This window comes from Diceros bicornis, chromosome 13 (genome assembly GCF_020826845.1).
Source record: "Diceros bicornis minor isolate mBicDic1 chromosome 13, mDicBic1.mat.cur, whole genome shotgun sequence".
In the NCBI taxonomy this organism is placed as follows: domain Eukaryota; kingdom Metazoa; phylum Chordata; class Mammalia; order Perissodactyla; family Rhinocerotidae; genus Diceros; species Diceros bicornis.
Genome location: NC_080752.1, coordinates 5509330 through 5579836, shown reverse-complemented (window position 1 = coordinate 5579836; position 70507 = coordinate 5509330). Strand labels below are relative to the sequence as shown.

Sequence of the window (70507 nt, the reverse complement as noted above, 5' to 3'; positions counted from 1 at the left end):
GTACCGATCCCGAGCGCACACCGACGCGCCGCTTCTCCGGCCATGCTGAGGCCGCGTCCCACATACAGCAACTAGAAGGATGTGCAGCTATGACATACAACTATCTACTGGGGCTTTGGGGAAAAAAAAAAAGAATTAAAAAAATATATATATATATTGAGCGGCTCCTGTGTGCCAGGCACTGTTGTGGGAACTGGAGATACACGACAAGGCAGAGAAGAATCCCTGCCTTTGTGGAGCTGTATTCAGTGAGGGGGCAGACAGTAAACGTAGTAAGTAAATTTAATAGTGTGTTTGAAGTTAATCTATAAGCTGAAATCTGCCTGTGGATTAAGACAGACCATCTGAGAGCTGTGCGCCTGGATTCCAACAATGTTCCGTCTCCTTCACCTCCCGTCCCCCCGGATCCAGGCCCACAGGTGACTTTCCTGCACGGCACTTGGGTGAGCTGTCTGGGGCTGGTGTAAGAAGCAGCCCGAGGACACTCCTTTGTGCACACTTTGGGGACAGCTGTTTTTGGGGACATTGCTCACGTCCTTATTGCTGCCCTTTGGGTGAGGTTCCACAGGTTACATTTACTTGTCTGCCTTCAAATCCCAGCTCCTCCATAAATCCTGGTTCTTCCCATGTGACCTGGGACAAGATACTTAACCTCTCTGAACCTCACTTCCTCGATTCCTCCTTGGTAAAATGAGGATGCTAATCTCTACGGCACAAGATTGTTGTAAGGAACAGAAATGCTGTATGTAAAGCACTTAGCAGAGGCCTGGCACGGAGCGAGCACTCAGGAAATGGCTGCGCTTGTCCTCGGGCCTCACTGGGCTTCCGGCGGTCAGCGTGCTTTTGTTGTGTGGACTCTGAGCTGAACGACTGCTGGCGTCTGTGCTGACTGGCGGTAGTGCAATACTGGATTTGCACTCTCGCAGCAGCTGGCACTTGTTGAGCTCTTCAGATGTGCCAGGCACAGGGCCAACCTGACGTGCACGACCACATGTCATCCTCACCCCAGGGCTGCTTATTGTTACTCAGGTATTACTGTTACTCCCATTTTGACCTCAGTAAATCCTTCCTGGAATATGGTGGGGAGATATAAAACACACGACTTTGTGAGAGAGAAGGTGTTATCCTTGTTTTACAGTGAGGCGACGTGACCAGAACCCTCGTTAATGGGGAGCCGAGGGCCTTCCGACCTCTGCCCCTGCTTGTTTGCTCCGCCCCGCAGCTGCCCCGCTGTTTTCTTCAGTGTGTGGCCTGGAACGCAGTCTCCTAACGGAGGAATGTGACAAGGCCCTTTAGGGGAGGAAGGGGCACCGTTTCCATTCAGTTCTGCAAAGATGCCACATTCCGGAAAGTTGGATGTGAAGGAGAGATGTGAGGGGCAAATGGGGGCAGAAGGCACGTTGGGCAGTTGAAGCAGCGAGCAGCGTTTGACACTGGTGGGGCCCTTTCCTTCCTGACAGTCCGTCATTCCTTGGCTCAGACCCCTAACCCATTTGTGTCTTTTTCTCTGCTGATTTTAGTTTGCCCTTTCTCCTACCATCTTGCCTCCTTGATCCTGAGGTCTGAGAAGGTATTTAATATCCTCGCAGTCCAGTCCCACCACAGTAATATGTAGATTACAAATGTTCGTTAAAGCATGAAGGAATGAGGCAGAGGTTTTAAAAAATATATAAATGTTAAAAGTATACATGTAATATGTATGTGCAGGTTAAAGATGATGAATAAAACAAACACCCTTGTACTTAACACCCAACTAAAGAAGCAGAACGTAACCCATAACTTAGAAACTCTTCGGGCCCCACTCGGGTCATGGCCCCAGCCCTTCCCACTAGCAGTAGCCTTGTTCCTTAATTTTATGCTAATCACTCCCTTGCTCTTCTGTATTAATTTACTATTTCTGTGTGTACCCCTAAAGAATATTTTGTGACACAGGAAAATATTGTCTAGTTTTGGTGTTTCTGAACTTTATATGTATTGCTATATTTTGTGACTGGCTCTCTTCACTTAGCATTTTTTAACCATTCAAATTTATTTATTTCTTTTTATTGTGGTAAAACATACATAACATAAAACTTAACCATTTTAACTGCCAGTATTATGCTTTTTGAGAATCACTTGTGTTGTTTGTAACTATTTTCATCACTGTGTAGAATTTCATTTTCGTTAAAGATGATAGGATCTTACCACAATAAAAGAAATTTTTGGAGGGACCAGCCCCCTGGCCTAGTGGTTAAGTTCGGCACACTCCACTTCAGTGGCCTGGGTTCACAGGTTCAGATCCTGGGCACAGACCTCCACCACTCGTCAGCCATGCTGAGGCAGGGACCCACATATAAAATAGAGGAAGATGGGCACAGATGTTAGCTCAGAGCTAATCTGCCTCAAGCCAAAAGAGAGGAAGATTGGCAACAGATGTTAGCTCAGGACTAATCTTCCTCAGCAAAAAAAAAAGAAAAAAAGAAAAAAAGGTTATAGGATCATTCAAGCTTTCTATTTATTCTAGTCAGTTTTGATCCTTTTACTTTTTCTAGGAATTTATTTAAGTTTTCAAACTTATTGACACAAAGTTCCTGTTTTGTTTTAATTGCCATTATATCAGTAATTGTGTTTTCTTTTTAATTCTAATAATGTTTCTCTGTGCCTCCTCCCTTTGATCTTGATCAGTCATGTCAGAGGTTTGCAGGGTTTTCTTCAGTATTTTCCAAGAACCATCTCACAGTCGTGGTGATCCTCTCTATTGTACATTTGGTTGCTTTTTCATTAATTTCTGCTCTTATTTTGTATTTCCTATTTGTCTCACTTCTCAGTTTCTTTTTTTTTCCCCTTCTCTTCTTTTTAATTAATCAAGTTATATCCCCTACACATAAACACACCCCTTCATTTTTTTCTTCTACAAATTGGGAATTTTTATGATGTTTCTGTTCTTAGTGGATTGACTGATTACTACAAGGTGAGGAATAAGGTGGATCCCCTGTCTTTCACCTTTTAGCATGTCTCTTGCAGTTTCCTTCCACCCTAATGGCTGCCTAGGCCGTCTCCCCGCTACCTCCTCCCTGGACTGCTGTAATAGACGCTTCCTAAGTGACCTTTAATCTCTGCTCCCCACACTGCATCCCGCACACAGTCTCCACTTATCTTTCCCAAAGCACAGGTAGAATCAAGTTGCTCCCCTGCACACTTGTCTTTGCTGGCTCTCCAGAGTCAGCCAGATAAAGTCCAGATTCCTTGGCATAGCATCTAAGACCCCAGCATACTTTTCTTGCTTTCTCCAGCTCCTCAGCCCCCACTCTATAATATCCTTCATATTAGCACACTTGAAGTTTCCAGAACTGATCCTGTACTTTTCATCATATTTATTTAATGGTAATCTGCCCCATCCCCCATCGCTTATCATGTCCCTTCCCCAGTCTCTACCTGTTCAAATCCTACTGATCCTTTAAAGGTCAGATCAAGCCCCCTGCCTCACTGCTTTGCTGATTCCCCAAATAGGATTAATGTCCAGCTCTCCTGTTCCCTCGTCACTGTCCCTGCGTCACTGGTGCAGTTCTGGGATTTTCAGAAGACCCAGCCTGTTGTGTCTGAAGATGTGTTGAGCAGCTGCCTCCACTGCTAACGTGTCTTCTTCTCCCATGCAGATCTATGCCCTCAACAGAGTCATGACGGAACTGGAGCAGCAGCAGTTCGATGAGTTCTGTAAACAGATGCAGCCTCCCGGAGAGTGAGCCACCCCTGTGGCCAAATGAGACGGGACCCTGGAGGCTTTGTGAGCTTGTTACCAGTTTTAAGCTGAGGTGGCCCATTTGGAGCCTTACAGAACTAGACAGGAAGACATTTGTGTTATTCCTAAAACTGGATAAATCTGAACTCCCTACATGTAACTTCTGCTTCACTGGTGTCTCCAATCTGAATTGGCCCAGTGCTTGCTGAAGAGACTTGTTTTATTCTTCTAAGACAATAGACCTTTTTTTTTTTTTCACCTTTTTCTATTGTTTGAGAAAAATCAGTCTTTCTTGTGAAACTGTAAATCTTCTCCAAAAACACAAATAAAATACTAATAAAATGTTCGTTTGCTCATAATTTAGTTTGGGGGTGCCTAGACATAGAACATGTAGTCAGAAGGAATGTAATAGGGAAGAAAAGTTGAGGCGAGCGGAGGGAACACTTCTCCTTCAGGAAGGGAGTGGACAGGAGAGGAGAGAAGAGAAAGATGGTGGCTGCTGCCGATTTTCATTCTTCCTGGGCCTAAAGCTCTGCAGACCCTACAGAGCCTAAGCTTTTAGCCACACAGGTATAAATACGTGACCTTGCGCTCCTAGGGGCGCCCTGCTCAGGGTTAGAGGCTTGAAGCTCGGAGTCCTCTCACCTTGTGAATGTGGACGGTTAGCAGCAGGCTTGCACCAGCGGGGAGAGGGGGGTGTGGGAACTTTGGGTTTTTCATTTTGGGGGCTACTTTGTCAGGCCTAGAAACAGGTTTATGTTGGGAATATTCAAACTGGACCCATCCACCTGCCATCTTTAGGTGTGGAAATGTAAAGTTGTTTCTGCAGCCGACAGTTGCTTCAGTAATGGTGGCTCATACTTCAACTCTAGCAATGGAGTTATTTTAATGCTGAGCAAAAGGAGAAACTGTTCTCTCAGGATATTTCATTTCCAGATATTCCTTGGGAGTAGGGGGAAGAGGATGTCAGAAAGCAGAATATGTATGGACATGAGGCAGATCACTTAGTTATGGCAAAAGAGCCAAACGCTGCCACCCCCTTCACTTTCCACGCTGGAAATGCCTGCGTTCTCCCAACTGGTGCTGGGGCAGCTCACACAGTCCCCATCTCTGTGTCTCTCTGCTGCCTCTGAAGTCACAGAATTCTGTTCCCATCGCTGTGGCTTGTTTTAGGAGTAAACTGGGATGTTAATGGGGTGAGAAACTTTCTACCACTGCCGAGAATGTATTTTTGGGAGACCCCAAGTTATAATTAAGGATAATCTCTACACAGATTGTCCCCATAAATGGTAATTAGGTTCTGTGGTGTCCTGTTGAATTTAGGTTGAATGGAGATTTTTTGGTTTCGTTTTTTGGAGGAGTAAGGGGTTGGAGTGAGCTGTCATCATAAACCTAAGGAAGTGCTGTAGTTTGCTAGAAAGAGCACAGTTTTTGGAGTCAAATGACCTGGGGTCAAATACCAATTCTACTATGCTGGGTAAGTTATTAACCTCTCCAAGCCTCACTTTTCCCATCTATGTAATGGAATAGTATTTTCTTCCTCTCAGGATCACTTGTTGAGAAATAAACAAGGTAATGTATATAATAGATACTCAGTAAATGTTCCTTCCCTTCCCAACCACCTTGTTTCACAGGAAATGTTTCAAATTTCAAATAACCAAGTAATACATGAGCGTTGGTTGGAATGATTCTGCTCCTTAGTTGGGAACTGCTTGTATTAAGATGTATCAGCCCTGGATATACTCTGTCCTAGAAAAGTGCTCTAGTATTGCAGTTTTTTAAATTGTAGGTGGTTGTCAAATCAGTTTAATAAATTGTGACAAGCTTTTCTTTTAAATGAAATAATAGAATAGATTAAAAACTATCACATGTGGTAAGGATATTGTTTCATGAAGCTTTGTTTCAGGTTTATATACACTTATGAATGTGTATACTGCATTTGAGGTAAAAGTTATTTCTTACTGTGGGTTGTGGTAAAAAAAAAAAAAAAGTGTGAGATATAAGAGGGTGCTTGAACCAAGACAGGAACGGATCATCTTTTTATTCAGATTTTAAAGAAAAAAAATGGTTTCTCTCCTACCTCAGAAATACCAAGGTAAGGGTTCCAGAGGCCTTTGTATCCATGTTTGGAATAGCATTGAATGCTAAGGCTCTTAGAAGTATAATCCACAATCCATAGTCCATTCTCAGTGTCTCAGAGGTGAGAGAAGATGTTTTTGAACCCTTGCATCAAAAAATTAATAATGAGAGCACTGACATTGGAAGTCAGGCTACCTGGGTTTGACTCTTGGGTCCACTACATACTAATTGTGTGAACTTTGGGCAAGTTCTAATCTCCCTAAATTGGTGAGTCTCAAACATTTTGGTCTCAGGACTTCTTTATACTCTAAAAATTAAAGAGCCCCAAAAGCTTTTGTTTTGTTGTTCATGTTAACCTGTAATAGATTTTTATTATTTTTAAATGAATTAATATTGTTAAAACTTCTGTTGCCATATTAGAAATTAAAACAAAAATTTTTTAAATTTATTAATTCATTTAAATATAATAAAAATCTATTACAGGTTAACATAAATAATGTTTTTGTTGAAAAAAATAATAATTTTCCAAAATAAAGAATCATTTAATGAGAAGAATGGCATCGTTTTACATATTTGCAAATCTCTTTAATATCCAGCTTAAAGGAAAACAGCTGGATTCTCATACCTGCTTCTGCATTCTGTATTCTCATGTTGTTGTGGTTGAGTATATGAGGAAAATCCGTCCTCACACTGATATGTAGTTGGAAAAGAGAAGAGCATTTAAATAGCTGCTAAATATTCTTTTTTGATACGACACCAAAACTCAGCAAGTGGTAGTTTCTTAAAGGTTAGTTACAACTTGAAATCTGATATTATATCAATGAACATTTTGTACTTTATTACGTTAAAATCCATTGGTCTTTGAATCTTGCCCTTTGAATGGATCATCTATCCACGCATGATTTTGTAACACCGTGCATCAGTCATTTAGAAAATATTGGTTCACTGAGTTATGCAGATCTTCCAAATGTCGACCCGTTTTATTATACAACATTAAAAACACATATTCATTAATATCCCCACTAATCTCATCAGAAATGTCTTTGAGTATTGGAAAACTGTCAAGCTCAAGGTGGTGGATACAAGTTTTCCAAAATTCTAATTTTCACTTGAAAGCTCAAATTTTATTCTTGGCAACAAAAACTGTTTTTTCTTGAAGTGACAGTCTCACTCAGTTCCTATTTCAAGAAAACCACGTCTGAAAAACCCTAGTTTGTCTGTCAGTCATCGTTTGGTGTTTCATAAGAAAAGCAGCTAGTTCAGCTCAAATTCAGACCAATGCTTTTCCTCGAGACAACCAGTACCATATAGTGCCACTGCCTAGATTCACACCAAGGTGCCAGCAGCTTTACCCACCATTGCTTGGCACCATTAGCAAAATGTCAATGGTGACATGTCAGTCCCTGTTTTGGGATTATTAAGAAAGTAGTTTTAACCTTGAAAAGATCTCAGGAACACTTTGAGAACTGCTGACCTAAGCCTTTGGTCATCTCCCTTGTTGGGCTGTGTGGGGGATTAAGTGAAATAGTAAAGTGCAAGGATCAGTTCCTGGCACAGAGAAAGGGCTAAATGCATGTTAACTATTATCGTTACTATTATTTTATCTGCTTTTGTGTGTGTGTGTGTGTTTTTAATTGTTTTTGAAGAAGAAGAAGATTGGCCCTGTGCTAACATCTGTTGCCAATCTTCCTCTTTTTTCTCCTCAAAGCCCCAGTACATAGTTGTATATCCTAGTTGTAGGTCCTTCTAGTTCTTCTGTGTGGGACGCCACCTCAGCATGGCTTGATGAGCAGTGAGTAGGTCCGTGCATGGGATCCGAACCGGCGAACCCCAGGCCGCCGAAGCAGGATGTGCAAACTTAACTGCTGTGCCACCGGCCCGGCCCCTGTTACTGTTATTTTAAATGAAAAGTTATCTAATGGGAAGGGAGGAAGGCTAGAGGGGAGAGGAGAGATCTAACCTTTATTTAACCGCTTTTACACATCATTCACTATTCTAGTTATTTTATGTGTCATTGTATTTAACCCACAAAACAACCCTGAGTAGAAGTAAATATTCCATTTTACAGATATAGAGGGAGTGACGTCAGCATCATGGCGGAGTGAGCTTTCCCGTGAATTCTTCCCCCACAAAATACAACAAAAGTAACAGCCACAGACAAACAACGGAATCCCAGACAGTCAAAAGCTGGAGCGGAGGGATCCACGCTGCCGCACATCTGAGAGCGGAACGTGCTGGGCCCCCGGAGGAAGTGGGGAGAGGTAAGGAGAACTCCGCTCCCTCCCCATCAGATCAGCGATCCGGTCTGCGCGGCTCCCAGAGAGGGGGGAGGGGCGGCCCTCGGCGGGAAACTGTAGCTCTTCGGGCGCTCTCAGCCAGTGGGAAACTCCCGCACAGAGGGCTCAGAGGAGCCACAGGGCTACCATCAACATCTGAGCAACCCAGAGAGCGGATAAAGAGGGGCAAACGAGAAGCCTCCCACGTCAGGGACCCAGAGGGCAAAAGAGAGAGCTCCCCCCTCCCCACAACCCGGAGTCTGCAGCTCGACCAGATCTAGCGGTCCGAGGCAGACCAGAATAAATTGGACTGGACCCGTGGATCGCAGTGGGGAAAAGAAACAAAACAAAACAAAACAAAACAAAACTGCGGATCGCAGCAGAAAAACTGGGGCAGAGCGCAGGGGGCTTAGACTACACAGCCCTTCACCACCACACAGTGGCGGCAGGTGGAAAGTGCAACCAGAGACTTCCAGGATGAGGAAAATCAAAACCAACACAGGAACCACAATGCAAAAATATATGAAATCACCAGACCAGAAACAAAATGACAAGCAACCAGAAATCAACCCCGAAGACACAGAAATCCATAAACTAAATGACAGAGATTTCAAAATAGCTATCATAAAAACACTCAACGAAATACGAGACAACACAGACAAACAATTAAATGAGATTAGGAGTTTCTTCACAAAAGAGATTGAAATCATAAAGAAAAACCTATCAGGGCTGATGGAGATGAAGAACACAATGGAGGAGATAAAGGAGAATCTGGAATCTTTAAAGAACAGAGCTGACAATATGGAGGAAAGAATTAGTACTTTAGAGGATAGGAATACAGATATACTCCAGATGGAAGAAGAGAGAGAACTAAGACTAAAAAGAAATGAAGAAAGACTCCGAGAAATATCGGACTCTATTAGAAAATGTAACATAAGAATTATAGGTATTCCCGAGGGAGAGGAGAGGGAAAGAGGAACAGAGAGCCTATTCAAGGAAATAATAGCTGAAAATTTCCCAAATCTGGGGAAGGAGCAGGAAATACCAGTAAGCGAAGCCAACAGGACGCCTATATATATTAACAGACAAAGGCCTTCACCACGACACCTAGTGGTAAGGCTAGCCAGGGTCAACGACAAAGAAACAATATTAAGGGCAGCTAGACAAAAACAAAAAATAACGTACAAAGGAACTCCCATCAGGCTCTCAGCGGATTTCTCAACAGAAACTTTTCAGGCTAGAAGAGACTGGAATGATATATTCAAAATACTAAAAGACAAAAACTTTCAGCCAAGAATACTCTATACAGCAAAAATATCCTTCAAATATGATGGAGAAATAGTAACTCTCCCAGATAAACAAAAGCTAAGGGAGTTCATGGCCACGAGACCGCCACTACAAGAAATACTCAAGAAGGCCCTCAGGCCTGAAAACAAGAAGAGAAAGGGAACACAAAGCTTGGAGTAAGGAGAAAAGTAGGTAGACAAAATCAGAGAAATAGTAGATCTTTACCGGAATAGGTTAGCAACCACTTAAATACTAAACTCAAAGATCAAAGGAAGAAATTCACCAAAAATAAATTTAACCTCATCACTGTAAACACACAGCCACAACACAAGATAGAATAAGGTATAACAAGAGCAACTTAGAAGGGGAAGAGGAAAGTGACTGAATTGACTTAGTATAAGGAAATAGGAGGCTATCAGATAATGGACTATCTCATACAGAAGATTTTTCGCCCAAACCTCAAGGTAACCACTAAACAAATAATCAAATTAAAACCACATATGATAAACAAAGAGAAAACTAGAAGAATCATAAGACAGAACAACCAAACTGAATTGGCAGTCCAAAACAAATGGGACAAGAAACAAAGGAAATGCAAAAGAACCAGAAAATAAGTGACAAAACAGCAACATTCAACCCTCATATTTCAATAATTACCCTAAATGTAAATGGATTGAACTCTCCAATCAAAAGATACAGAGTGGCAGGATGGATTAAAAAGCAAGACCCAACAATATGCTGCCTTCAGGAAACACATCTTAGCACTAAAGACAAGCACAGGCTCAGAGTGAAAGGATGGAAGACAATACTCCAAGCTAATGGCAAACAAAAGAAAGCAGGTGTTGCCATACTCATATCAGACAAAGTAGACTTCAAGATAAAACAGGTTAAGAAAGACAAAGAAGGGAAATATATAATGATAAAAGGGACACTCCATCAAGAAGACATATCACTTATAAATATATATGCACCCAACATAGGAGCACCAATGTACATAAAACAACTATTAACAAACCTAAAAGGAGAAATCAACAACAACACAATAATAGTAGGGGATCTTAACACCCCACTTACAGCAATGGATAGATCATCCAGACAAAAAGTTAATAAAGAAATATTAGACTTAAATGAAAAACTGGACGAGATGGACCTAGTAGACATATACAGAGCACTCCACCCAAAAACAGCTGACTACACATTCTTCTCAAGCGCGCATGGAACATTCTCTAGGATAGACCATATGTTGGGAAACAAAGCAAGCCTCAATAAATTTAAGAGGATTGAAATCATAACAAGCATCTTTTCAGACCATAAGGCTATGAAACTGGAAATGAACCAGGAAAAAAAAAACTGGGAAAGTGACAAAAATGTGGAGATTAAACAACATGCTACTGAACAACCAATGGATCATTGATGAAATTAAAGGAGAAATCAAAAACTATCTGGAAACAAACGAAAATGATAACATGCCATATCAAACCATATGGGACGCAGCAAAAGCGGTCCTGAGAGGGAAACTCATAGCGATAAAAGCCCACCTTAACAAACAAGAAAAAGCCCTAATAGGCAACCTTAAATTACACCTAACAGAACTAGAAAAAGAAGAACAAACAAAGCCCAAAGCCAGCAGAAGGAGAGAAATAATAAAAATCAGAGCAGAAATAAATGATATTGAGACCAAAAAAACAGTAGAAAGGATTAATGAAACAAAGAGTTGGTTCTTCGAGAAGATAAACAAAATAGACAAACCCTTAGCCAGGCTAACTAAGAAAAAAAGAGAAAAGGCTCAAGTAAATAAAATTAGAAATGAAAGAGGAGAAATTACAACGGATACCATGGAAATACAGAGGATTATAAGAGAATACTATGAGAAATTATATGCCAACAAATTGGACAATCTAGAAGAAATGGATAAATTCTTAGACTTATACAACCTCCCAAAATTGAACCAAGAAGAAATGGAGAATCTGAATAGACCAATCACAAGTAAAGAGATTGAAATAGTAATCAAAAACCTCCCAAAAAATAAAAGTCCAGGACCAGATGGCTTCTCCAGTGAATTTTACCAAACATTCAAAGAAGATTTAATACCCATCCTCCTCAAACTATTCCAAAAAATAGAGGAAGATGGAACACTTCCTGAATCATTCTACGAGGCCAACATCACCCTGATACCGAAACCAGACAAAGACAATACAAAGAAAGAAAATTACAGGCCAATATCGCTGATGAACATTGATGCAAAAATCCTCAACAAAATATTGGCAAACCGAATACAACAATATATTAAAAAGATCATACACCATGATCAAGTGGGATTTATACCAGAGACGCAGGGATGGTTCAACATCCGCAAATCAATCAACGTGATACATCACATCAACAAAACAAAGAATAAAAACCACATGATCGTCTCAATAGACGCAGAGAAGGCATTTGACAAGATACAACATCCATTTATGATAAAAACTCTCAATAAAATGGGAATAGAAGGAAAGTACCTCAACATAATAAAGGCCATATATGACAAACCCACAGCTAACATCATACTCAACGGGGAAAGACTGAAAGCCATTCCTCTGAGAACAGGAACGAGGCAGGGCTGCCCACTCTCACCACTCCTGTTCAACATAGTACTGGAGGTTTTGGCCAGAGCAATTAGGCAAGAAAAAGGAATAAAAGGAATCCAAATAGGTAACGAAGAAGTGAAACTCTCACTATTTGCAGATGACATGATTGTATATATAGAAAACCCTAAAGAATCTGTTGGAAAACTGTTAGAAACAATCAACAACTACAGCAAAGTTGCAGGGTACAAAATCAATCTACAAAAATCAGTTGCATTTCTATATGCTAATAATGAACTAACAGAAAGAGAGCTCAAAAAGATAATACCATTTACAATTGCACCAAAAAGAATAAAATACCTAGGAATAAATCTTACCAAGGAGGTGAAGGACCTATACAATGAGAACTACAAGACATTATTGAGGGAAATCTACGATGACATAAAGAAATGGAAAGATATCCCATGCACGTGGATTGGAAGAATAAACATAGTTAAAATGTCTATATTACCTAAAGCAATCTACAGATTCAATGCAATCCCAATCAGAATCCCAATGACATTCTTTACAGATATAGAAATAGGCTTAGAGAGGTTAAACCTTTTGTTCAAGATCACAGAGCTGAAGAAAAGTAGCAGAATTCTCAGTCACTTGATTCTGCTCACAAGACACAAGGAGTAGTACTACAGGTCAGGTAAGGTGGACCAGGACGGAAATCTACACCCGCATCGCAAGTGTAGGGCCAGCAGAGCTGCCTAGAATCAGGAACTAGACCCCTCTGACTTCATTTATTCATCTGAGAAGTATATTTTTAAAGTGTTGGCCTTCCCACTTGTTCCTAAGATCTGTTCTATTTCAGAACATTTTATTTATTTTTTTTTTTTTTATTTTAGAACGTATTGTATTTTAGCTGTTCTATTTTTGCATTTTTATTTCTAACTGAGGAAGTAAAGGCGTTGAATGGTTAGCACGAGCATCCCTTGATGCTGGAGCCAGTGTAGGAGTGTAGCCTTACTTTAACAGAGTCGGAAGGAAGCACACAACCCTCTGTTAGATCAAGAGGCTCTCAGCTGACCTGTAACTATCCTCATGTCACCAATCTACAAAAAGCTTGAGCCAATGAAGTATGAATTAGTATTGCTACAAACAAAGCACAATTTATACATCCAAATGGGTATTTTCCTTTTCAAAGCAGTCCTTTTGGGGGTCTACATATTTATTTTAACTCTGCTTCTGTCACTCAAAATGGACATGGAAATCCTCTTTCAGAATTACATCTCCTTCCTTTGAACATAGTTTCAAGTTTTAGAAACAGCCAGAAGTCATTTGAGGCCAAATCTGACAATGAATGTGATTTAAGAATAGGACATCATAGGCTAATCTTAAATATTAGGTTTTTGGACTAAATTTGGTGGGTCAGAGTAAAAAAAATATTTTTTGAGCACCTACTATGTCTAGGCAATGTGCTGGGTGCTGGCCTCTCAGAGCTTATGTGAAGACAGTTCTCGAATTGGAGTTCCTACACGACTTTGATGAAGGGTAGCATCACTGAAATGAGCATTGAAGGACATCACACTGAAATGTCTGAGCCCATGTATATTTCTAAGATTCTCACTACATGATAGTAACCTTGTATAGAACTCACTAGAATGCACAACTAAATCAATTCATCTCCAAAGTCAACATTTTTGAGCACCAGGCTCTGTGGCAGCCAGCGGAAATACAAAAACATAAATTGAAGGAATGTAAAATCTAGTGGGACACAGACGTATTCATCTAATTATGAAAAAATATAAATGATATAGCAGAGAGATGAATAGAGGACAGTGGGGAAGAGGAAGGACTTATCTGGTCCTTTAAAGCCAAATCATAGTAATATGGACTTCTTCGGATTTTTATCTTTAAAACCTAATTTTAGATTTAATGCGTATTTGCCACATACGTTGTTCTGCAATCTTCAAGAAGTTAGAGCTGAGGTAAGAGGTGCTCTGGTGCCCTAGTTGAGGAAGGGGCAGAACTAGCCAACCATCCTTCGGTGTACCATCTGGAGGAAGAAAATCCAGAGGCAGTGCTGGGGGGTTGTTGCCTTCAGTGGACCTAAGTTCTGTTTGAGGTGCAACTTTAGGGTTCCATACAATATTGTTTATTTCTATTTGATTTGGATTTTAGAAGATGAAGTAGCATTTGAATATCTAGACTTTAGTATTTTAAAGCTTAGGAAAAAAACCACACAAAGAGATCCTAGAAACCAAATGATGTCCTCAAGCGGCCAATATGTCTAGTCTCTAAACAAAGCAAAAGGCAGAAGCTTTGATTGTTGAAACACAGAATTTTAAGTTACAAAATCCCACACACATTCAAACTGGGCAACATGATTGTCCTGTGATTGCTCTGATCTACAGAGCCAGAAACTGTAAGTTTAAGAAATGCTTAAGTGAGCCCCACCCCACCACTGGAGTAACTACCATCAAACAAGGCCAAGCTGGAGGCTATACCAATTCTGAAGGGTCTCACCCCTCTCCTAGGGGTTAACCATAGTGCACAAGGTCACTCAGCTGAAAACAAAGCTGGAACTCAAACCTGGCCCAAATTTAGGTTGGAAAAAATTCTGTTCTACATGACATAAACAACTATTGTCCCCAAGGGATTCAGAATGCTGAATAAAGAGGAAGAAGTGAAGGCCGCTGGCCCTACTGTGAGTTGCTCTGGTTCAAGGTAATATGTATCTTGCACATGCACAACATAGGGACAAGGAAAGATTTAGTGAGGATACAGCAGGGCTTGGCCCAACATGCTGGCACAAACCCCACAGAGGCTAGTGGGAGTTAGTAGAGCTGGTTAGTTTCTTCTGTGCTGCAGCCTAAGACACGCTGCCTTGCCCCATAGAGCTTCTGGAAAGAAGATGTAGGAGAGCGACCACACCAGGCAGTAGAAAGCAGTTAGCGAAAATGGAGACAAAAATAGCATGATGACACCTGGAAGAAGAAAAAAGGCAAACACTCAATTTTTATGAAGCTCTCTTACGCTCTCTTTCCACCCTCTGTTCTCCTGTCTCCATCCTTCCATCCTTCAGTTTTTATTCATAGTGCCTAAGAAACAAAAACCAATGAGACATGAGCCCTGCCTTTAAGTTTTGTCTATATGTAACTAGACAATTATAAGCTAATGTAATCTCAGGTTCCATTTTGTAAAATTCAGATCAGAACTCAGTCTTAGCCAAGAATAAATATGAGTTGCCCAGATCTCCTGTTAGAAAATATATATATATTCCTAACTGTTTGAAATTTAGCATGTGATAGTGGCCAATGCAATATTACACGTATGCCGAGAAGAGTTAGCATAGCAGGCCTGAGACTGCTATCCTAAGAAAGGCCTGCTTGCAAGCTTGGCCCTTAGCTGGTGTCTGGAAGCTTGAATAGTAAACAGTTCCCTACAACAATATAAAACTTTCCCTAACTGTAGGAGTGGCTCACTGTGCCTGGACTGTTTGTACAAGCAAGGTGGTTTATGTTGAACACTGATTTCCTTCTGTGGAAGTCTGGGACTTTGGTACGTGCTAGGCAGAGGGCACCTATGTGTCCAGTCCCTATAAACACTTGGGGCACTGAGTCTCTAAAGAGCTTCTGGGTAGACAAAACTTCACATGTGTTGTCACAATTCAGTGCTGGAGCCATTAAGTGTGTCATGTGTGACTCCACTGGGAGAGGACCCTTGGTAGCTGGTGCCTGGTCCTCTCCACACTTTGCCTCTTTCACCTTCCCTTGCTGATTTTTACTTGGTTTCCTTTTGCTGTAATAAATCTTAGTCCTGAGTACAACTCTATGCAGAGTCCTGTGAGTCCTCCTGGAGAATCATGGAAACTGGGGGTGGTCTTGGGGGACCCCCAACACAATTTGAATCTCAGATTCACCACCAAGAGGCAAAAGGGCACCAACACTTGTGGAATATCTACTTTGCACTAGACATTCTGCTAAGTATGTTACAAAATTTATTTCATTTACATTTCACAATAATTCTGTGATTTAGAATTAAGCCTATTTTTCAGATGAGGAAACAGAGGGATATAACCTGATTCAAACCCATGTCTGCCTGACTCTTCAAAACTACACAGTTACACTGCCTCAGAGAGCTCAAAAAGAGGACAGAAGAGTATGGGCCAACAGCATCGCCACGGGAATAACCACCATGTATTCCTCAAGAGCATCAGAACATATGGTCTGACAGAAGACCACCTCTAGGGGTAAGAAGCAGTTACAGAGATGTATTGGAACTTTGGAATACTACATTTCGAGAACAGTCATTGATCTGTTGAGACAATGAGACAATATTTTAAACCAGAGTTGTCCTGGAAAACTTGAGACACAAGGTCTCAGTAGCCATAGGCCAGCTTCTCAGAGGTACAGAGCTCTGTGGGGGAAACAGGACCTCAGTCTAGAAAGGTGATTGGCTGCACTCCAGGTAAGAGTAATATCCACAAGAGCCATTTTGAAATCTGTCCAGTAGGGCTCTGGTATTAACTGGTGTCAAAATCTGTGAAGTGCAGTTTCCTCCTCTACTCACACAGCAAAGGCAATCTGAGGAAGGCTAAGGCCAAATGTTTGGTTTATTTCGAGAAGAGAGGATCAGTGGGGTCTACAGGAGCAAAGAACATTATGGGAAATACTGTTACTCTGAGATAGAAGAAGGGGAGGTGGAGAGAAGGAGGAGGCTAGAAATTTCCATTTACAGGACACCTCTGTGCCAGAGGATTTATCTACATTATCTCATTTAATCTTAGGAATTCTGCAAGGCAGGGATTATTGGCTTCATTGTATAGATGAAGAAAACTGAGCTCAGAACAGCAAGGCAATGAGCCCAAGTTCATGCAACTAATACGTGCTGGAGTTAGAACTTGACCTCAGGTCTGTTTGGCTTCAAATCCAGACTCTTCTCACCACTCTTCTGCCTCTGCCACCTGGGGCACAGGAGAAGCCAGTGCCTATAACTTGGACGGGGTTGTTGGTGCTGATGTTGAACCTAAAGGGGAAGGTCAGGCTGGACCCTACAAACCAGAGTGGACCAAACAAGGGAATAAAGGAAGAAACTGAGCATCCCCACAGATGTTCGTCTTGTTTACCAGACCAGGACCAGGTGTGACCAGGACCTCAGGGACTGGAACCCATCACTCAGTTGCTTTAGCCCCAGACCTGCTTCCTCGATATTGATTCTATTTCCAGTATTTATCTCAAATCTCTTGTTTTCCACCACCACCATCACCTCTCATCTGAGAAAAAGTTGGTTTTCTTACTTCAATTCTCAGTCTCCTACAATCTATTCCCTACATTACAGTCAAAGTGCTCATTTAAAACTGTTGCCCAGAAATCCCTTCAGAGGCTTTTCATTTGCCTTTAAGATCAAATCCCAAATCCTGCAGTGTGCGCACTGGCTTCAGTGTCACTAGCCCTCTCTCAGCAAGTTCCAGCCACACTGCTGCACTATTGCATCGAGCACTTTCTTGCCTCAAAGCCTCCACAAAATACTGTTTCCTCTTCTGAACCACTTGTCCTACCCACCTGGTCAATCATCCTGCAGGTTTCATTTTTCAAATTTTTTCCAATTTTATTGATGTAATCGACATATAACATTGTATTAGTCCAAGATATAGACCATAATGATTTGATATATGTACATATTACAACATGATTACGACAATAAGTTTGGTTAACATCAATCGTCTCACATAGTTACAAATTTTTTTTCTGGTGATGAGAACTTTTAAGATCTGCTCTCCTAGCAACTTTCAAATATACAATATGGTATTGTTAACTGTAGTCATCATGCTGTACCTTACATCCCCAGAACTTATTTATCTTATAACTGGAGTTTTTACCTTTTGACCACTCTCACCCAGGTTTCATTTAAATGTCACCTCCTTAAGGATCTTTTCCCACCCTTCAGGTCATCCCAGTCTAAAAAATTAGGTCACCCTCTGACACCCTCTCAGAGCACCTTGTATTTCACAACACATCAAAACTATACATTTCCAGTTATTTCTGCCATTATTTGTTTTGTGTCTGTCTCCCCTATCAGACTGTAAATCCCAAGGCAGGAAGTATTTGTATAGTTTACCAATTTGATTCCCAGTACTTGGCATATGGTAGATGTTTCCTAAATTCCTACTGAACTCAACAACATTCAACAAATATTTATTGAGCATCTACTATGTGATTGGCACAATTCTAGGTACTGGGGATTATAGCATGAATAAAAGACAGTCCTCTACTGGGGGCAGCTTTATTGTTATAGACAATAAACAAGTAAACATATGTCAGATGATGATAAATTCTGTGGAGAGAAATAAAGCAGGGTAAGGGAGCTGGGGAGTGCTGGGAGAGGTGCAGGGTGGCCATGAGCAGCAGTGACCACACACGACCACTAGTGACATTTGAGAGCAGTACTTTCACTCACCTCCCAGATAAACCATTTTTTTCCAGTTCTCAGACTCCAGGATTTCATCATGTGGGTAGTGGCTTTGGTCCATCATGAATAGAATCATGAGTGAGGCCATGCAAGAGAGGATGAAAGTGTTGCCTTTGATCAGAAGGGAGGTGGAGGCCAAAACACAGGAAGCATAGGGGCAAGGTAGTCCCTTGTATGCAGAGGGAATGCCTGCCAGGGGAAGAAAAAATGGGAATTAGCTGCTTCCCACTGTTCTCAAGGAATATACGTGAAGCAAGCCCCTCTCTCTTTGGGTCTTCCCCGCCCCACACTCCAAACAGCCCTAATTGCCCGGGCAGTGGCAGGCTGTAAAGCATTCAGTTATTCACAGAGATACTTTGTGGGTTTTACATTGGATCCCCAGGGTAAAGCAGGCAGCTAGGACCAGATGTGTGCCCTGGCCCTAGGAAGCCTCTGTAGAAGGGTCCTCTGAGATGTTCTCGTCTGCATCTGCACTGCCTTGTGTGCAGGCAAGAGATCTGCTCTTGCCAGAGCTGTTACTCCATCTGTTCTGGGAAACTGGATATGACATCTAGTTCTCGAGTCTGTGAATCTATGTGCTCCACCCAAAGGGCACAGTGAGAAAAAGGCACAGCTGGTCCAAACCAAGGGTCCCCGTCCCCCAGACCAGGGCTCTGCCAATGCATCCTGCAGCCTCCAGTGTGCCTGGGGCAGGGAGAAGGCAGGAAGAGGAATCCGTTAAGGGAAGGAGAGGAGGCAACTACTGCACCCCAGGCTTCCAGCAACCGACAGCTCCTCCGCTCTGTGGTTCCCTTCCCTCAGCCACAAGGCAGCCTGGGTTCCACTCACCAGTTGAATAAAAACACAGGCGGAAAGAAGCAGCTAACACATAGATGATGGCCAGGAACCCGTTCAGAGCCCCATTCACGCCTAGGAGCAGGGCTGAGGCCAGGCCAAAGGTGGTGAAGACAGCAAAGTCATTCAGCTCAGCTCCTGCTCCAGAAGGCCAAAGTTAGAACAACTTACACTCACATGTCTTATACCTTAGTCCCCTCTGGGAGGGAGCTGGAGTGGTGACAAACAGGGTCCTGAGGTCTCAGAGAGCAATAGCTGCTCTTCCTGGGGTGGTCTGGGGTCCCCTCCTGTCTCTGCCTCAGACTGACCATGTGGCCAGAGGCGAGTCTTTCCCTGTTCAGGTCTTAGTGTTCCCATCCTTTACCAGGCAAGGGTTGGACTACAACTGGATACAAATTGATAAGCTATGGAACCCCTTTTTCAAGCAAAATCTTACGTAGAAATATTTTATTGTATTTTAAACCAGCTGCTCTGCTTGGGGTAATTTTTCATTTCCCCCCACCACAGCCACCACTCCCACTCCCGATTCCTGGACCAGCCCTGAACAGGGAGGCAGGGCAGATATGGATGCTGAAAGCAAGGACAAGGACGGCCAAAGATCAATAAGTGAGCCAGCAGAGGAGCTAGATCTAAACTGTGGGACTCCCAAACTCCTGTTCTAGGGCTGCTCCTACTGTACTCGGAGAGATGTGAACAGGAGTGGTGACTGATGAAGGCCTGTGGATGTTAGAGGATGGAGGAGGGAACCTGAGATGGATGCTCCTGGGGTCAGGGATAAGGGGTCTGAGGCCTGGACTCACCTGATTTGGAGCAGATGTTGAGGTGTCTGGTCACTGCCCTGACTGCCGTGTCTAATAGGAAGCTCATCAGAAGCATCCAGGAAGCACAGTGGGACTTCCTAAAGTGCAGGCCAGCAGGTCCAAACAGGGCAGCTCGTTCATAGTCTCCACTGGACAACCACTCCGCACACTCCCAATATACTTCCTACACTTGCACACACACACTCCTGCAAGTTCCCCACATTCACATCCATTCTAATATACACAGCTTTATGCACCACACACACACACACACACACACACACATGTACATACACCCTCCCTCACACATATCTACATCCCTTCCATACTCTCAACCCATAGTTTTAAAGGGGTGCCATGAACCCCCTAAGTGATCTCCAAGGTCTCTTCCAACTCTAAAGTACAGGCATATTTGATGGCACAGGGGTCCTAGGTTCTAGTCCAGACCCTGCAACTGTCTCACTCTGAATTCTCAGATAACTCAGTCCTTCTTTAGGCCTCTCTTCTTCCATTGTAAAATGAGGGATTTGTGCCAAATGATTGCTTTAATAGCTATAGACCTATTCAGATGATCTATTTCTCCTAGTGTGAGTTTTGGTAGCTTATGTCTTTAAAGGAATTGGTCCATTTCACTTAGGTTATCAAATTTGTGGGTATAGAGTTGTTCATAATAGTCTTTTATTATACTTTCAATGTCCATGGGATCAGTAGTGATGGCTCTTCTTTCATTTCTGATATTGGTGATTTGTGTCTTCTCTCCTTTTTTCTTGGTTAGGCTGGCTAGAGGCTTATCGATTTATTGATCTTTTCAAAGAGTCAGCTTTTGCTTTCATTGATTTTCTCTACTGATTTCTTGTTTCCAATTTCATTAATGGCTGATCTCATTTTTATTATTTCTTTTCTTCTGCTTACTTTGGATTTAATTTGTTCTTCTTTTTCTAGTTTCCTAAGGTGGAAACTAACATTATTGATTTTAGATCTTCCTTCTTTTAAATTTTCTTTAAGACTTTATTTTTTAGAGAAGTTTTAGGTTTACAACAAAATTGAGAGGAAGGTACAGAGATTTCCCATATACTCCCTGCTCCCACATATGCACAGCCTCCCTCATTATCAACATCACTCATCAGAGTGGTACATTCTGGTTCTTTGTACATACTGAGGATGAACCTGCACTGACACATCATAGTCACCGCAAGTCCATAGTTTACTTTAGAGTTCACTCTTATATATTCTATGAGTTTGGACAAATGTCTAGTGACATATATCCCTCACTAAAATATCATACAGAGTATTTTCACTGCTCTAAAAATCCTCTGTGCTCTGCCTATTCGCTTCCCCCCACCCTCCCTTGGCAACCACTAATCTTTTTACTGTCTCCATATTTTTGCCTTTTCCCTAATGTCATATAGTTGGAATCATATAGTATGTAGCCTTTTTTTGGCTTCTTTCACTTAGTAATGTGTATTTAAGTCTCCTCCATGTCTTCTCATGGCTTGATAGCTCATTTCTTTTTAGCACTGAGTGATATCCCATTGTCTGGATGTACTACAGTTTATTTATCCATTCACCTACTGAAGGACATCTTGGTTGCTTCCAAGTTTGGGCAATTATGAATAAAACATTACAAATATTCAAGTGCAGGTTTTTGTGTGGACTTAGTTTTCAATTCATTTGGATAAACACCAAGCCGTGTGATTGCTGAATCATATGTTAAGAGTATGTTTAGTTTTGTAAGAAACTACCAAACTGTCTTCCAAAGTGGCTGTACCATTATACATTCCCACCAGCAGTGAATGAGAGTTCCTGTTGCTCCACAACCTCAACGTGAATTTGTGTTGTCATGTTCTGGATTCTGGCTGTTCTAAGAGGTGTGTAGTGGTATCTCATTATTATTTTAATTGGCATTTCCCTGATGACATATGATGTGGAGCGTCTTTTCATGTGCTTATTTGCCATCTGTATATCTTCTTTGGTGAGGTGTCTTTTAAGGTCTTTGGCCCATTTTTAATTGGGTTGTTTGTTTTCTTATTATTGAATTTAAAGCTTTATATATTTTTAATTATAGTCCTTTATCAGATGTATCTTTTGCAAATATTTTCTCCCAGTCTGTGGCTTATCTTCTAACTCTCTTGATGTTGTCTTTCGCAGAGCAGATTCCTTTTCTAAAGTATGCATTCAATGCTATAAATTTCCTTCTAAATACTATTTTCACTGCATCTCACAAATTTTGATAAGTTGTATTTTCATTTTCTTTTAGTTCAACGTACTTTTAATGTCTTGAGACAACTTCTTTTATCCATGTATTATTTAGAAGTGTATTGTTTAACTTCCATGTATTTTGGATTTTCCAGCTATCTTTCTGTTATTCATTTCTAGTTTAATTCCATGTGGTCTGACAGCACACTGTGTATGATTTCTATTCTTTTAAATTTGTTGAAGTGTGTCTGACAGCCCAGAATGTTGTCTATCTTGGTGAGCTTGAGAAGAATGTGTATTCTGGTGGTGTTGGATAAAGTATTCTATAAATATCAATTAGATCCAGTTGATTGATGGTGCTGTTCAGTTCAACTATATCCTTACTGATTTTCTGCCTGCTGGATCTGTCAATTACTGATAGAGGGGTGTTGAAATCTCCAACTATGATAGTGGATTTGTCAGTTTCTCCTTGCAGTTCTATCAGATTTTCTTATGTATTTTGATGCTCTAAATGATATCCAAGATCTCTTTCAGACTCTACATTCAAGGATTCTATCCTTCTGTCCAGCACATGCTCCCAGACCCCTCTGAAAGCAGCCACCACAGTCTCAGGCAAACCTGCCCTAGAAGGCCATTCCCAAGTCTACACTTGGATTGCAACCCTTAGGTGGCTCAGCAGAAGGAAACAGAGAGCCTCACCCCAGACCTCAGCTGTCCCCAAACCAACTCAGTATTTCCTTTGTTTAGACCCATACTATGTGTCTAAAGGGAACTGGGCCCACCCTAAAAACTACACTCCTAGAAGATTAGGCTGAACTAGGAAGATAGAGACTTCCTGCTGCAGGTACACCCCACTTAATGAGATGCCAAAAACCCAGACTTAGAGAATCATTAAATTTTCAAACTGGAAGGGCACTTAAACATCATCAGGTAAAATCATCTTATTTTATGGATGGAAACAGATCCAGAGAAGTCACTTGCTGATGGTGATAGAGAATCAAACAGATTAGGAGGATGTTATTTGCATTATAAAAGATTTACCTTTAAAGAGCTGATTTGCCAAGGCATTGAAATATGATTCAATTTATAGAAATATAATTTGCTTACAACTTTTTGGGAGCCCATATATACATCTCAGGTTTTCCAGTGCCAATTGCAAATATTCCACCAGATCATATGTTCTAATTTAAGAACCAGAAAATTTGAACAGTAGCCTGCCTACCTAAAGATTGGGTAAAGACTCCCAGAATAGGATCTCTTGATTTTCTCATAAAAACTACTCTAGATTGCCATAGCTGGAAAGAACTATGGAGATCATAGTGCAAGCTCCTTGTTTTAAAGGTGGAGAAACTGAGGCTCAGAGATGTGACCTAGCCAAGGTCACATATCAGGCTGGTGGTAGAACTGAGGCTAGGATCTTGGTCCCTTGACTCCCGACCACTGCACTTTCTCCTGCCCCCAGTTGATCCCTATGCCTCAGTGCCTGGCTCTCTAGACTCCTCCCTGCTTCCCTCATGCAGTTGGCTCCAGCTCTTGCTGCCCAGACATACTTGCAGAAGCTGCAGAAGATGGAGAAGAGCCCCAGGATCATGTTTGCCAGGGACAAGGCACTGGTAACATCCTTCCAGGAAAATTCACTCATCTGGGGGTGGCTCTTGTTGTCAGTCAGGAAGAAACCGGTGTGCTGACCTGGGGCCCAGCGGAGAGGGGCAAGGGGTTCCCAAGGTCAAAGAGTCCCAAAAGAGGCTTCCAGCAACCAGGTAGCTCCTGCTCCCCCAGACCTCATCCCACAAATGCACTCTTCCAACACTGTTTCACTGGCTGGAATGGGGAGACAGGAGGTAGATGGAGGAGACCCAGCAGGTAAAGCACAAAGGTGCTGAGGGTGAGTATCTTGGGAAAGCTCAATAGCAAAGCAAGTGAACCAGCACAACCATGGTTTCCATCCCCTCTCTGACTGCACTCTTTGCCCTAGAGCACAGACCTCCCTCCAGCCCATATGTTGACCCTCCTGGCACCTCCATGGCCCAGGGTACAGGGAGTATGGACCGTCCCCCATCTGAGAGATGAGCCTTTTGTCATAGAGCCCTTTGTCAGAGATGAGCCCCCCATTTTTTAAATTACAAAGCTACTTCTAATACTTTGGAGTATATTAAATAATACTTTTAATAATCATTAAACAATACTTTTAATATGCAGGAATAAAAAACACTGGGAAGGGGTAACCCCCTCATCCCAGGAGTGGCCCAGAGAGAGAGAGGCTACCTGAGGGGAAGGAAGCACAAAAGGGACCTGCTGCAGACTCAGATGCCTCTGTCCTGCAGGCCACACTCACTTTCCCAGAAGGACAGGGCTGCGGCTGAAGTGCCCCCAGCTCCTGCTTCTGACAGGCCCCGACCAGAAGAGCAGGCTCAGTTCCAACAGGGGAGGAGATGAGAAACACAAAATGAATATGGACAGCACGAAATAGTTCACAAGGCACTTTTCACTATATCCTCTCTTCTGATCCTGACGGCCCGGGAGATGGCGCTATGGTTCTCCCCATTTCATGAACGAGGACACAAGTTCAGAGAAATGGAGTGACTGGCTCAAAGTCACATACTAGGTGAGTAGAACCTAATCCCACCTGTTTGATTCTAAGTCTGTTGCTGCTTCTGCTTGGGGCATAGATTTCAGGAGGAAGTTTGTGGGATAGGGCATGAGGAGCTCAGTTGGCTAGCCCTGCTGGCAGCTTCAGCCTCCCCAGGTGGGGGCAGGCCCTGCCGGGCCCTCCCCTCCTCCCAGCCTCTCTCTGGCCCTGCCCATTTTCACAGCCTGCCTGTCTCTGCTTTTACTCGAAGACCAAACATGCTCACTCCTCACACAACAACTGCTTGTGAAACTAAGTTTCTTTCGGAGAAAGAGCCCCAGTGCTCTCTGAGACAGCGAAGCCCCACTGGCTGGTACAAATACGCTACCCACAAACAGGAATCCTGCACTTGAGTAGAACAGACAAGCTCCAAGGTGTTTCCGTGTCTGTCTCCTCCTTCAAGCCTCACCCACTTTAGAGGCCAGGAAGCTGAGACCCTGCCTCCCCTCGGCCCCTCGGCACAGCCCCAGGCCCTTTCGATCTGGGCACCAGTTAAGAAAAATCATGGTGCTTTCCCATAAATCCTGCCACCGAGATGTCAGAGGCTGGGAGGAGGCTGGACATTTGGGACTGGAGTTTAGCAGGGCTGCACTGTGGGGCCCTCCACTCCCACAGGCGAGCCTCATTCACCAACGGGTCTCAGCAGCTACACCGCCAAAGCCATCAGGACTCCTGAGACCTTATCAGGCCAGAGACCCTCAGAACCTAAGACAGGAAGTAATGTGAGCCAAAGAAATCTGGGAAGGGAGTGGGGGACAAAGGACTGGCTGCATACTCCCTCCCCAGGAACCTCTCCCTCCCAGTCTCTCCTGGGCCTCAAGGGCTGACCCCAGCAAGACCAAACACCTCTGTCCCAGCCTAGCCCACTGTTGCCTGGAAGAGCCGCATCCCGGCATCTCCGCTTCTCAGAGACGGTCAGCAGAGGCCTGGGGCATGTTTACCAATTCCCAGACACACCTCACCTGTACTACTGCACAGCTATTTTCTTTAATTAATGATTAATTATCTACTATATTATCTATTTCATTCACAAAGCACTTTCACCTCTATGGTTTCCATTGGCCCTGTGAGGTCTGCCAGGTAAGGGTTAATGTTCCTACTTGCCAGGTAAGGCAAAGAAGACTCACAGAGGGGAAGAACCTTGTTCAAGGTTACTCTAGAAGTGGCAGAACAAGACTTACAACCTCACTCTGAGTGTCCTTACCTCTGTACTCTGCTGTCTACCAACCAACAGAACTGAGCATTGTATTTGTTATAGGCTCAGACTCAGCTAGGTGCTGGGGAAAACCCTTGGTCCCTGCCCTCACAGAAATTATAGCCTATCCAGGAAAATAAGACTCATGCATGCATGTGGAGACTTACACACTATGTTCGTGGTGGTACCTCATCTTACGGATGGGGCAACTGAGGTTTCAGGATAGTTAAGAAACTTGTTTCAGTAAACGGTGGAGCCAGGATTTGAATTGGGCCTCCTCTTTCCCAATTAAATGCTATTTTCAGCATAACACACAGATCTCAGGTGTAAAAGGATATAGACCTGAAAGTAAGGGCTATAGAAATCCAGAGAAAAGAGGAACAATCCATTCATTCAGCAAAAATTTGGTCATGAGCAAGATTTTGTGCCTGGTGCTTGGGACAGAGAAGATGAAGACCTGGTCTCATCTCTCAAGGAGCTCAGTCTAGCAGAGATATGCAACCCTGCACAGGAGAGGCGAAGTGGTCAGGCTGCTACGGGAGCACAGAAGAGGGGTCCAGCCTGCCGGGGGCCCGGAGAAGCCTTCTCAGAAGAGAAAGTCAGAGCTGCAGCATTACACAGCAGTGGCCTGCAGGACTAGATCACGTCACTCCCCAGCTTCCTGGAAGCTGTCAGTGGCTCCCCAGTGCCCTCGGGGTGGAGCACAATTCCTTCATTTGGTATACACGCGCTTCATGATGACGCCCTGCTCAGCTCTCAGCCTCCTCTCTCTATTGCCCCTTGACCCCTTCTCTGGCCCTCCCTCTGGTCTTGGGTTGGGTAGTGGTCCTCCTTGGGAATTCTGACACCCCCCTCGAGCCTGGGAGGTGCTCCTCCTCTGCATTGCCACATATCCTCATGCTCACCGTGTGACACTTGGCACTCTGCATTGGCACTGCCTAGCTTGTCTTCCTCCACTACGGGGGAAGCCACTTGAGTGCTGACCGAGGTCCTCTGTGCCCAGCGTGAGGCCTGACAACAGAAATTGTTCAATGATGGTTAAATTAATAGAGTTCGTCACTCTGGCGCTTCCCTGAGGTCCTCTCACTGCACCAAATCACTTCTCTCCCCTGCATCAAAGACCGTTTAGTTTGTCCCCCAAGAAGCTTTCTCAAACGAACTCTCAACAATCCAGCCCCTTCAACACACGCAGCATCTACCCCAAGCTCATGGTCTCCCATTTGCTCACTAAAAAAATGTTTGCTGATGCCAGCTTTGTGCCAGGCCTGTGTGTTCTGGGGACAGAGAGACCAAGACCCAGGCTGCACCCTCAAGAAGCTCGAATGGACTCTAGTAAGGGAGGCAGATGTGTGTAGACAATGAAGGCAGCATGGCAAGTGTTGTGTTGGACAAAGGGATGTCCAGTTGCTGTAGGTGCACAGGGAAAAAGGAGACTAAGCGCGGGGGAGGGGGAAGGTTTCACTATGTGATATTTACGGAGCGTCTCTAAGGATGAACAAAGTGGAGGCCTTCTTGGCAAAGGGATTTGCAGTTGCAAAAGAACAGTGAGGAGGCTGGACCCCAGAGACAGAGGGGAGTGAGGGGAGGCCAAGTTGGCAGGGAAGCCACAGCTGGTGACATGCCCATGTGACCTTGAATTGCAGCCCGTGGGTAGGCAATGAGGTTTAGGAAGGGGTGTTGGGAGTTGGGGGTGACCCACAGGGAAAAACTGAAGGAAAGGAAACCAGCCATGAGACTGGTGAGCGAGGAGAGAGATGTGAACGAGCGGAAATGGCGGGACGCCGGGATTGTTTGCGGAAGGAGAGGGGAGAGTCGAGTATGACCCGGTTTCTCAGGCAAGGAAGTGAATGGCGGTGCCGGTTCCTCGCCCGGAAAGCCGGGCACAGCACTGGAGTGAGGGTGCTCCGAGTGGAGGCCTCCAGCAGGCGGTGAGACACAGGGCACAGTCACTCTAGTCGGAGACGCCCCCCTCCCCTCTGCCCTGAAGGTCAACATCACCCCCCGGGAGCCGGCCTCTTCCGGAGGCTGGTCCGTCAGAACTGGAGAACCAGCGTTCCCCTCCCCGCCCTTCCCCGCCCGCTGTCCCGTGTCCTGGCCAGGCCTCGCTGGACGACGACGACGACGACGCCACCCCGGCGAAGATGGAAGAGATGGAGCCGGGGCTGGGCGCCCACACTTCGGGGCAGCTCCTCCCCCAGGGGCCTGGTCGCTGGCAGCACCCTGGGGAGGGACCTGCACCGCCGCGGATGCTCACCTGGGGACCAGACATTCCTGGATGGCGTGGGTGTCGCACTCCTTCCCCGCTTCCTGTGAGGTGGAGGCGGCCAGCCCAGGCGAGGGGGATCCGCGGTCCCAAGCCTCTCACCCGGGGCTCTTAGCTCACAATCCCCGAGAGGCAGGGGAGGGGCAGCGGGGCTTCAACTGGCGAGAAGAGGAGCCTCAATTTGCAGGGGATGCCTAGGTTTTTGTAGTAGGCCCTGCGGGGGCAATGGAGGGATCTGAGAGGAGAGGACTAGTCTCTCGATCGTGGGGAGTGTGGGAAGGCTTGGCAGGTGAGGAGACGAGAGTGCGCCGTGCGTCCCAATTCCCAATGAGGGAATTGGGACGACGAGGCTGTAAAGGGACGCTGGGGTCCCGACTGTGAAGGGCCCATAGAATGTAAGCTCCATGTGGGCAGAGCTTTTGCTATGTTTGGTTCACTGCTGGATCTTTGTGCCAATAAGAACGCTTGGGCTTATAGTAAGTACCCCCCACCCCACCCCAATATTTGTTGGATGAGTGACAAGCTGAGTAATTTACACTGGGTCCTGAAAATAGTAAATTTTAAGAAGGGAAGAGACGTGGTCAGGCTGGTTTAGAGAGATTATTCTGGCAGCCGGTGTGGAGGAAGGCTCTGTAAGACCGGGTGAGAGGGCCGGCCCTGTGGTTTAACAGTTAGGTGCACGCGCTCCGCTGCTGGCCGCCAGGGTTCGGATCCCAGGCACACACCGACGCACCGCTTCTCCGGCCATGCTGAGGCCGTGTCCCACATACAGCAACTAGAAGGATGTGCAGCTATGACATACAACTATCTACTGGGGCTTTGGGGGAAAAAAATAAATACATAAATAAATAGAATTATAAAAAAAAAAAAAAAAAAGACCGGGTGAGAGATGAGGGGCTGGAGCAGCGACATGTTATTGGACAGCAGCAGCAGGGAATGGGAAGAAGTAGCTGGACGAGGAGCCATTGTGAGATGTAATCCCAAGGGTGTGGGAGAGGGAGAGGAGAAGGTTAGAGCCTCTCTGAGGGCTCTCCATTTGGCAACTGGATGAATAGTGTGCTGCGGAAGGAAACTTGTCAGTATTGGGTAGGATCCCAGGCACCAGTTCTCACACCTGCCCCACATTCTCCAACCTGCCCTAGTGCTATGTTAGAGCAGCAACAGCCTCCAGGATCCCATAGGAGCATTAAGCAAAGAGGAGGGTGGAGCTAGGAGGTCAAGTGACACTTGGCCTCCCCTTGCAACCTGGAGGGGAAAAGAGGAGTACAGGATCTACCGTCCTAAGTGGCTGCCAGCCACCGGGCACTGCGCTCGGAGCTCTGCAGACATGATCATCTTACTGCATTTTCTCAAATTTCCCTGAGGTTAGTATTAGCATTCCCATTCTCCAGAAGAAGAAATGGGGGATTAGCTGATTTTACTGAAGGTTACACCATTCACAGAAACCTGAACACGGTCTGACACTCAAGTCAGACCTAAGGTGTCTGAGAGACTAAAAGGGAGAACAAGGATGGAGGCAACTAAAGGTGTGCTACGAGTCCCAGCCCAAGGGTCAGGCCAGCTTCTTGCTATCATTTGCATTTCTCTTCATTTGTCCATGCCACGGGGACCATTAAAGTGGCAAATTAAAAACTGTAGCATAATGGTTATAATACTGGCTTTAACTTTTAACCAAGTTTACATTCCAGCTCTATCACTTACCAGATGCGTAAATTTGAACAAGTTATTTTGCTTTCCTGAACCTATTTCCTAATCTGTAAAGTGGAACTGTTGTGAGAATTAAGTGAGATTATATGAAGTGCTTAGCACAGAATAGAAGCTCAATCATTATTATTATTCTAAGAACATGATCATGCATCTGTTAGCCTGGACATCCCCAAGGCTTCCCTCAGAAGAGGGAGAGGAAGCAGGGGTAGCTAAGAAAGACCCTCCTCCTCATCTGCCAGAAGTTTCTGGCTTCCTCCTACTGTGGATCTCATAGGAAATGGAGAACTGGAACAGTAAGGTGAGACTATCTACACTTGCACTAATACGGTGGCCACAAGCCACATATGCTCTTAAGCACTTGAAACGTGGTAGTCCAAATTGTGATGTGCTGTAAAATACACACCAGAGCGGGAATACTTAGTTCAAAAAAGAGAATGTACAATAACTCACTAGTAATGTTTCAGTATTATTTGTTGATATTTTGAATATACTGGGTTAGACAAAATGTATTATTAAAGTTAATTTCACCTGTTTCTTTTTATTTTTCAATGTGGCTACTAAAAAATTTAAAGTTGTACGTGCGGCTCACATATTTCTCTTAGCTGCACTGACTTAGCTCCTTTGCAGAATATAAGTACAGAGCTACGGATGTCCATCCATTCATCCACTACTCGAGTATTGATTAGGTGCCAGGCACTATTTTAGGTGCTAGGGATATAGCAAGAGAGACACTGTTTCTGTCCTCACAGGGCTTACACTCAAGTATGAGGGAAAGGCAACACATAATGTCTGGTCATGATGAGTGCTATGGAAAACAGAGCAGGGTCAGGAGTTATTTTGACATAAGAGGAGGTGGTGTTTCTGACAGGGTAATCAATGAAGTCACATTTGAGCCAGGACCTAATATGGGCTGATGAGATGATGCAAACCATGCAAAGATCTTGGGGAAATGTCCCCAGGCAGATGGAACAGCAAATGTAAAGGCTCTGAAGCAGGAATGAGCTTGATGTGTTAAGAACAGCGAGGTTAGCGGGAACATGGTGAATGCTGAGGATGGCAGATCACAGAGAACCTTGGCAAGAACGATGGAGTTTTATTCTAAGTTTAATGAGAAATTCTTGGGTCATTTTTATGTAGAGGTGTTGTGACCGGATATATTTTTAAAAGATGATGCTAACAGTCTCTGTGGAGATAGACTGAAGATGAGAATGGAGGCAGGGAGGGTTAGGAGGCTACTGCATTAGTCTAGAGATATTGGTGGCTTGGACCAAGGGGTGAAAGTGGTGAGCAGCAGTCAGATTTGGGATGTGTTCTGAAGATAGTTGAGACGACTTGTTGACAGGAGTGGGAAGGACAAACGGAGTCAAAGATGACTTAGGGTTTTGGCCTCAACAACGGTGTGAGATAGGTGCTGACAGAAATGGAGAGGACTTGATGAAACAGGTTTTTGGGTAGAATTCAAGACTTTTGTTTTGGACATGTTAGGCTTGTAATGATGTCAAGTGAGGCTGTTGGATAAACAAGTCTGCACAAAACTTGGGAGAGAGCAGGGCTGGAGACGTGCGTATGAGTCAGCAGCATATGAGTGGTGTGTGAAGCCACAGGAATGGATCAGATCACCTAGCAGAGAGAAAGAAAAGAGGGCCAAGGACTTGGCCCAAGAACAGTCCAAAATGTAGGTGTCAGGAGACAGAAAAGCTGCAGTCAGTAAAGCAGGAGAAAAGCAGGAGATGGTGATATTCCAGCAAAATGAAGAAAAAAGCTTTTAAGCAGGGAGTAGTCCACTGAATCGAATGCTGCTTTAGACTACACAAGTCTAATTACCACAGGCACTTAGTAGCTCCTTCCTGCCAAGCTCCAGCTCCTTAAGAGGAGGAACCCTATCCTGCGCATGGGAGTTTTGCACACGGGCTTTAGTGCCAGAGACATGGGCTCAACTGCTTACAGTTATGTGACCTTAGGTAAGTTATTTAACTTCTCTGGGCCCTGATACACATCCTCTGCCTGCTCATCACTGAACACTCAAGTGCACTACTCCTATAGTATCCCATATGCACACCTTACTCTATCACTTTTGTATATTAACTTCTTTATACCTCTACACTGAGATCCTCTAGGACTGTCTTAGTCGGCCAAAACAGGGTTATGGTTATGGTCAGACTTGAATCAAACAGGACTGTTTGAGTCTGACCTCTACCACTTTCTATCTGTATAACCATCGGCCAGTTGCTTAATCTGAGCAGATGTTTCCACTTTGTAAAACAGGAATACTATATACCTCATAATGGTGGGTTATGTGAAAATTAAATCAGATAATGGATATGCTTGGCAGAATAAAAGCTCACTATCATCTTTGTATTTACAACATCAATACTTTGTATCTACACCACCAATACTCTCAATGCTTATGGACTGACGTATAATAACTTGAGAAGATAAGAACAAAAGCAAGCCTTCCTTCACTCCTTCCAGACCCCTAGGGCAGAGAAAGGGAGGTATAGTCAGCTGTTACTCCCACCCAGTGAACCTGGGCAGGGCCAACACAGTGGATTATTGAAGGAAATATAGATTGCTAATTATTCTGGAAAATATCAGGGATGTCTCCCTCTTCCATATTTTGTTGAGTAGATCCCCACCATCCATACAGCTATTCAAGCCAGAAATTTTCAAGCATTATCTTAAAATTATTCTTTCCTCTCACTCATCCCCCCACATCTTATTAGATGGCAATCTATTGTTCTCTCAAAATGCCATACTTCATCAAATCTAAGATGCCATCCATCGTAAGACACACCATTATTTTATGTAGCTCTATGAAAGAAAAAAATTGTTGCCACTTAAACTATGACATGTCATTGACTTTTAGGAGCATCCAGGTTTCAGAGATATTAAAATGTGGGGGAAGAAAAGTACATCTTACAATCAATGAAATATAGCACCCTCATCCCACCACTGCTATCTTAGTTCAGACCTCCATCATCTCTCTTGCTTAGACTAAGGATAGAGGCTCCTAAGGGTCTTCTCTCCCCTCATCCTTTGCTGCCAAAACGAGGTTTCTAAAAGGCTGATATTACCATCTCCCTACGCCAAATCCTTCAATTAGCCCTTCTCCCATAGTCTCTGGCCCATATTCTTCACTTTAAACTGACTGCAATTCTCCAAATGTCATATTGCTTCTTGTCTGCAATTGCTTTTCCTCCCATTCTTCATCTACCTCTCTCCTGTTAGAAGTAAGAGTTTTCTAGCCAGGACCTATCTCGCTCCACCACCACCCCACCCTCTGACTGCCAGGATTACTTTGGTTGATATGGCTTGATAAGTGGATATCCCTTTCTTCATTCACAAATGAACTCCATTCAAAAGTGAACCCTACCCCAAACCCCAAAGACAACCTTCCTATAGAAAGAACAGTTAGAGCCTCCAAACGAGCTCTCTTATTTTTCAACACCTAAGCAGGTGTCAGCTCCTCCAAGAAGTCTTGCCAAATTCTCCAAGCTGAGTTAGGTGCCCCTCCACGGAGCTCCATGATATCCCACCAATACCTCTATCATAGCCCTTCTTATTCCATATCATAATCGTTGATTTAGTTTCTCCCTCACTAGACTGTGAGCTCCTTGGAAACAGAGGCCTCTCTTACTCAGCTGTGTTATTCTCCAGAACCTGGAATCTAGAAGGCACTTAATACTTATGAAATTATTGCATGGGTAGATGGGTGTATATAATCAATGGGTCCTAGTGCCCCCTTCTAAGATGCTACCTCCAAAATCACTTCACATTGCCACGAACTTTCCCTAAGCTTGGCAATTGGCTTAAGCAGGAAAAACCAATGGCACTGCCTGTAGTCAGTACAGGGACCACCCCTTATTGAACAGAAGTTTTCTTTTGAATCACTACTCTCGTCTGCTCCAGTGGTTAGGAAATATCAAGAGTGAAGGAGATCTGCATTTTCAAAAGATCAAGCTGATGACTGTATGCAGAATGGATCGGAGAGAAGATAGAGAAGGAAGCAGGGATGCCAGCAGGGGGCTATTTTGTCAGAGCTGTGAGTCAAGTCCAGATCTGTGGCATCAATGCCACCACGTTGAACCACTTTATAATACTGCCTCTTTTACCCAGGACCTTCCTTTCTCCCTCTCAACTGAGCACTGTGACAGACAGATTCTAAGATCTATTCGATGATTCAATGATTTCTGCCTTCTGGTATTCATGCCTTTGTGTAATTCCCTGCACTGCTTATAGGCTGGCCTAGTGATTTGCTTCTTATCAACAGAATACAGCAAAGGTATGAGATGTCACTCCCATGATTAGACTACATGACTGTAACTTCCATCCTGCTAGCAGACTCTTATCCTTGTTGGCTCTGATGAAGAAAGTCGCCATGTTGGGTAGACCCATGTGGCAAGGAACTAAGGGCAGCCTCTGGTTAATAGACTGTTAGTAAACAGAATCAACAACTTCAGTCCAACAACACTTAAGGAACAGAAATTCTGCCAACAATTTAAATGAGCCTGGAAACAGATCCCTCTCCAATCAAGCCTTCAGATGAGAACCCAGCTCTGGCCAATAATCTGATTGCAGCCCTGTGAGAAACCTTGAAGCAGAGGACCCACTCAAGTATGCCTGAACTCGTGACCCATAGAAACTATGAAATAATAAATGTATGCTGTTTTAAGCCACTAAGTTTGTGGTAATTTATGCAGAAATAGATAACTAATAAAGCACCTACTCAAAATGTGTCATTACCATGCAGGTCAGAAGCTTCTGAAAACCTGGGAAACTTTCTGTAGTCAGAATCAACTACTGTACCACTACTGTGTGAGCATGTGTGTGAGTGGCCCACATCCCAGTCGGAGGCTTTTGCAGCTGACTCCACAGAGCGCTCCCCCGTAAAATGAGTGACCAAGTATCACCTGGGTGACCTTGTCAGGGTCTAGCCCCATCCTGTGCTAAGCCTTTGCAGACCATTCACAGCTCACAAAGAGCACAGCTTATAAGGAAAGGCCATGAACACCAGGATGGGGTTACAGTATTACCAAGCAGATCAGTACGAGACATCCACCCCCAAAAGGAACTTGGGCGACTGTAGTTTCAAGTACATATCTCTCCTTTTAGAGCACACTGTGATAGATTATATGGCACTGAAGGAAGTACAGCCATGCTGGATATGCTATAAATTTGATTAATTCCACTGAACAAACAGGAAGTGAGGTAGAGTCCACAAGAGTCCAGACAGAATCAGAACTAGAGTAACTCAGCCAAAAAGCCTCTTTTAAGTTCTTGAATAATTCAGGTCAAAATTAGTTTCAATCTGAGTTAACTCACAATCAACAGGTTGGCCATTTTTCTTGTTTCTCACCCACTCTCCTATTCTCTCTTCCACAATATTTTAAAGATGCCATTTAAATGGATTTTTCCTGCTGCAGATGGCTGAACTCTGGATCTCCTCCTCAGCGAGGCTATAGAGTAAATTCATACAATGGTTAGTGGCAGCCTCCAACATCTCTTTCAAGTCTAAAATTCTTTAGGGTTTTATTTAATTAATTTATTTATTGAGGAAGATCAGCCCTGAGCTAACATCTGTGCCAATCTTCCCCTATTTTGTATGTAGGACGCCACCACAGCATGGCCACTGAGTGGTGTAGGTCCGCGCCCGGGAACTGAACCCAGGCCGCCGAAGTGGAGCGTGCTGAACTTAACCACTAGGCCACAGGGCCAGCCCCTCTTTAAGTTTTAGAGTGTAGAGGCTGACCTTCCCAAATCCTGGCAATTGCTGCTGCCTCAGATTCTCCAGTCACTCTAGCTAGGCAGAAAGAGCAGAAGGGACAAGCCAAACCTCATAAATAGTGCAGAAATACCAGAATCACACACTCTCTAGTCCAGCCAAGCCTAGCTGTTTATCATCCTCCATTATCCAACATTCTTGTTCCCAGATGAATTTGAAGCTGGAGTCACACTAACTATTAAGTAGCCTCAACTCCAATCTTAAACACTTCCAATTACAAAAAGACTAAAAACAGTCCTCTCTGGAAAATGACTCGCCAACCTTTTTGTGGGAAGAAGAAACTCTTCTTTCTCTACTGCTCTGACTTATGGGGAGAATAGATGGAGATAAAGGAGAAGGAAAGTACACTGGCCAGTACTCTGAAACTGACTGGTTGGTGCTCTGGTATCTGTGACCCAGAGAGGATCCCAAAATAGAGTGATGTGATTCATTACCAGCCCAACTAAAAGTAATAATAATGACAGCATTTACATTCACACAGGGTCTCCTTCCAAGAAGTTCATGATTCACCTACATGTCCTCAATTCTCATGCCACCTCCCATCAAGGCAGAGAATGGGGACAACCAGGTGACAGGTCCTTGCCATCGAGAGCTGTTTGTCAGAGTCTACTCTCAGTGAGTCAGTCCCTGGAAGTTGAGTTCAGTGCTTGGAGGCAGGGCCACTGGCTGGCTTAGCAACGTGTCCATTATGCTGATTTTAGCATCCTGCTTCTCAATGTCCTCATATGGAGTCCAGGACAAGTCATGCTGTAGCTTGTAGGCACCAAGGAAGTCATGCGGACAATTTGTCCCCCATTCCTAGAGAAGGCAAAGGAGTCAGTTCTGATCAGGGTAGGCAGTAAAGAAACTAAGCCCATTTCCTAATTATGCCACAAATTTCTTTTTTTGCTTTTCACTTCAAACCAGTCAGAATCAGCCCTAGAAAGTATTACAATATACATCAGATACCTCCCTTAACAGAGATAATGACTGTGAAATAATTTAAGCACATGTATATTTTTTAGAGTCATATCTGGACTCACACCACCTCCAATTTTCTAGGAAACCATTTACCAAGCCCTATGCTTACATTTTCACATACACACACCAAGAATTTCTCAAAGACTAGAACAGATTTTTGTGCGAAAAACAAATGTTCTTACCTTTGGAGAAATAATGGAAAAATACTGCTGACCACTCTCCCGTTTATAAAGGTAGTAAATGTTGCCAGGTTTTTTCACCATATTACAAGCTACATGGTGCAAGTCAGCATCTCTGCGAGCATCTTCCAAAACCTAAGAACCGCAGATGTAACAAATCAGGTATTGGAGGTAACAGGTACTCATATTCATCAATCATCCCGCTCAAAATCTGAAACTGTTCAATGCTTAGGATACTGCTCCCCCATAGCAATGAATCACTACTGGGATCCAGATGATTCTGAAGAGACAAAAATTAGACTATGCTACTATGCTGCAAAAATGCCTTTAGAAGAATTGTATTTCAAAGTGTTGAGTACTACCGGCTTTGAGTGGTTTCTAAATTTCTTTCCTATTTTTCTATAGTAAGTACATATCTCTTAAAACTGAAAACATCTTTCCTCCAAAAGGCTTTATGTCACTAAACTTTCTCCCAGTGAAAAAACTTATACTTAACCTCTTGGGCTTATTCTATCTCACCCAACACCTCTATATTTCTAGGAGGTACTGAAGACAAATAAGCTACCATGATTATAAGCAAGTTCAGTCAATCCTGTGAACTGAATGAAGAAAATGAAAGCCTGCCTAAAAGCCATACTTACCTTCCTGGCTTGTTCTTGCAAATGTTGGATTTGCTCGGCTATGACTGTCAGCTTGTTGGTGGCATTTGCTCGGATGAATTCATTAGCCTAAAGGTCAGAGAAAACTGAACTGTGGGTCAAAAAAGGATAAGACGTCTATGATATTCTTTTTTAGATCCCAATGTGAAGAGTTCATCTTTACTTGTGCCTAAAATATTCTTCCCATCCTCACTATTCCCCCACAGATTCCCATTCACGTCAAAGCCCAGCTCAAATAGACCTGCTTATGAGAAGCCCTCCCTGACATGAACCCACATCACAGAACCAAGTGCTCTTTGGTTGCTCCCCCTTGCTCTTTGCCTGACAACCCCACTTATTCCTCAGGTCTCCATTTATTTTCTCACGTTTAAACATCACTGAAATCAAGGGTGGCTCTTACGATGAAAATCCAGACACTTGTGATATGGTTCTTATCATCTGAAACATAGGAATCTAGCTATATACAGAAAGTATCTGTTAATGGTCACATTACCTCAGTTGAATTATTTACATCATACTTAGTTATATTTTAACTTATATTTGCATCCTAATTGTTACTTAAAATGTATTTTTAAAAGGTTGCACTATGACCTAGACCTGAAACAAAGTTATAATGTACACAGAAGACTGCCTGCCCTGTGCTAGGAAATGCATCTGAAGGCAATGGAAATCGCTTACAATAAATCAAATAATTTTCGAAGCTAGGAGAGACTGATAAGACCAATTCATGTATTGGGAAGGATTATCACTCAGGCATCAGAAATCTGTCAAAAACTTCTAGCTTACTTTCAAGAAAAGATGCTTCACTTCCAGTTAATTAAGTATACAATTAAGTGAAAGAAAAGAAATTAGGTGGTTAAACTTAAACTAAGAAATATTAAGAGAATTTGCTGGTTAGCTGAGGAAGCATAAGGTAAAAGTCAGGTATAAGCCAGTGTTATAAGAGAACAGAAACAACTGACTAAGCTGAGTCAATCACATCTGTCCCACAAACACACATTTAACAAGCGCAGTGTGTTGGACAGCATGCTAGGCACTGGATGCACTGGCAAACATGAGAGAGGTCCCTACCTTCACCAAGTTAGAGTCTGACGCAACTGTCCTTTACAATAGGAAGCAAGTCGCATATGTAATTTAAAATTTCCTAGTAGCTGTGTTAAAAGTAAAAATGCGTAAGTAAAATTAATTCTAATAATACATTTAATTTAACCCAACATATCAAAAAACATTATCATTTCAAGATGTAATCAGTATAAAAAATGTTAATAAGATATTTTACATTTCATATTGTGTATTTTATACTCACAGCACCTATCAATTTGGATACTAAATTTTCATTGGAAATACTAGATCTATATTTAGCCTTCATAAAATTTTCGACTGAAAAGAGTCAATTCACATACTCAAATTGTTCCAAGCATATTTAAAAGTTTCCAATAATTGAATCAATTATCAAGCTTTAAAATTTTAAATAATTAAAATTACATAAAATTTAAAATTCAGTTTCTCAAGTTGCACTAACCATACATTCCAAGTGCTCAACAGCCATATGTGGCTAGTGGCTACCACATTGTACAGCACAGCTCTGCATAATATAGACACCGGAAAGAAAGATAATTAAAGTTAGTATTACACGTACTGGGAATAATGATGCACTCTTATGAAAGAAATCACCATAATTATGTGGTAGCAACAGATCAAAGATAAGAAATGAATGAAGTAACTGGTTTAATAACAGAGTGGTGAGGACTGCAGGAATTGGAACGCATGTGTAGCCTGAAGGCATTCGAATTCAATTTAATAATATTGTCATTTGAGGGGCCGGCCCCGTGGCTTAGCGGTTAAGTGTGCGCACTACGCTACTGGCAGCTCGGGTTCAGAACCCGGGCGCGCACCGACGCACCGCTTCTCTGGCCATGCTGAGGCCTCGTCCCACATACAGCGACTAGAAGGATGTGCAACTACGACATACAACTATCTACTGGGGCTTTGGGGAGAAAAAGGGAAAAAAAGGAGGAGGATTGGCAATAGATGTAGCTTCCAGGCATTTCTGAAGCCAGTGCAGCTGAAGAGTAGTTAGTGTGAGGGGATGTAAAAAAGACGGCAGGGACCAGATCATGCAAGGCCTTATGGCCCAAAAAGAATCTGCATTTTTGTTTCAAGGACAAGGAGGCACCTTAGGGCCAATGAGAGAGTAGGCGGTTTCTAGAGCTAAGGTCGTTCCAGGTTAGGAGTAGCCTTATAATAAATCTCCTTTTTCTTAAGGTAGTGGCAGCAAATCTGTTCCTTGTAAACAAAGGGCCCAAGTACTACAGAAACAAGAGAAAAAGTACCCACAATTACTAAACACAAATTCCGGCCCCAGTCACTCGTGGCCCTGTACATATACTATCTCATTTAATTCTAATACTTTATGAAGTTGGAGATAACTGCACTTTCTCATGTTAGGAATTAGACTCAAAGAGGTGAGGCAACCTGTCCAAGGTTTCACAGCTAATAAACGGCTGTTGAAGATTTGAACACACATCAGTCTGGTTCCAAATTTCATACCTTAATACCAGGCCTCCTGAGCTTTTTTTTTTTTTTTTGGTGAGGAGATCAGCCCTGAGCTAACATCTGCCAATTCTCCTCTTTTTGCTGAGGAAGTCTGGCCCTGGGCTAACATCCATGCCCATCTTCCTCCACTTTATACGGGACGCCACCACAGCATGACTTGCCAAGCAGTGCGTCGGTGTGCACCCGGGATCCGAACCGGCGAACCCCGGGCCATCGCAGCGGAGTGCGCGTACTTGACCGCTGTGCCACCAGGCCGGCCCCTCCTGAGCTTTCTGAACACACATAAATACCTAAACGGCACACCCTGCTAGAAAGCACATTTCAGTACACAGAGAGTAAACACACTTGACCCAATTTGTCCTCTAGAGTATTTTTTCTTCAGCTTCGCAAAGACTGATAATGTTGGAAAAATGGAGGCAGCACAATAATGCCTCCTCTATATTTCCCTAGATTACAGGCTGAAGGACAAAAACTGTGTTCCTTCTTTCTTTGTTTCAGGCCATTGTAATAAACATGATGGTCACTCAGTAACCCATGAAAATGTCTGCCTAAGATTTGGCCCTGGCAGCCTCCCTCCCGATAAGAGTGATCTGATTAAATACTCATATTCTCCTAATCCATAAAAATTATACTTTGTTCCCCATGTCTCTAGAAAAGAGAAGGCACAAGGTTTGAACCAAAGGAGCTTTCCTAAGCATTTGACTATTTCTTAATTAAAAAAAAAAAAAAAAACTAGTACATGGTGACGGATGGCAACTAGACTTTTAGTGGTGAACATGATGCAGTTTATATACGGAAGTCGAAATATGTTGTACACCTGAAATTTATATAATGTTATAAGCCAACGTGACCTCAATTAAAAAATAAAATAAATTTTAAAAATAAAAAGGGGAGTGACATCAGCGTCATGGCAGAGTGAGCTTTCCCGTAAACTCTTCCCTGGATAAGATACAACAAAAGAACAGTCACAGACCAACAACAGACTCCTAGACAGCAAAAAGCAGGATCGGAAAGATCGACACTGCCGCACATCTGAGAGTGGAACGCCCTGGGCCCCTGGAGGAAGTGGGGAGAGGTAAGGAGAACTCCGCTCCCTCCCCATGAGATCAGCGATCCGGTCAGCGCGGCTCCCAGAGAGGGGGGAGGGGCGGCCCTCTGGGGGGAAACCGTAGCTCTTCGGGCTGTCTCCGCCAGTGGGAAACCCCCACACAGAGCACTCAGAACTGCTACGGGGTACCATCAACATCTGAGCACCCCAGGAGAGCGGATAACGAGGGGCGAACGAGAAGCCCCCCACGCCAGGGACCCAGAGGGCAAAAGAGAGAGAGAGCCCCCCCCCCACCAGCTGACCAGACCAAACCAAGCGGCCGGCGGATGGCAGCGAACAGCCGGGGCAGAGCGCAGGGGCCTCAGATTTCACAGCCCTTTACCCCCACACAGTGGCGGCGGGTGGAAATTGCAACCAGATATTTCCAAGATGAGGAAAAACAAAGCCAATATAGGAACCACAGTGCAAAGGCACATGAAATCACCAGACCAGAAGGAAAATGACAAGCACCCAGAAACCAACCCTGAAGACACAGAAATCCATAACCTAAACGACAGAGATTTCAAAATAGCTATCATAAAAAAACAACGAAATATGAGACAACACAAACAATTCAATGAGATTAGGAGTTTCTTCACAAAAGAGATTGAAATCATAAAGAAAAACCAATCAGTGCTGATGGAAATGAAGAACACAATGGAGGAGATAAAGAAGAATCTGGAATCTTTAAAGAACAGAGCTGACAATATGGAGGAAAGGATTAGCATTATAGAGGATAGGAATAGAGATATGCTCCAGATGGAAGAGGAGAGAGAACTAAGACTAAAAAGAAATGAAGAAAGTCTCCGAGAAATATCTGACTCCATTAGGAAATGTAACGTAAGAATTATAGGTATTCCTGAGGGAGAAGAGAGGGACAGAGGAACAGAGAGCCTAGTCAAGGAAATAACAGCTGAGAACTTCCCAAATCTGGGGAAGGAGCAGGAAATACCAGTAAGCGAAGCCAACAGATCACCTGAATACGCCAACAGGCAAAGGCCCACTCCACGACTTCCAGTGGTAAGGATGGCCAAAGTCAATGACAAAGAAACAGTATTAAGGGCAGCTAGACAAAAACAAAAAATAACGTACAAAGGAACTCCCATCAGGCTCTCAGCGGATTTCTCAACAGAAACTTTACAGGCTAGGAGAGACTGGAATGATATATTCAAAATACTGAAAGACAAAAACTTTCAGCCAAGAATACTCTATCCAGCAAAAATATCCTTCAAGTATGATGGAGAAATAGTAACTTTCCCAGATAAACAAAAGCTAAGGGAGTTCATGGCCACAAGACCCCCACTACAAGAAATACTCAAGAAGGCCCTCAGGCCTGAAAAAAAGAAGAGAAAGGGAACCCAAAGCTTGGAGCAAGGAGAAAAATAGGTAGACAAACTCAGAAAAATAGTAGATCTTTACCGGAATAGGTTAGCAACCACTTAAATACCAAAATCAAAGATCAAAGTAAGGAATTCACCAAAAATAAATTTAACCTCATCACTGTAAACACACACCCACAACACAAGATTGAATAAAGTATAATAAGAACAACTTAGAAGGGAAAGAGGAAAGTGATTGAATTGACTTAGTATAAGGAAATAGGAGGCCATCAGATAATGGACTATCTCATACACAAGATTTTTTACACAAACCTCAAGGTAACCACTAAACAAATAATCAAAACAAAATCACATATGATAAACAAAGAGAAAACTAGAAGAGTCATAAGACAGAACAACCAAACTGAATGGGCAGTCTGAAACAAATGGGACAAGAAACAAAGGAAATGCAAAAGAACCGGAAAATAAGTGACAAAACAGCAACATTAAGCCCTCATATATCAATAATTACCCTAAATGTAAATGGATTGAACTCTCTGTGGGAGATCAAGATTTGGCCACCCTGAAATATATCTCTTTACCTTGATTGTTTTCTCTGATGGACATTTGACCTGCCCCACTAACTGCCTAAAGAATTTGACATAGTAATTCCTTCCTGGAACAGATCTTCCATCTGATGGCTGTAACATAATGTAAAATAGATATTACAATAGGAAAGGCAGCAACAAGCCCATCTTATCGGAAGTTCTGTCTCTCTGGCCACATTCTCTGGATGGCCCTGCGAGGAGTTGTCAGACAAACATTTACATTTATAAAGGAAATCTCCATTTGTAAAGGTATCTCCCTCTCTGTATTTGGGAAGAGGGGGGATGACCTCATTTCTAGAGGCTTATCAATGTGGAAGGTGAGACCTTAAATCTGCATAATAACCTTACTCTTGTTTACTGTGCTTTAGTGGTAATCTCCTATAACTGACTCCCCCGCCCCCAACATCCTCCTTTGTCGGTGGCTGAACATGGTATTTAAGACGAGAATTTCTGCTATTGTGTTGAGAAACGCAGTGTCCCTGCTTTCTCCCATGTATACATGTTATTAAACTTGGTATTATTTTCTCCTACTAACCTGTCTTGTTAATTATTTGGCCAGCCATAACCACCTTAAGTGAAAGGGCAGAGGGGGATTCTCCCTCTTCCCCCACATCTCCAATCAAAAGACACAGAGTGGCAGGATGGATTAAAAAGCAAGACCCAACAATATGCTGCCTCCAGGAAACACATCTCAGCTCTAAAGACAAGCAGAGGCTCAGAGTGAAAGGATGGAAGACAATACTCCAAGCTAATGGCAAACAAAAGAAAGCAGGTGTTGCCATACTCATATCAGACAAAGTAGACTTCAAGATAAAACAGGTTAAGAGAGACAAAGAAGGGAAATATATAATGATAAAAGGGACACTCCACCAAGAAGACATATCACTTATAAATATATATGCACCCAACATAGGAACACCAAAGTACATAAAGCAACTATTAACAAACCTAAAAGGAGACATTAACAACAACACAATAATAGTAGGGGATCTTAATGCCCCACTTACATCAATGGATAGATCATCCAGACAACAAGTCAATAAAGAAATAGTAGACTTAAATGAAAAACTGGACGAGATGGACCTAGTAGACATATACAGAGCACTCCATCCAAAAACAGCTGACTACACATTCTTCTCAAGTGCGCATGGAACATTCTCAAGGATAGACCATATGTTGGGAAACAAAGCAAGCCTCAATAAATTTAAGAAGATTGAAATCATAACAAACATCTTTTCAGACCATAATGCTATGAAACTGGAAATCAACCATGAAAAAAAAAACTGGGAAAGTGACAAAAATGTGAAGATTAAACAACACGCTACTGAACAACCAATGGATCATTGATGAAATTAAAGGAGAAATCAAAAACTATCTGGAAACAAACAAAAATGAAAATATGCCATACCAAACCATACGGCATGCAGCAAAAGCGGTCCTGAGAGGGAAACTCATAGCGATACAAGCCCACCTTAACAAACAAGAAAAAGCCCAAATAAGCAACCTCAAATTACACCTAACAGAACTAGAAAAAGAAGAAGAAACAAAGCCCAAAGTCAGAAGGAGAGAAATAATAAAAATCAGAGCAGAAATAAATGAAATTGAGACCAAAAAAACAGCAGAAAGGATTAATGAAACAAAGAGTTGGTTCTTTGAGAAGATAAACAAAATTGACAAACCATTAGCCAGGCTTACTAAGAAAAAAAGAGAAAAGGCTCAAGTAAATAAAATTAGAAATGAAAGAGGAGAAATTACAACAGATACCATGGAAATACAGAGGATTATAAGAGAATACTATGAGAAATTATATGCCAACAAATTCGACAATCTAGAAAAAATCGATAAATTCTTAGACTCATACAACCTCCCAAAACTGAACCAAGAAGAAAGGGAGAATCTGAATAGACCAATCACAAGTAAAGAGATTGAAATAGTAATCAAAACCTCCCAAAAAATAAAAGTCCAGGACCAGATGGCTTCTCTGGTGAATTTTACCAAACATTCAAAGAAGATTTAATACCCATCCTTCTCAAACTATTCCAAAAAATAGAGGAAGACAGAACACTTCCTAAATCATTCTACAAGGCCAACATCACCCTGATAGCAAAGCCAGACAAAGACAATACGAAGAAGGAAAATTACAGGCCAATATCGCTGATGAACATAGATGCAAAAATCCTCAACAAAATACTGGCAAACCGAATACAGCAATACATTAAAAAGATCATACACCACGATCAAGTGGGATTTATACCAGGGACACAGGGATGGTTCAACATCTGCAAATCAATCAACGTGATACACTACATCAAAAAAACAAAGAATAAAAACCACATGGTCACCTCAATAGATGCAGAGCAGGCATTTGACAAGATACAACATCCATTTATGATAAAAACTCTCAACAATGGGGCCGGCCCCGTGGCTTAGTGGTTAAGTGCGCGCGCTCCGCTGCTGGCGGCCCGGGTTCAGATCCCGGGTGCGCACCGACGCACTGCTTCTCCGGCCATGCTGAGGCCGCGTCCCACATACAGCAACTAGAAGGATGTGCAGCTATGACATACAACTATCTACTGGGGCTTTGGGGGGAAAAATAAATAAATAAAATCTTTAAAAAAAAAAAAACTCTCAACAAAATGGGAATAGAAGGACAGTATCTCAACATAATAAAGGCTATTTATGACAAACCCACAGCCAACATCATACTCAACAGGGAAAGACTGAAAGCCATTCCTCTGAGAACAGGAACAAGGCAGGGCTGCCCACTCTCACCACTCCTATTCAACATAGTACTGCAGGTTGTGGCCAGAGCAATTAGGCAAGAAAAAGGAATAAAAGGAATCCAAATAGGTAACGAAGAAGTGAAACTCTCACTATTTGCAGATGACATGATTTTATATATAGAAAACCCTAAAGAACCCGTTGGAAAACTATTAGAAATAATCAACAACTATAGCAAAGTTGCAGGGTACAAAATCAATCTACAAAAATCAGCTGCATTTCTGTATGCTAATAATGAACTAACAGAAAGAGAACTCAAAACGATAATACCATTTACAATTGCATCAAAAAGAATCAAATATATAGGAATAAATCTTACCAAAGAGGTGAAAGACCTATACAATGAAAACTACAAGACATTATTGAAAGAATTCAATGATGACATAAAGAATGGAAAGACATTCCATGCACACGGATTGGAAGAATAAATATAGTTAAAATGTCTATATTACCTAAAGCAATCTACAGATTCAATGCAATCCCAATCAGAATCCCAATGACATTCTTCACAGAAATAGAAAAAAGAATACTAAAATTCATATGGGGCAACAAAAGACCCCGAATAGCTAAAGCAATCCTAAGAAAAAAGAACAAAGCAGGAGGCATCACAATCCCTGACTTCAAAACATACTACAAAGCAATAGTAATCAAAACAGCATGGTACTGGTACAAAAACAGACACACAGATCAATGGAACAGAATTGAAAGCCCAGAAATAAAACCACACATCTATGGACAGCTAATTTTCGACAAAGGAGCTAAGAACATACAACGGAGAAAGGAAAGTCTCTTCAATAAATGGTGTTGGGAAAACTGGACAGCCACATGCAAAAGAATGAAAGTGGACCATTTGCTAGCACCATTCACAAAAATTAACTCAAAATGGATCAAAGACCTGAAGGTGAGACCTGAAACTATAAACTCATAGAAGAAAATATAGGCAACACACTATTTGACATTGGTCATAAAGGAATCTTTTCGGATGACATGCCTACCCAGACTAGGGAAACTAAAGAAAAAATAAACAAGTGGGACTTTATCAGATTAAAGAGCTTCTACAAGACAAGCAAAATCAGAATCAAGATGAACAGACAACACACCAGCTGGGAGAGAATATTTGCAAAACATACATCTGACAAGGGGTTGATCTCCATAATATATAAAGAACTCACACAATTGAACAACAAAAAAACAAACAACCCGATCAAAAAATGGGCAGAGGAAATGAACAGACACTTCTCCAAAGAAGATAAACAGATGGCCAATAGACACATGAAAAGATGTTCAACATCACTAATCATCAGGGAAACGCAAATCAAAACAACACTAAGATATCACCTCACGCCCGTTAGAATGGCTATAATCACCAAGACAAAAAACAACAAATGTTGGAGAGGATGTGGAGAAACAGGAACCCTCATACACAGCTGGTGGGAATGCAAACTGGGGCAGCCTCTATGGAAAACGGTATGGAGATTCCTCAAAGAATTAAAAATAGAGATGCCCTATGACCCAGCCATCCCGCTACTGGGAATTTATCCAACGAACCTGAAATCAACAATCCAAAGAGGCTTATGCACCCCTATGGTCACTGCAGCATTATTCACCATAGCCAAGAAGTAGAAGCAACCTAAGTGTCCCTCGACTGATGATTGGATCAAGAAAATGTGGTATATATATACAATGGAATACTACTCAGCCATAAAAAAAGACAAAATTGTCCCATTTGCAACAACATGGATGGGCCTGGAGGGTATTATGTTAAGTGAAGTAAGCCAGAAAGAGAAAGACAAACACTGTATGATCTCACTCATATGTGGCATATAAACCAACACATGGACAGAGAAAACTGTATGGTGGTTACCAGGGGCAATGGGGGTGGGGGGTGGGCACAAGGGGTGAAGGCAGACATGTATATGGCGATGGACAAACAAAAATGTACAACCCAAAATTTCACAATGTTAAAAACTATTACAACATCAATAAACTAAATTAATAAATAATAAAAATCTTCCCACTTGAAAGAAAAAAAAAACACTAAAGTACAGAGACGAATATGCAAAGGAATTTGAGCACATTAATTATTAAAGATCTTTCAGCAAAACAAAGACATTTGAATATAAACAAGGGCAAATGTGATACAAGGAGGAGGAACTACATAAGCTTTAAAGCAGCAGGGCCCTAAATCTGTACATATTGAAGAGGGTCCCACAACTAGAAGTCTTAGTGAGAGATTAGCTGGAACTTGGTTTTTCAGAGCTGTAGATCTAGGAGCTCTCATAGTTCAAATCCTGCATCTTACAGATAAAGAAGCTGAGGTCCAGAGAAAAGTAATTTGCCTCAAGTCACAGTGCAAGTTAATATCAAAAGTGGGATTCAAACTCAGGTGTCCAAACCACCAGTGCCTTTGCTGTTACTTCACATTTCCTCCTTCTTTTACTTCTCTTGGCAATCATCGTCTAAGCACTAGACTTGGGAATACTGTGTCCAGTGAATGAGGACAGAGGACAAAACTTAGAGTCTTTGCCCTTCTAGAAGATGTTAAATTCTACACTCTTGGGTCACAGGTAAAGATCTTACGGGAAGCAGTTTAAAGTAAGTGGACTATGCATCCTTGTAGAATCTGCATTTGTGATCTTGAAATTTCCCCGGAAACTTCTCTTTACGTGTCCAAGGGGAAGAATAACTATCCTGCCACCTCACAGGGCTGTCCTAAGGCCCAAATGCAATAATGAATATTGAAAGTGCCGTGCAAACCTTCCCACGAAGGGAGATAATGGCAGCACTCAAGTAGCAGCTGAAGGAGCCTTTGGTCTCCGAAGATCAGAGTTCGGGCCAGGCCACCCACTCGCCATGACAGTTTCCCCGTGTGTAAACGGAGACCAGAACACAGGCTCCCCCACACTAGGTGGCTGCGAGGTCCGAGCCGTAAGACGCAGGGCCAATCATGAACGAAGACGGGCATTTACTTCGCCAGTCGCGCCTCCTCACCTTCTGCACCTGCTCTGCGAGCGCCACGAGGTCTAGGGGGTCGCCGGCCCGGCGGGTGTGGTAGGGGCTCACGAGGGCCAGGCCGCCGGGGGTCGCGGTGAGCTCCACCAGGCGTCCTGCGACACACACCCGGGAACACAGGCCGTGAGCGCCCGCCCTCTGCCTCCCGCGGAGCCCGGGAGCCCAGCTGCCCCTTCCGACTCCCGCCCCGCGTACCTCCCCGACCTGCCGCCGACTGAACTCCTCGGTTTTCTGGGATGCCCTCCGTCCGCCCCGCCGCTGCAGCGCCGTCCATGACTAGGCTCTACCCTCCCGACCCCAGGCAGGGCGGGACGGGGCGGGAGAGCACGCGCATAAAGGCCCGTGGGCGGAGCTTCCGTGCCCCTGGCCAGTGGACGTCGGAGCTGCGGAGCACGGCCCGCGCTCGGAGGCGGGGCTCCGGCGGACGCACAGGTCCGCTGAGGGACGGGGCCCAGAAGAGCGCCAGAGGCGGTGAAAGCCTCCTGGGCATGCGCCGCCGGGCCTGGGAGGCGGAGCTTCGCTCGGGGGCGGGGCTGCCGGGGGTGGTACTGCGGCCTCCGTGGCGGGCGGCGCACGGTCCCGTTAGGTCGGAGGAGGCAATGGCGGCGCGCGCGTTGAGGTTGCTGACCGCGCTGCTGGCCGTCGCCGCCGCCGCCTCCCGGGCGGAGGTGGAGTCCGAGGCGGGATGGGACATGGCGGCGCCTGATCTGCTCTTCGCCGACGGGACCGCGGCCTACGCGCGCGGGGACTGGGCCGGGGTGGTTCTGAGCATGGAGCGGGCGCTGCGCTCGCGGGCCGCCCTGCGCGCCCTCCGCCTGCGCTGCCGCACCCGCTGTGCCGCCGACCTGCCGTGGGAGCTGGACCCCGACGCGCCCCCGAGCCCGGCGCCGGCCGCGGGCGCCGCCGCCCTGCGCGACCTGCGCGTCTTCGGGGGCCTGCTGCGCCGCGCCGCCTGCCTGCGCCGCTGCCTCGGGCCGCCGGCCGCGCACGCGCTCAGCGAGGAGCTGGAGTTGGAGTTCCGCAAGCGGAGCCCCTACAACTACCTGCAGGTCGCCTACTTCAAGGTGCAGACCTGCCCGGGCTCGGGCGGCCGGGGGCCTTCTGGGCGTGGTGGCAGGCGACCCGGGGGAACTTGGGGGGTCAGGGAAGCGTCCGCGAAGAGGGAAGGTGGCCTCCTGGCCGGGGAGTTCTCCTCGGATCCAGGGAGAGCAGGGACGCTGCCGGGAGACCTGTCTCGCCTGGCTCTCATAGGGAGATTGGACCCCAAAGGTCCAGCCTGGGGGCTAAGGCACAGACCCAGCAATACTTGGCCTGTGTTCCCCGGGAGGCCCCCGAGAGCGGCAGCTTGGGTCTCTCATCCTGATTTCATTGTAAGTGTCCGAGAGAGAAGCTGGGACCTTTTACAATATCTTCCTTCCGGTTCGTGTTTCGGGGATACTTTTCTTGCTGCCCGAGCCCGAGCGCTGCAGCTCCCTTTCAGGACCTGAGGTTGCCACGTCGCCAGTAAGGGCTGTCTAGCGCCTCCCTGTGGGGGACCCTCAGGCCCTTCTGTCAGGTTTCCAAAGAAAATGGGTATTTTTAGGAATTCCAGAGTGCCTTAAGTCCCAGTGTATACATGGATTTGGAGTGCTCCTGGCTTGCGTGATGATGATGACAGCCAGCACAGACTTTCAGGCACCGTTTTAAGTACTTTGCGTTTGTTAATTCCTTTGCCCAGATTCTTGCAATATCTATCCTGTAAGGAAGGTGCTATTATTAGCCGCATTTTGTTGGGGGAAATAAAAGAAGGAGGAGCTATGCCGATTATCTATAATATCCATAGTTTAATAGACCTTCAAATCAGCCTAAAGAGAGACTAAGAAAATCTTGGGGACCTCAGATTTCCTCCTCTCCACAAGCATTTTGCTTACACAGTTCTGCTCCATTCCTCCTAGTTACTCAAATGAATACTGGACCTGAAACCAAAATAATTAGGCTGTGTCTTTGGTCATGTCACTTAATAGCACTTTTTAAAATTCTTTGACAAACATTTATTGAATACCTACTACATTCCAGTTCTTGTATAGGTAATTAAAATGCTTGACTTGATATGTTTTTGTTTTGTCTTGCTTTCCTGTTAAGACTCACTGTAGTAAGAACTGCTAAAAGAATATGTCACAGGTCTGTGGGGGCACAAAGGAAGGAGAATCTAGCTTTGTCTCACAGAAATTAGAAAGACTTGAAAGAAAGGATGACATTTGAAGCTGATCCTAAATACTGCTAGAGAAGAAGAAAGATGGCTGTTCCAGACAGAGTGAGGCAAGACTGGGAAGAAAATTCTGCAGGCCTCAGGAAGCCATCATCAGAATTGGGTTTCAGAATGTTAATTCTGGAAGCCACGAGGAATAAGCCTTGGAAGGAGAAAGTGGTGGCAGGGCGAACCATTAGGAGATGAATGTAGTTGTCCACATGAGAGAAGGAAATTCGGTGCCTCAGTGCTTAGGGAGTAAAGAAGGGCTGGGGCAGAGAGAGGAGGGAGGAGATGGGGGAGAACAGAGCAAGGCAACAGCAATGCCCAAAGATAGGGGAGAGAGAATAACTCCACAAAAGGGACAGACTTGAGAGAATTTCTGATTTTACCATTGAGGAAACTGAGGTACACAGATGAGGATTATTGACCTTGGGATACTAGCTATTTTAGCGTCACAGGCCAAGGCTGACTCCTTTTTTAGTGTGCACTTACTAGTACTGATGACCAGAAAAGAAAAAATATTTTCTAAGCGTATTACTAATATGCTAAGATTTACAGTTACTGAGCTAACATTGATTGAGCATTTAATATGCACCCGGCACCATGTGTGAGAAGCTGCATATACGTTGCCCCAGTTAACCTTCCCGATAATCCTGTGAGGTAGTGAGTGAGGGCTGTCTGCAGATGACAGATTAGGGAACTGAGTTTAGAGAGTAAACTTGAAGTAATTTGTCTAAAGCCCCAGCAAGTGAGTGGTTAAACCTAGATCTGTCACCGGTCTGTCTGACCCCAAAGCCCTGTAGTTAATCATTAGGTCATCAGTGATTGATTCTGGAGTCTACGTATGAACCTGTGTCACTTGGATGTTCTGGAGTCCATTGCTGTGGGCATTATCATCGTGGGTAGCACACTTTTTCTCCTCAGATTTCTTTATAGCTACTTGTTTTTACCTCGTGAGCCCTGGGCTTTGAGTCAGAAGATGCCTTGTGTGGATTTGGTATAGAACCTTAGGATTTTTCAGCCACCTACCTTTTCCTTGAATGTGTCAAAAACACTTATTTTATGGGGAAAAAAAGTATTTTCTAAGCAAATTCTTAGGTATGGTCTAATTGTTAACTGCTCTTTCTCCCCTACCCCTAAATCCTTGAAGCCTTAGGCTGTCTTCAGCTCAGTTGCTACATCTGAATCTTGAGAATGTGTTATTTGGGCAGTTAGTCTTCCACAGCCTTCCCCCTACAATAGGACCTTTGTTTTAAAATAGAAAGTTTACACCGATGAAGCATTACCTCCTGTAACTTGGGGACCCCTGAGCCTGATTTGAAAAATAGCTGAAAATCCGCCCAGGACCCTTGTGCTAATCTCTGGTGTGTAGTTCCTGTGGTAGGTGTGTTTTCTGGGGCTGGCAGGGGCTGGGGCACAATTTGAGTGGAAGGCTCAGGAAGGCTGGGATTTCCTGTTTACCGTGGACTGCGCATTTGGATACAAACCTTCAGGGTTTGGGTGTGAGAATTATGTTCTTGTGCTTCGTTCTTAGATAAACAAGTTGGAGAAAGCCGTAGCAGCGGCGCACACCTTCTTCGTGGGCAATCCCGAGCACATGGAGATGCGTCAGAACCTAGACTATTACCAAACCATGTCTGGGGTGAAGGAGGCTGACTTCAAGGATCTTGAGGCCAAACCCCATATGGTAAAAAACTTGATCCCTGTCTCTCTCTCTGTCTTTTTATCAAAGTGACATTGACTAGGGTTGTTTTCTGATTACAGAAGTAATATATGTTCATTGAACAACATTAGAAAAATGCAGATAAGTATAAAACAGAAAGTAATCATCTATAATACTATCACCTTAAGAAAACCAGTAGTTGATATTTTGGCCAGTTTTTTAAGTCTAATCTAATAAGTCTAATAGTCTAATAATATAATAATATTATAATATATATTATATGTATGTATATATATAATATAACAAGTCTAATAATCTAATAAGTCTATCTAATTTTTTAACCTAATTTGGTGTCATATTATATATGTATTTTTCATCATCCTTTTTGAACTAACATTATATCATGAGCCTTTTCTCATATCTTTAAATTTTCTTTGAAAACACAACTTTTAATGGCTGCATGATAGTCCATCTTATGCATAGATCATATTAATTTACTTTTGGTCATGTAGGTTTTTGCTTTGCACTACAATAAGTGGCACAGTGTTCCTCAGTGTTCTTATTCTATTTGTTCAGCAGGAAAAGTCTGTTCCGTAAGAGATATTGTCTGTGATAATATAGCATTTTTGTAAAGAGTGTATGTTCTCTTAAATGTTAATAGTTTAGAAATAGAGATATCAGAAACAATGTCAGAATGACTTTTAAAAGTAAATTGTGTGCATCTGTTACATTATACAACTATACACAGTTTTGCGGGGTTTTTTTTAGTGATTTTGTGACAAATGAAAATAGTTATTGTCCACGAGAGGGGGCTGTGTCTCACAGATAGCAAAACCGAAGTCTGTAATCAGTGGCAGCAGCCCCCATTACCCCTGACTGCTGCAAAGATTGCTCTCATCGCCACAGACCACATTCTGACACTTAAGAGTTACATTTTTTTATTAAGCTTTTATTTTGAGAACTTTTAGCCCTACAGAAAAGTGCAAGAAAATTACAATGAGCTCCCATACATCTTTCATCTAGATTGAGTTAAATGTTTTTAAATTTCAAAAGAAACAAGTAAAGACCATTGACAAAAGGCCTTCGTTATGTAGCAGCCGCCCTTTCCATCCACAGCCTGACACCAGTAGGATATGAGGATGCCTGTGAAGGTAGCCATCGGCGAGGAGAGGGTTGTCTCTGGCCTGTGTTTGAGTACCCCTTCCTCCCAGTAGCACGAGTTCCGACTGGGAGTGCGACTCTACTCAGAGGAGCAGCCGCAGGACGCTGTGCCCCACCTAGAGGCAGCCCTGCAAGAGTACTTCGTGGCCGATGAGGAGTGCCGGGCTCTCTGCGAAGGGCCCTATGACTACGACGGCTATAACTACCTCGACTACAATGCAGACCTCTTCCAGGCCATTACAGGTGCGCGCTCGGAGCCCAGCCCTCACCAGGCCTGCCTGGGCTCTGAGGGCAATATCGTGATAATACAGACGCAGCTCTTCAGCCTCATTCCCAAATTTCTTAAATCTGGGAATCTGACTGAAAATTGCTTCCACTTGAATTTGTTCGTCTTAACCAGACTTTGAATCTTGAAGACTGACCTTATGCGTAGTCCCTCTCCTTGATTCCTTTCAGATCATTACATCCAGGTCCTCAGCTGTAAGCAGAGCTGTGTCACCGAGCTTGCTTCCCACCCAAGTCGAGAGAAGCCCTTTGAAGACTTCCTCCCATCGCATTATAATTATCTGCAGTTTGCCTACTATAACAGTAAGGCCTGCTTTCCTCTTTCTCGGCTGCTTTTAACTAAGAAGCCAAAAGCAAGGTAGGCAGGATTATGGCCACTGGGCTTCTTCAACACATTTGGCTTCTCTCTGTGGCTCTGGGAGGCACCATGCCGGTGATCCCTGGGGGCCTTGTCACAAGCCACTGCCCTGGAAGCTGGTACCAGCAGCCCAAAAAGCTGGGAGAAGGAGACTCTAGGACCTCTCTCTCTTGTCCTTTCTATAACATTTGTAATCTAATTTTGCATCTGAATTAAGTTATAGCAAAGGCAAGGGTACTACCATTTCAACCAGTTCACAGCACATTTCCCAGCCCTCCTCCCTAGCACAGCACTGATGCTCTTAGGGGTTGCGGTGGGGCTGCTGTCAGTATCCTAAAAGCAACAGGTCTGCAGGCCTTTACTGCGTTCCTGCTGTGTGCTAAGCGTTACAGCATGTTCAAGAATATATGGTGTTGGGGCCGGCCCGGTGGCGCAAGCAGTTAAGTGCGCGCGTGCTCCGCTGCGGCGGCTCAGGGTTCGCCGGTTCGGACCCCAGGCGCGCACTGATACACCGCTTGGCTAAGCCATGCTGTGGCGGCGTCCCATGTAAAGTGGAGGAAGATGGGCATGGATGTTAGCCCAGGGCCCGTCTTCCTCAGCAAAAAAAAAGAGGAGGATTGGCAGATGTTTGCACAGGGCTGATCTCCTCACACACAAAAAAAAAGAATATATGGTGTATATAATTGAGTTGAGGAGACTGACACATATCAACAAGAACTGTTATGCCAAAGAGGCAATCTGCTATTGTAATCTTCCCCCGTCTTCTGAAAATCCATAGGGGGAAAAAAGGTAGGAAGACAGGGGAATATTCCTGAAATTGGTCTAATGATTGGGAATGTTGAGGCCAGTGTTTGAATTATCTGAGGACCCTGCATACCGTAAAATCAGTTATATATTCTATGTGTATTCTATAACTTCTCCCCCAAATCAGACAGTCCTGTTATGTAGCTGGTGCCATCCTATTGTGTCATCATTTCCTGAGCTGTGCTGAGACTGTACACTAGTGGTTCCTGGTACCCAAGATTAGACCCTTTCTTCTCAGCCATTTTTTTTGCCCTTTGCAGTTGGGAATTATTCACAGGCTATTGAATGTGCCAAGACCTATCTCCTCTTCTTCCCCAACGACGAGGTGATGAACCAGAATCTGGCCTACTATACAGCCATGCTTGGAGAAGAACAAGCCACGTCCATTGGCCCCCGTGAGGTGAGAGACTTCCATTAGTTAGGGCAGCTGCGAGCTGAACCCAGAGGGCAGAGAGTGGGGTAGAGGAAGGAGAGCCAGCCCTGCTTGGGTATGGTGGGGACAGGGTGCGTGGGGTGTGCGTGCACAGACCGCTTCCCCCTCAGAGAACAAGGGAGCACAGGAAGCTTGGGGAACACATGGGAGCCATAATCAGCATGATCTGGGCCCAGACGTCTGTGAGCTGGCAAAGAAAAACAGGACTGCACAGCAGCCATGTTCTTTCTCTTTTTTGGTGCCCCTACTTTGAGACTTGACACCATTTGACCAAAATCTGTCATTTTTTTACTTCATGCTAAATTTTTTTTTTAACTCACCTGTTTTCTGTCTCTGTTTTCCTCCCTATCTCCTCTTCTTTCTGCCATTGTCTGATCTCTCCCTCTTTCAGCATTATTCCCATCTGATTCCAAAACAAGGAGAAAAGTCTATCAAATACAAAGACTAAAATGAAATGCACTGAAATGTTAACAATGGTTATTTCTGGGTGGTGGAATTATGGGTGATTTTTGTATTTTGCTCATTCATATTTTCTAAATTCCCTGCAGTGAATGGGTATTATTTTTGTAATTAAAAACGTGAAAAGTTCTCTGTTTTTTTTTTTAATTTTTTTATTTATTTTTTCCCCCAAAGCCCCAGTAGATAGTTGTATGTCATAGCTGCACTTCCTTCTAGTTGCTGTATGTGGGACGCGGCCTCAGCATGGCCGGAGAAGCGGTGCATCAGTGCGCGCCCGGGATCCGAACCCCGGGCCGCCAGCAGCAGAGCGCGCGCACTTAACCGCTAAGCCACGGGGCCGGCCCGAAAGTTCTCTGTTTTTAACATAATGAGATTTGAGCCTTGATATTTGTACGTAAGCCTTGCACAGACCCTAGACCCTCTCCTTCTTGAGCCCAGAACCATGAGGTGGATTTGAAGTCACTAGTCTGGGCTGAAGTGCTGGCTCCTGCACTTACTAGCCGTGTGACCTTTGGCACGTCGGGTGGGATCTTAGGCATGCTCCATTGCCCCTCTGAGTCTCGGTTTCTCCTTCTATAAAATGGGACTGTGGTTCTTGCTCTGTCTTCAACACAGGATGAGTGTGAGGGTCAAATGAGGTCTTGAGCCAACAGGCGCAGTACGAGTATGTACAAAGTGTTGTGTGCACAGGTAGCATTGCGGGAGTCTTGCTGATGGTACACAGGTAGCAGGTGGCCAGTTTTCTCGCCTCTGACCTCAGCCACTTCCTGAAACGGGGTGGCTTATCACTGTGGCCCTCAGTCACTTGTGTCCTGCTGGCCTTTCCCAAACTCCACCTACATTTTGTATAAAAATGGCTGTAACTTTAGACTAGTTTTTCATTTTGTCAAAGGAAAAAATGGTAAATAGCTACAGTTACTCTAGAGGCCACTCAGTTGTTTATGCAACAAATATATTAGACAAAGGTAGGGGGTGAGAAAACAGGCACACCCCTGCACTGTTGGGGTACTGCAAATCGCACTGTTCATTTAACCAGCAATTCAACTGCCAGGATTCACCTCGCAGCTGTACCACACAGGATGCAAAGGTGCACGTGCACAGATGTGCATCGGAACACCACTGCTAAAAGCAAAAAAACTAGAAACAAGCTAAATGCCATCAATTTGGGGACTAGTTAAATAAATTATGGTACATGCATTCAATGACATACAAGACAACTCTTATATTGCATGAGTAGATTACTGTGCACCAATATGAAATTAGCTCCATGATCCAATTTTAGGTAAAGAAAAAAAGAAGATAGAGAACTGTAATTATATTATATCCTATTTATGTTTTTGTAAGACATATATATTTTTAAAATTTTAAACTTTCTGGACAGATTGATAAGAAACTTAATAGGGATTACCCCTGAGGCGTGGGCCTACAGGTCAGGGGTGTGGAGGGAGGCCTGACTGTTTCTATTTATGTTTGTCTCTCTGGGGATTTTTTTTAGCTATATATGATTACTTTCATGTCCTTTTGAATGCTATCCAAAACGTACCTTAGAGATATATAATCCAAAGTTTATAGAACACTATAGAGAATGTAATAGTAGACATGCGTGCAGGCTGTCGTGGAAGCAGGGGGACGTCATCAACTGACTGCCTGCAGAGTCAGGGAAGGCTTTGCAAGGGGAAGTGGTGTTGGCATTTGGTTTTAAAAGCCCTCAGTAGGTGAATGAGGCAGGGAAGGGCCTTTTAGACAGAGAACAGCATGTGCAAACAACCTGGACAATTGTCACATATAAATGGAAGGTGGTACTGGGGAGTTACAGGAGATGAGGCCTGGGAGGGTCAGATTTTGAAGGGTCTTAAGTGCCATGCCACAACCTGAGACTGTATTTCATGAGGCAGACGGTGGCAAGTCCTCGAAGAGTTTAAGCAGTAGCCTGACAAGATGTGATGGGGCAGGGCTCAGAAAGGGAAGCAACGGGAAGCCGGAGAGCAGTTGGAGGCGATTGTGGTGGTGCAGAGGAGAGCCTCCGAGGCCTGAGGGAGGCAGTGTTGAGAAGAGGGGCACTCACGAGGTGGAGGGAGGAGGCGGAGTCGGCAGAGTGTGGGGTGTTCCCACTCTTCCCTCCTCTCCATATCCACTGAGGCACCACATTCCCCAAGTGGGAGACGCATGCAGGGTGCTGTCCACACACCCAGGAACACACAGCTGGAGCAGGTGCTTTCCTCACGGTCTTCCGGCCTGCCTGGCCCCACCCGAGGTGGCTCATGTTCCCTCTGTTCTCTGGGAGAAGTGGGCAGATGATGTGGCAGTAGCAGACTTCTCATTCGGTTGTTACTGTTGAAAAGAACCACCCTTCAAATGTGTGTGGCATTTTATAGCTTACAAAATTCTTTCATAGCTTTTATTTCATTTAATGCTCATAACAACCCGGTGAGGTGGCACCACCAGCCTACCCTGAAGGAAAAACCGAGGCTCTTCCTTCCTAGCTCTGGAATCCCCCATAGAAATAATCCTTCTCTCACCGTCCCTCCTCAGTGGAGACCGGTTACCTTGTATTTGTCCTCTGTGGCCGCTAGATGGTGACCATCTGGATTTGAGATGGCACTTCTCCTGGTCTCTTTGTCTTGCTGGGTTAAGACCTTTTCTTTTCCCCACTTAGGGTCATATTAGTGAGTCTGGGGCAGAAAGGGAAAATAAGCCCATGTGGTGAATCTACTCTTTCTAACTAGAACTCCCGTTCTAGAAAGAAAGTAACAAACGTTTGTTGAGCCCTGTCCACAGCCAAGCGCTGCACTATGTTTACACCCATCATCTCATCTAATCATAAACAGCTGCCCTGTGAGGTGGGCACCATTCTACCCATGTTAGAAATGAGGACGTTTAGGCTTCAGGAGATGAGGTAACTTTCCCAGTGGCTTATGGTGGGAGCAGTGGTGATGGAATCTCTGTTTTCCTGCCTTTTCCTTGTGGCAGCACAGTTCCTGACACAGAGCTGATGCTCAGCAAATCAGTGTTGAATGAATAAACGGAGGAAGTGGGATTTGCTCCCTAGTAGCCTCATAGAGCAGTGGAAAGGGTTCAGTGAGGAACCGTACCTAGCTGGGTGTCTAGCACTTGGTGAAGGAAGCCAATCATTTAAACTCCTTAGGAGAAAATGTCCATCTTCCTCTCAGGTAAATATAATAGATGATATAGGATTCATTGATGCCTTTAGCATTTTCTTAACTGCCCTCATCTTTTATTTCAACTGATGATGTCTTCTTTTTCTTTTCCTTCCTTCTGCTGCTTGGAGACTAGCAGGGCACCTAGGGAAAGATGTGACCCCGGAAGGTACTTAGTTTCCCTGCCCTGGGTAAGCCCTACCTGTGAGCACATGTAGGGAGGGCCAGGTGCCCTCTTGCTGCAGCTGCCCACCTTCAGGGAGGGACATAGACCATTCAGAGTCTGAGGGGAGGGAGGTGGCGTAGTAAAAAGCACATGGGCTTTAGGATAGGAAAGACCTGGGTTTGAATGTAGGTCCCTGCTCTACCATTTCCTATAGTGTCACCTTAAATTAGTCACATATCCCTTCTGCACCTCAGTGTCCTCGTCTGTAAAATAAAGATAATAGTATCAACCTCAGAGGTGGCTGTAAAGATTAAATGAGTAACACACGAGTTGCCTCGATTTCCTTCCTGAGTATTGAACTCCTGCAGAAGTCGAGAAGGAATTTTCCTTCTTTGAAGAATATTTCCACATCTCCTGAGAATCATCAGATTTTCTGTCTCAGAGATTTCCGGCAGGGGCAGGAAGGGGGCTTTTTCCCTTCAAGGGAACCCTGGCTATGCCACCCTCAGAGGTACTGCTTGTGCCAGGCGAGAGTGACCTCAAGCACAGAAGTGAGACTTTTGTCCCAGACTGGGGAATGGACACGGTAGTGCTAGTGGGAGGGGAAGCCTCAGGTCACACTGGAGCAGCAGTGGGAATGCCAGGGGCACCCCGAGAGTTAGCGGACGGGCTGAGCTCCAGGGCCTTCCCTCCACTTGTTTCCTCAGAGTGCACGGGAGCACCGCCAGCGAAGCCTGCTGGAGAAGGAGCTGCTTTTCTTCGCTTATGATGTCTTTGGAATTCCCTTTGTTGATCCGGTGAGCCAGAGTGCAGGAGCTGGGGAGGGAGGGAGTGAGGAGGGCAAGGGATGGGGCTGAGTGGTGCACTGTGTGACTCTGGGGAAAAAACTCTTAGGGGTTGAGCCAAACATGGGGCTATGAAGCCTGTGGACAAGAGACAGGGGAAGATAAAAGGGAATTCTGGGCAGCTGGCTCCAGGTGACTTAGGTTCAGCAGCCTCTCACTTCATCTCCTGAGAGGAGGCAGCTGGTAAGGGGGATTCTCCTGTAGGCCCTAGTCTGTGCATCGAAACCTGGAAGATTAAGTAGGTCAGCCTACAGTGTTCATTTTTTTCTGATCTGCTTTTAGGATTCATGGACTCCTGAAGAGGTGATTCCCAAGAGACTGCAAGAGAAACAGAAGTGAGGACCTTGAAGAAACTGCATGATTGGATCAGTCTGATGAAGCACTTGAGGCTTCCTGAGCCCAGGCAGATGTGAACTCCTGGCAAGGGGTGGGCAGGTCCAGTCTGGGCAGTTGGGGTGGGAGGCAGGGCCAGCCCCAGAATACAGTCCTCAGGGTGGCTGTGCTCACAGGTCAGAACGGGAAACAGCCGTCCGTATCTCCCAGGAGATTGGAAACCTTATGAAGGAGATTGAGACTCTTGTGGAAGAGAAGACCAAGGAGTCGCTGGATGTGAGCAGGCTGACCCGGGAAGGTAAGAAGACAGAGCTCAGGGCCCGTCTGCAGCTGTCGTGGAGGCAGCAAGGCGGGTCATCCCCACGTCAGCTGGGCAGCACCCCCCCCCAGCAGTGCCAAGCTCACCATGGGCCAGCCTCGGGGCCTGAGCCAGCACGGGGCAGGGCTTAGCCTCGCCTCAATGTCCTTCCTAACTTGCCACCAGGACTCCCACCTGGAAAGAGCACTGAGAGTTGGCCTTTGGTTAAAAAATAAGACCCCTGTGTCACAGTAACACTAGTTTAGTTCACTTCAGTAAGTATTTATAGGACAAAACTCATCCTGTCTCCCTACTGCGAAACTGTTTTCTCCCAACTGCCATCATTCATCCTGTTACCAACCCCACAATCTTGGGGTCTCCTTTGGTCCTCCTCCCCTCCAATCTGCCGGGGAGGCCTCCCATTATGACTCTGCTCTGTTTCTCGTCTCTCTGCCCAACCCCTTTCTTATCCTCCTGTTGGCACTCAGCTTTCCTCTTCCAGTCTGTCCTTGCCTCTTCCCACATGGGGCTGGACCTGTCTTCCAGCCACAGGGACTCTGACGCCATCCTCCTGCCTGCCCCTTCAACTGTGTTCCGCTCTTCCCCCATTTGTACTTCTCTTCACCCACACTGGGCTGCTCCTGTGCCTTGAGCCTTGAGCCTCTCTCTGCCCACGAGTCGTTGTTCGTGCCTGTCCCTCCTCCTAACACACTTCCCATCCTCTCTGCCCAGGAGGCATCAGATATACCCTACAAAGCCTTGCTTAGTCTCCCGGCCCATTAGGGTCCCCTCCGTCTTTCTGCCGAGCTTCCAGGGCAGTTCGCTTCTCCTCACAAGGTCTGCCTTGTGATAGTTGTTTGCATAATTGTTGGAACAGGTGCTGGGGCTGGCCCCGTGGCTTAGCGGTTGAGTGTGCGCGCTCCGCTGCTGGCGGCCTGGGTTCAGATCCCGGGCGTGCACCGATGCACCACTTGTCCGGCCATGCTGAGGCCACGTCCCACATACAGCAACTAGAAGGATGTGCAACTGTGACATACAACTATCTACTGGGACTCTAGGGGGGAAAAAATAAATAAATAATTATAAACAAAACGAATTGAAATTTTTAAAAAATAAATAAATAAATAAATAAAATGATGAGGAGGATGATATGATGGTAGCTAAACTTTTGAGCATTCACTGTGTGCCAAGTCTTTCACTTGCCTTGTTGTTCTTTACGTCAAACAGGCATCAAACTTAGGAGGTAGATGCCATTTTCCAGGTGAGAATATTAAAACTCAGGGAGGTTAAGTAACTTGCCAGGGTCACACAGCTGTGAAGTGGAGGATCCAGGAGTCAAACCCAGTTCTTTCTGATTCTGGAGCTCATGTGTTAGGATGTCTTCTCAGTGATAACGTGAAGGCCCGAGAGCCAGCAGCTGTTTGGGAGTGGAGCTCAGACTAGGCCTTGCATCTCCTGTCTTTCAGCTCCAAGTGCTGTCCTCTGGACCACCCCACCTTTGGGAGCATCCGCATGGGAGATTCCTCTGGTGAACAGGAAACAGTTGGAACTTCTGTTCCTTACGGGGAAGCAGTATCTGATGGAGAGTGTCTGGACAGGCTTGTCATTGCTTTGCAGGTGGCCCCCTGCTCTATGATGGCATCAGTCTCACCATGAACTCCAAAGTCTTGAATGGCTCCCAGCGGGTGGTGATGGACGGCGTCATCTCTGACGACGAGTGCCAGGAGCTGCAGCAACTGACCAACGTAAGGGAAACCAGTGGCCCACCTTCTCTCTGGGCCCGGCCTCTCCTCCTGTGTGCCTCTTCGGTGCTGAGGTTTGCTCGCTCTCTGCTGTGAGCACTTGACCACCTCTCCTCAGGCCCTCAGCTGCCCTGACTAACTCCGCCTGCTTTTTGGGCCTCGTAGGCAGCAGCAACTTCAGGAGATGGCTACCGGGGTCAAACCTCCCCACACACCCCTAACGAGAAGTTCTATGGTGTCACTGTCTTCAAAGCCCTCAAGGTAGAGTCAGTACTTGGTGTTCTAGAGTGTGGAGAAGGGGGAGGACTTGGGAATGGTGGAGGAAAGGTAAGAGGTGTGCCTGTCGACATTCCAGCTGCCTCGGAGGGAGGATAGATTCAGTTGACCAAGGTTAACCTTTGAATCCTGGCTATTAGACCAGGTATAATAATATGAGGCAAGCAAGACAAGACTGGTACCCAAAGCTGTGAGGGTGCTTTCTGAAGAATGGCTGTACTTCTGAGCAGGATGCACAAATGATTCATCAAGAGAAGTATGAAGGGAGGGGAAAGCGTCATCTGGGAGGGTGTTGTGTGCGGTAAGCAGAGAGACTGCACCTTCGGCAGGTGGATGAGGAGCGGGCCTGGTGCCTCGGTGGCCTCTGTTGGCCCACAGAGGAGCATTGAGGGTGTGCTGACCACTGGTCTCTTTGCAGCTGGGGCAGGAAGGGAAAGTCCCTCTGCAGAGCGCCCAGCTGTACTACAACGTGACGGAGAAGGTGCGGCGCGTCATGGAGTCCTACTTCCGCCTGGACACCCCCCTCTACTTCTCCTACTCCCACCTGGTGTGCCGCACCGCCATCGAAGGTGAGGTGCCAGGCGGATGCTGAGGACATGGGGACAGGATACGGTCCCTGTCATCCTCATTGGGGAACCAACATAAACAAATGTTTAAGTCGCAACTCAGTGCGATGGGTGCAGTGGAGGAGGTTACAGCCAGTCTCCCCGGGGAGTCAGGAGGGCTTCTCAGAGGAGGTGATGACTGTGCGCGGGACGAATGAGGGGACGTTCCAGCCAAAGAGAAGAGCCTGTGCTCAGGTGTGGAGGCACCGAGAGACCGGAGCTCAGGGAGTCACCGTTTCGGGGGTCAGGCTGAAGGAGGCGTTCAGATAAGGCTGGTGCAGTCTTCAGAAGCCGAGTGAGCAAGAGCTACAGTCAAGAGTTTGTTATTATCCTGTAGGCCAGTGGTTCTCAACAAGGGTATTGCATGTACAGGAGTCTTGAGGTCAGTCATGAGCTATGTTGCAGGTTCTCTGTCACTGATTGTTAAATGCTGGATTTGTCAGAAATGTACGTATTTTACAAGTCAGAGCACTTTCTTTTTTTTTTTAGATTTTTATTTATTTATTTATTTTCCCCCAAAGCCCCAGTGGATAGTTGTATGTCATAGCTGCACATCCTTCTAGTTGCTGTATACGGGATGCGGGCTCAGCATGGCCAGAGAAGCGGTGCGTCGGTGTGTGCCCGGGATCCGAACCCGGGCTGCCAGCAGCGGAGCGCGCGCACCCAACTGCTAAGCCACAGGGCCGGCCCTTACAAGTCAGAGCACTTTCGAGGCTATTCCTCATTCACTCTCCCTCTCACACTCCCTTTTTGCTTTCCTGAGGGAGGGAAACAGCTAGTGCTCCAGGAATCACGTGGCCCACAGCCAGCGGCTCTGTCATGTCATGGCCTTCAGAGGGTCCCTGGTGCTGATGGCTGGCAGAGATTAGGGGGCTTTACTCTCCCTCAGAGTGTTTGGAGTTCTGTCAGAACGTGGGCCTGCCCAAAGGAAGAGGTCAGAGCACAACTGTAGGAGTCCAGGCGCCTCACAGGTGGAGGCGCCCTGGGGCGTGGGCGGTGGGAGGCCAGGAGGAGGCAAGCAGTGAAAGGCTGAGTGAGGCCTTGTTTTCACAAGGTTAGTTTTGCTACTCTGTGATAAGAGACTTGGAGACTTGGAGAGCGTGGATCAGAGGAAGGAACGCTGGTCAGCAGTGGCCTTGGTAGGCAAAGATGGAGGCCTCAACTCAGCAAGTGGCAGTGAGAGGAGAGAGAAGAGAAGACACGAGGGAGATGTAGGAGGTGGCAGGACAGGGCCTGGTCACGACTGGGCCAGCGGGGACAGATAGGAGGATCCACCATGACTTGACGGTGCCGCCAGCCTGCACAAGGCGTGCAGGTTTGTGCAGAGGGATGATGCGCCCGGTGCCGTGAACGCGGTCTGTCTGCCATCCTGCAGTCAGCGCTGTCTGTCCTCTTTGCTGACCATCATCCTGCATGGTTTCTCCAGCCACCCTGCTGAACTTAACTCCTTGCCTTTGCTCTTCTCTGCTCCCCTCGGGCTGGCCCCACCTTATCTCCCACTGGAGGATTGAGTCTCACTGCACCTGCATCCTGCTGACCTGACTCCTCGTTTTCACTTCTCTGGGGATTCCTATTTTGTCAATTCTAACCAGAAAGCCAGGGTTATGCCATTCAGCCCAGGATCTGCCCTTGGTTAGAGCCCCACAGCCCTGCTTGCTGCACCTGCTCACCCCACCAAGAACCTTTCGAGGTGGCCTGCAGATTTATTCTGACCCTAGGCTGCTGGCTTAGCCAGAAACCCCCTCGTTCATTGACATTCCCGTAGACCCAGATGCATTTCAGGAGGCACCCACCACGTGCTGCAATGTCTCCTGAGGTGCCCCAGTGCTAACATGTGTTACCTTGGCCCCAGAGGCACAGGCTGAGAGGAAGGACAGTAGCCACCCAGTCCATGTGGACAACTGCATCCTGAATGCTGAGGCCCTCGTGTGCATCAAGGAGCCCCCCGCCTACACCTTCCGGGACTACAGGTGCCAGCTCTCCCTCTGAGGCCCCCAAGTGCCCTGTGCCTTGCCCTCTCCTGCAACACACACACACACACACACACACACACACACACACACACACAGGTTTGGGACCAACTGTTCCCAAAGTTCAGTCTCTTGACCCCAGATCCTCTGAACAGGAAGTTGGACAATAAGGGAGTCTTTGCAGTGTAGTGTGATGAGTAGGATAGTGAAAGGTGGACGTGGTACAGAAGTACCCCAGAGGAGGGCGTGGTAGATTCTCTAGGACGAGAATGGGGCAGTGGGAAGGTTGGGAGTTGTGTTTGTGAGGCTTCAGAGAAGGTTCTAGAAGGCTTTCTTCCTATGAAAGGCCCCCCTCCAGCTGCTGGTTGAGAGCACTTGGAGATGCAGGCACTGGTGCTGTGGGGTCTCTGGGGAGCAGGAGGAGGACATCTGTATCGAGATGCTCTCTGCCTTTCCCAGTGCCATCCTTTACTTAAATGGAGACTTCGATGGAGGAAAATTTTATTTCACTGAACTCGATGCCAAGACTGTGACGGTGAGTGCGCCTTTGTCCCTGTCCCTGGGAGACAGAAACCCTCAAAGTGTAGTGGGCAGAACGGCCAGCTGGTCTTCCCAGTGGCCAGCGCTCCCCTCCCCAGTCCAGGGGGCTTTGCAACATGTCAGTTACCTCTCTGACTGGTCACCTTTTCTCTTAACTCTGGTATTTGGGAAGCCAGGCTGGGGAACCACCCTCAGTCCTGGACCCTGATGACCCCACATCTCTTCTGAAGGCAAGTTCCAGTCTCTGTCCTGTGTACCCCCACTTTTGTCCCCTTTAGGCAGAGGTGCAGCCCCAGTGCGGAAGGGCTGTGGGTTTCTCTTCAGGGACTGAAAACCCGCACGGAGTGAAGGCCGTCACCAGAGGGCAGCGCTGTGCCATCGCCCTGTGGTTCACCTTGGATGCTCGGCACAGTGAGCGGGTGAGAGCCGTTGGTGCTGCCGTGATCTGTTCCTGGCTGGGCCCTGGTTCTGTTTCCTCCTTCCCCAAATCCCGTTCCTAAGGGCTGAGACAGGAAAGGAGCGCTGGGCTCGGGAGTCCAGAGAGACTCCTTACTCCAGCGCTGTGTCACCGTGGCCACGCTGCCTCTTCCTCCCTGGCCCTTCTTCCTTACTTATAGAAGGGGCTCCAGGTGGGGAGGCCAAGATGGGCAACGATCCTGGCTCTTGGTCCCTCATTGGGCACCACCTCAGCTGTCCCTTCCCAGAGAGTAGGACCCGCTGGGAAGGAGCTGAGCTCGGAGGCCATTGAGGAAGAGCCTTCTTCTTCTCCAGGGGGGTAGCTCCTGAGAGATGGTGAGTACCTGCTCCAGAGGCCTCTCTGAGTAGGCAGGGGTTTGTCCTTGCAGGACAGGGTGCAGGCAGATGACCTGGTGAAGATGCTCTTTAGCCCAGAAGAGATGGACCTTCCCCAGGAGCAACCCCAGGAAGCCCAGGAGAGCCCCCCCAAACCTGCAGAGAGGTCTCTCTCCAGCAGTGAGTTGGGGCACAAGGATGAGCTCTGAAGCGTCCAGCTCACACATGGATGGGTGATCAGACCCACCATGCGGAACTCTGTCCTGCGCCCTGGACTGGCCGGCCCTGGGAGCCAAGGAGCAGTGGGGAACACGTCTGCTGCCAGCCAAGGAGCCCTGCTCACAGCCATCCGCAGGGTGCTACTGCTGTTGGAGTGGACATGGCAGGACGGCCCTCTCTCCTCTGGACCTGGCTGAGGGCTCAGGACACAGGCCCAGAGCCACCCCCAGGGGCCAGCACAGGCAGCTGCGTGACAGCAATACAGTATTTAAGTGTCTGTGTAGAAAACCAAAGAATAAATGATTTGTGTTTTTGTACTCAGTGGTTTGTTCAGAGCGGGGAAATGTGCCATCTGCTCCAGAGGTTTCGCTGGCTAGAAATTGCTCTGGGCAGCGTGGTGTGAGGAGGCCTGGCTCAGTACTCAGCTCAGCCACTTCCTGTGCAGCGCAGGCCAGACGCTTAACCTCAGGGACCTCGGGGCTGTCATCTGTATAATGGGGATCATAATCCTCACTCTGCCCACCTCTGGGCAGTTGTGTGGCCCAGACACGATATCAGATGTGACGGCACTTTGTAACCTGGAACGCTCTGGATGAATGGTGGAGATTATCGCTAATCCCCCTCTGGCAGCTAGCAGCCAGTCAGCAGTGCTCTGGCATACTGCCCTCGTGTCAGCCACATGCATCCCGCACCGCCATCTGGCCTCAGAATCCCCGCAGCTCAGGGCCTCCGTGTGTTGGACAACACACGCCTCTCGGAGACGGAGAAAGAGCAGAACTGGAGAGTCAGCTCCTCTGGCCACAAGCCTGTCTCCCTCCTGGGCTTGAGATGCTGTTGGCTGGTGAGTTTGGGCAGCTGCAGTCTGAGTGCTCATTTAGTCAATCAGCCCATGTTTATTTACTGAGCACCAGCTAAGTGCCTGGTGCTGGGAACGCGGTAGCACACAAAACAAGTCCCAGCCCTCATGGAGCTTCCATTTCAGTGGAAAAGACAGGTAACAAACACGTAGATGTGCGGGTATGGGTGTGTGATCCTCTGAGGTAGAAAAGAGCACGTTAGGGTGGAACGGGAAGAGGCCAGTGTGGTGACAGTGGGCCTGGAGAGCAGCCGGTGAGATCAGTCTCGGGGCCTCGTCGGCCTCTGTCAGCACTTGGGCTTTGACTCAGTGAGACAGGAACCCTTGGAGGGTTTTGGGCAGAGGAGTGACGGCATCCCACTTAGGTGGTTTTTTTGTTTTGTTTTGTTTTTGTGAGGAAGATCAGCCCTGAGCTAACATCCATGCCAATCCTCTTTGCTGAGGAAGACCGGCTCTGAGCTACCATCTATTGCCAATCCTCCTCCTTTTTTCCCCCAAAGCCCCAGTAGATAGTTGTATGTCATAGCTGCACATCCTTCTAGTTGCTGTATGTGGGACGCGGCCTCAGCATGGCCGGAGCAGCGTCGGCGCGCGCCCGGGATCCGAACCCGGGCCGCCAGCAGCGGAGCGCACGCACTTAACCACTAAGCCGCGGGGCCGGCCCACCCACTTAGGTTTTAAACACCTCAGTGAAGACTGTGCAGGATGGGCTGTGGGGCAGGAATGGAGACAGCAGAGCAGAGTGGAGGCTGCGGAGTAGCCACAGAGAGAGATGAAGGTGGTGCAGGTCAGGGTGTTGGCAGTGAAGGCAGCAAGAAAGGTCAGGTTCTGGATCTATTTTTGAAGTAGAGCCAACAGGAGTTGCTGATGGATTTGATGGTATAAGAAAAAGGAGCATCAAGAAGGAGTCTAGTCTGAGCAGTTGGAAAAATGGAGCTGCCCTTTCCTATGACAGAGAAGCCTGCAGGAGGGATGGTGATGTGGAAGCCAGGAGTTTGGATTTGCACGTGTTACGCTTAAGTTTGAGGAGCCCATTAGGTCTCCAAGTAGAAATCTCAGACAGTCGGGTATGTGTGTCCGGAGTTTGGGAGAGGTGGGGGTAGGAGCCATAACTTGGGGAGTCTTCATGGGCATGTGGATGGTGTTCAAAGCCAGGACACAGGTGAGTGTAGACAGAAGAGTCAGAAGACTGAATCTGGCTGGAGGTGACGGGGGCAGGAGGACAGTGGGATCCAGCAGAGACCAGGATCAGTCGTGAGCAGGGGAACGTGAGAGGGCTGGTGTCCTGGAGTCAATGAGAGCCTTTCCTGAAGGAAGGAAGGGTGTCAAATGCTGCTGAGAGGTGGAGCGAGATGAGAACTGCGAATCCACTTTTGGGTTTGGCGACATGGAGATCAGGGAGAACTTTAGCAAGAGACGTTTTGGTGAGATGATGTGGACGAAAGATGGGCTGGAGTGAGTCCAAGAGAGAAGGAGAGGAGAGTAAGTAGTGATGGCAGGTACAGACAAGTCTTCTAGGAGTTTGGCTCCACATGGGGGCAGAAAGATGAGCTGGGGGGAGATGTGAGTGCAGGAACGGCAACAGCACCACGTGTGAGTATGTTCGAGGGAATGATCTCAGAGGAACGGTCACTACTTCAGTCATTGGTGATCCCGGGTCCTGTCTGGGTGACCCGCTCGCCGCATGGAGAGACGACCACATTAATGGAAAGAGCATTCATAAAAAAATAAAAATAAAAATAAAGGGCCAGCCCCGTGGCTTAGCGATTAAGTGCGCGCGCTCCGCTACTGGCGGCCCGGGTTTGGATCCCGGGCGCGCACCGACGCACCGCTTCTCCGGCCATGCTGAGGCCGCGTCCCACATACAGCAACTAGAAGGATGTGCAGCTATGACATACAACTATCTACTGGGGCTTTGGGGGAAAAAAATAAATAAATAAGAAAGAGCATTCACCCACGTGCTGTGCTGGACGAGACTCTCTCTTCCATCTCTTGGAGCTAGGTGACCTCCGAATGTGTTTCCTCACCAGTAATGTGGCTCACAGTCCTTACCTCCCAGGATGGTGGAGAGTATTAACGAGGGGGTGCTCATAACATGCCTGACACGATGCTTAGCACATAGTAGATGCTCAGCATTACAGAAAACTAATCAGCCTGATTCTGGTCTTCCAGAAGTTTCCACATCAAGGCAGATGACCTTACCATTTCAACATATGCTAACCACATGGAGACAGCAGACTGTCTCAGCCAAGCTCATGAAAGGCCAGATGTTTTCACAGCAACAGGACTGGGATAAGTGCCTGTAATTAGGGTGGACGAGTCGTCCCGGAAGCAAGAGGAGGTAACGGGGTCCAGGCTGAG

At 45.5% G+C, this 70507-nt stretch overlaps 4 protein-coding genes across 5 annotated transcripts in view; 2 read left to right on the top strand and 2 right to left on the bottom strand.

Moving 5' to 3' along the window:
• Positions 1 to 4064, top strand: part of SVBP (small vasohibin binding protein) — a 6017-nt gene extending 1953 nt beyond the window's left edge. The window contains exon 2 of the mRNA XM_058552137.1: positions 3636 to 4064. Coding sequence (XP_058408120.1) covers positions 3636 to 3722 — 87 coding nt within the window. The 3' untranslated portion in view covers positions 3723 to 4064. The remainder of the gene's footprint in view (positions 1 to 3635) is intronic.
• Positions 4065 to 12516: 8452 nt separating this feature from the next.
• TMEM269 (transmembrane protein 269) lies at positions 12517 to 29134 on the bottom strand. The gene is made up of 7 exons (XM_058552139.1): positions 28295 to 29134; positions 26946 to 27051; positions 23767 to 23905; positions 20021 to 20118; positions 19215 to 19358; positions 18375 to 18575; positions 12517 to 14902 (listed from the first exon to the last, which is right to left on the bottom strand). The coding sequence occupies exons 1-7, from the start codon at positions 28307 to 28309 to the stop codon at positions 14766 to 14768; spliced, it is 840 nt and encodes a 279-aa protein (XP_058408122.1). The 5' UTR covers positions 28310 to 29134; the 3' UTR covers positions 12517 to 14765.
• A 6035-nt stretch (positions 29135 to 35169) lies between these two features.
• On the bottom strand, positions 35170 to 49262 carry C13H1orf50 (chromosome 13 C1orf50 homolog). Of its 2 annotated transcripts, none has more exons than XM_058552130.1 (5): positions 49149 to 49262; positions 48933 to 49048; positions 37573 to 37659; positions 36935 to 37066; positions 35170 to 36590 (listed from the first exon to the last, which is right to left on the bottom strand). In XM_058552130.1, exons 1-5 carry the CDS (start codon positions 49225 to 49227, stop codon positions 36405 to 36407), a joined length of 600 nt encoding a protein of 199 aa, XP_058408113.1. In that variant the 5' UTR covers positions 49228 to 49262; the 3' UTR covers positions 35170 to 36404. The 2 variants fall into 2 exon arrangements, with proteins under 2 accessions (XP_058408113.1, XP_058408114.1); XM_058552131.1 differs by having other exon boundaries at positions 49158 to 49262.
• Positions 49263 to 49537: 275 nt separating this feature from the next.
• Positions 49538 to 67607, top strand: P3H1 (prolyl 3-hydroxylase 1). The gene is made up of 15 exons (XM_058552112.1): positions 49538 to 50017; positions 52718 to 52870; positions 54061 to 54250; positions 54464 to 54595; positions 55715 to 55854; positions 60378 to 60467; positions 60798 to 60850; positions 61025 to 61146; positions 62764 to 62891; positions 63054 to 63149; positions 63583 to 63733; positions 65622 to 65739; positions 66199 to 66274; positions 66558 to 66698; positions 67125 to 67607. The coding sequence occupies exons 1-15, from the start codon at positions 49553 to 49555 to the stop codon at positions 67278 to 67280; spliced, it is 2211 nt and encodes a 736-aa protein (XP_058408095.1). The 5' UTR covers positions 49538 to 49552; the 3' UTR covers positions 67281 to 67607.
• The last annotated feature ends 2900 nt before the right edge of the window (positions 67608 to 70507 follow it).

What these genes read in the sequence shown, in the direction of transcription:
- P3H1 (XM_058552112.1), top strand. Translation starts at nt 49,553, where the DNA reads ATGGCGGCGCGCGCGTTGAGGTTGCTGACCGCGCTGCTGGCCGTCGCC. An exon ending in CGTCCATTGGCCCCCGTGAG is followed by an intron (nt 55,855 to 60,377) that starts GTGAGAGACTTC and finishes TTGTTTCCTCAG; the next exon opens with AGTGCACGGGAGCACCGCCA. An exon ending in CTGTCTTCAAAGCCCTCAAG is followed by an intron (nt 63,150 to 63,582) that starts GTAGAGTCAGTA and finishes GTCTCTTTGCAG; the next exon opens with CTGGGGCAGGAAGGGAAAGT.
- C13H1orf50 (XM_058552130.1), bottom strand. Translation starts at nt 49,227, where the DNA reads ATGGACGGCGCTGCAGCGGCGGGGCGGACGGAGGGCATCCCAGAAAAC. An exon ending in GTCGGCGGCAGGTCGGGGAG is followed by an intron (nt 49,049 to 49,148) that starts GTACGCGGGGCG and finishes TGTGTGTCGCAG; the next exon opens with GACGCCTGGTGGAGCTCACC. An exon ending in TGCAAGAACAAGCCAGGAAG is followed by an intron (nt 37,067 to 37,572) that starts GTAAGTATGGCT and finishes TGCGGTTCTTAG; the next exon opens with GTTTTGGAAGATGCTCGCAG.
- TMEM269 (XM_058552139.1), bottom strand. An exon ending in AGAGTGCCAAGTGTCACACG is followed by an intron (nt 23,906 to 26,945) that starts GTGAGCATGAGG and finishes GCTGGGCCCCAG; the next exon opens with GTCAGCACACCGGTTTCTTC. An exon ending in CAACATCTGCTCCAAATCAG is followed by an intron (nt 19,359 to 20,020) that starts GTGAGTCCAGGC and finishes CTTCTGGAGCAG; the next exon opens with GAGCTGAGCTGAATGACTTT.